Source organism: Marmota marmota, unplaced genomic scaffold (genome assembly GCF_001458135.2).
Source record: "Marmota marmota marmota unplaced genomic scaffold, marMar, whole genome shotgun sequence".
NCBI classification, from domain to species: domain Eukaryota; kingdom Metazoa; phylum Chordata; class Mammalia; order Rodentia; family Sciuridae; genus Marmota; species Marmota marmota.
The window spans coordinates 9,462,385-9,533,241 of record NW_025999949.1 but is presented as its reverse complement, the minus strand read 5'-3'; the positions used below and the strand labels follow the sequence as shown (position 1 = coordinate 9,533,241).

The 70,857-nt window shown below is 36.8% G+C and overlaps 1 protein-coding gene across 1 annotated transcript; it reads right to left on the bottom strand.

Annotated features, from left to right (window-relative positions):
- Nucleotides 1-10,753: 10,753 nt before the first annotated feature.
- Trhr (thyrotropin releasing hormone receptor) lies at nucleotides 10,754-50,104 on the bottom strand. The gene is made up of 3 exons (XM_015486508.2): nucleotides 49,837-50,104; nucleotides 48,500-49,367; nucleotides 10,754-16,395 (listed from the first exon to the last, which is right to left on the bottom strand). Exons 2-3 carry the CDS (start codon nucleotides 49,286-49,288, stop codon nucleotides 15,988-15,990), a joined length of 1,197 nt encoding a protein of 398 aa, XP_015341994.1. The 5' UTR covers nucleotides 49,289-49,367; nucleotides 49,837-50,104; the 3' UTR covers nucleotides 10,754-15,987.
- Between the last annotated feature and the right edge of the window lie 20,753 nt (nucleotides 50,105-70,857).

The following is a 70,857-nucleotide window of genomic DNA, read 5'->3' as shown; positions in this document are numbered from 1 at the left end:
AAAAAAAAAAAAAAAAAAAGAGCATACTATAGGGATACTGCCACATCAATGATCATGGCAGCACAATCCTCAACCTGTTTTCAATACAACTGTTATTTTCACTGAATTTACAGTGGTCTAGTAGACCAGTCTGCTGTTTGAATGGGCCAACGCCCTCCGGTATTTACATTCACAAACTGCTTTATGTTAAGGGAGAAAGATACCAGAGTTGCAAGTTCTGCCATTGAATGTCCAATGGCAGAGATGGAGGTGACACAGAGAAAGGGCCTAGGCTGGATTCCTGGAGAGCTTCTGCTGGTGGAAGCTGATAGTCTATTTTCATAGGAATCATTGCCTGCACAGTACAAGTCCATCAGCAGTGGTATATACAGTCAAGATAATGACACAAGTGATAGGATACTTATCTGAAAGAGGGGGTCACTTTACATGGAGCAGGAAATACATACTGTTCTTTTTGGCAATGGAAAATCTTTGCACATTTTGAAATCAACAGATTGTATTGGTTACATATATGTCAAAACTGATCAAATTGCATACTTCAAATTTGTTCATTTTATTGTACTTCAATTTTACATCAGAAAAGCAATGGAAAAAAATAAAATAAAATGACAAACAAATAAAAAAGACTGGTGTGGGGATACAACAATGAACAACATTAACAACAAAAACCTTATGGATTGTTAAAAAAAAAAAAAGATGATTCCTAGGGCAAAGCTGTATTATTATGGTGGGGCACGAAGCCAGGCAACTGGGAACTGCTGTCCTTTGGTAGTTTTGCATCAATGAGGAGGCTGAGGCACAAAACAAGATAGGACAAGTCTTGGGCAATGTGATACAGCCCCAAGGTCTGTAAAAAATAATTGAAGGGGAGAATGAGGACCTCTGGTTAGGAAGGGATGTTGATCCACCTTAAAATTGTGTATTAACATTAATATGACTTTATTTGTGTCCATAGACTGTCAAAGCTCAGGGGAATCCAAAGTACATTTGCTTCTATTTCAGACAGTACAAATACATATTTGTGACCTCAGTTTTCAATTGACTTGGAAAAAGAGGCATTATACTTTTTGCCTTAGGCACTGTGAGTTAATGTCAAATTATTGGCAGATATCACCCTTTTTATTGCATTTCTATTATCTCATATTTGCATCTGATGACTTTTTCTAAAATCTGATGAGAAAGACTTTTCTATTTGTTTTGGGTTATTTCATATGGTTTGCAGAAAGTGGTTTCCCCCTAGGGGTGATAAAAACTAATGCAAAACCTATTTTTTGGCAGAGGATAGTGTGTGGAATGAGTTTGTTACCTAATTTAACAGGGATGAGAGTTGAGAAGGAGGGAGATGGAAGGGTAACAGGAGTTTGGTGAAACTACTAGGAAGTAAACTTGTAAGAGGAAGTATGCTATGAGTAACCCTAAAAACAATGAGAGAAAGCGTTCAAGTAGGCTTTTAGTAACTTAAATATTCAAAGGCCTAACTGACAGTCTGTCTATCCATCCATTAATCCTTCTTAAATATATGGTGTCAATCTCTAATAGAATTAAAATCTATGCTTCAATCTGTATGCTCAGATATAGAAAAAGTAACTTTATATTTACATATTTTTGATGTTAAAATTATATACTTCATTTTGGATATAGTGCTCTTTTATATTTCTTTACTTTTTTTTTTTTCAGGCAAACCAGTGGTAAATGGAATAAACTTTGGACTCTTTTCTGGGGATTATTCTCTAGCTAAGGAAATATTCCATAATCAAAGTCAGAAGAGTCTCTTTCAAGGACACCTTACCCCCTTCCTGATATTTTCATATCATGCTTTTAGCACCATGCTCTTTGAAGGAACAGGGAGAGAATGAAAAGGAAGAAAATTTGATGGAAGGGCTGAAAAAGATGGAAGAGAAGGAGATAGGGAAGGAGGAAGAGTAAAATGATAAGATCATTATGTGATCGGTAATTTTTATTACCAATCGATGTTTGAGATAAATGTCCTCACCCAATTTTGGAGTCTCAACTCCTTGAATTGTACATTGCACATGGGAGGGGATGAAGATGGTTTGTAAGGGAGGAGTGAAACTCAAGGCTGGGGAGAGCAGGAAGGTGACTACCAGCCACTGTTTTTAGACAAAGCACATAAAAATCAAGAGGGGGATGTTTACTAGTTTGTTAACCTCAAAACTGCACAAACAGAAGCCCAAGTCCATCTTGCTACCTGCTGACACCCAAGGGAGCTCAGGCTCGGCCCATACCTACCTCACTGACCTGCGTGGGAGCCAGGGCCCAGGGTAAGTTTGGGTCTGTGTTGCTTCCTGCGCATCCCCACCACCACCACCTGGGACCCCAGATCTAACCCACTTCCATCTTGAGACACTGCAGCCATCCCCATACATCCCCATAGCCTTCCCCGTGAAGTAGCCTTGTGACAACAGAGAGGGCCAAGAAGCAGCTGCATCTTGGAGCAGACATCCCAAAGGCAGTGTAAGGCCCACCCTTTCAACCCCATCTCTGAAAGCCATTGCATGCATTTTGGGGCACCTCCAGTGCTATATCGAGTTATCTCCTGCTATTGCTGCCACCTCCTATAGTTGCAGTAGCATCTATCCTGGGACACTGGCAGGGTCTGGAAACCCAAAACCTAGGTGAGGTACTGATAATCTGTACAGATACTACAAGATTATAGGGTAGAAACTGTAATACCTCAGATCCACACTGCAAGAGAGGAAGTCACATAAACAACATGAAAAAAGATGGGAGGAAAGTACCCCCCAAAACCAGGATACTATAATAAGAGAAACCATGGACAGTGTAATTGATGAAATGTCAGAGAAGGAGTTCAGAATTCATAATTAAAATGATCTGTGAATTAAAGAATGACCTAAATGAGCAAATACAGGCAAAAATGTATTACTCCAACAAAGAGATAAGAGAGCAAATACAGGCAACCATTGATTACAGCAGTGAAGAGATAAGGGAGCAAATACAGGTAGCAAAAAATTACTTCAAGAAAGAGATAGAGATTCTGAAACAAAGAAACAAACAAACAAACAAACAAAAAAAAAAACAACAAACAACAATCAGAAATCCTTGAAATGAAGGAAATAATAAACTAAATAAAAAACTGAATAGAAAGCATCACTAACAGACTAGATCACTTGGAAGACAAAATGTCAGATAATGAAGACAAAGTATACTACAGAGCAATAGTAACGAAAACGGCATGGTATTGGCACAAAAATAGACTTGTAGACCAATGGTATAATAGAGAACACAGAGATTAACCCATATAATTACAGTCATCTTATATTAGACAAAGGCACCAAAACATACATTGGAGAAAAGATAGCCTCTTCAACAAATGGTGCTGGGAAAATTGGAAATCCATATGCAACAAAATGAAATTAAACTCCTATCTCTCATCATGCACAAAACTTAACTCAAAGTGGATCAAAGACCTAGGAATTAAACCAGAAACACTGTGTCTATTAGAAGAATAAGTAGGCCCACATCTCCATCATGTTGTATTAGGCCTCAATTTCCTTAATAAGACTCCTATAGCACCAGAATTAATATCAGGAATCAATAAAGGGGATGGATTCAAACTAAAAAGCTTCTTCTCAGCACAAGAAACAATCAGCAAAGTGAATAGAGAGCCTACAATTTGGGAACAAATTTTTACCACATGCACATCAAGTAGAGCACTAATCTCTAGGATATATAAAGAACTCAAAAATCTTAACACCAAAAACACAAATAACTCAGCAAATAAATGAGCCAGGGAACTGAAGAGACACTTCTCAGAAGATGATGTACAATCAACAAGTATATGAAAAAATATTCAACATCTCTAGCAATTAGAGAATTGCAAATCAAAACTACTCTAAGGTTTCATCTTATTCCAGTCAGAATGGTAGCTATTAAGAATACAAACAACAATAAATGTTGCTGAGGATGTAGGGAAGAAGGCACACTCACACATTGCTAGTGGGATTGCAAATTTGTATATTCAATATGGAAAGCAGTATGGAGAATCCTTAGAAACTGGGAATGGAATCACCATTTGACTCAGCTATCCCATTCCTGGGTCTATACCCAAAGGACTCCAAATCAGCATACTACAGGAACACAGCCACATCAATGATTATATCCGCATAATTCACAATAGCTAAACTGTGGAACCAACATAGATGCCCTTTAGTAGATGAATGGATAAGGAAAATGTGGTACATATACACAATGGAATATTATTCAGCATTAAAAGAGAATAAAATCATGGCATTTGCAGGTAAATGGATGGAGTTGGAGAATATAATGCTAAGTGAAGTTAGCCAATCCCAAAAAACCAAATGCCAGATGTTTTCTCTGATTTAAGGCTGTTGATTCATAATGTAGTGGTGGTGGTGGGGGCATGAGAGAATTAGATGAACTCTCGAAAGGGCAAAGGGGAAAAGGGAAGGGAGAGGAAGGGAGGGGGCATGGGTAGGAAAGACGGTGGAATGAGATGGACATCATTACCCTAAGTACATGTATGAAGACACAAATGGTGTGACTACTCTGTGTACAATTTTGCACTATATGTGTAATATGAATTGTAATGCATTCTGCTGTCATATATAACAAATTGAAATAAAAAAATGAAAACAAAATGCACAAACATATTCAGCAAAGATGCTGTGTATCCTGAGAGAATTCCCTGGAACTGTAAATGTCTCCATATCACTATCCATTTGTTGCCTTCCATTAATTATGAGGATGCCATTTCCCTGTTGGACAAAATTTCCTCTTTGCTTCCCTAGATAGGTAGACCCTCACCTCAACTTCTTTTGAGTGTTTGCTTTATGCAGGCAGCAATTTTGATACTGAGTCCCTGATCCCTCTAAGTCTTCTAGGTGTCACTCTATATAATTCTATCATGACAATCATGAGACCTAGCAATATTAAGTTTTTATTAAAGTCCCAAATATGTAAGATATGTCTAACAATGTTCGTGACTATGTATAGCAATGTTCAATGACTAACAATGTTCTTAACAATGTTCAGAAGGAGTCCTTCCTCTTGTGTTGAGGCTTTGTGGTGGTGCTTAGAAAAGGAAGAAGTTGTCTTACACCACTCCCAAGAAGAATGAGCATAAGAGAATGAAGGTTAAGTTGGCTGTTCTGAAATATTAGAAGGTAGATGAAAATGGCAAAATTAGCCATCAGATGAGTATGGTGCTGGAGTGTGTACCACCAACCACTTTGACAGATATTATTGTGGCAAGTGTTATCTGACTTACTCCCTCAACAAACCAGAAGACAAGTAATGTATATGAGTTAATAAAAGACATGAACTAATAAAAAAATAGGACTTAGAAGGTAAATCAACCAACCAACAAACATCTCAGTTATTGCTCTTGTTGCCTGTTTTTCAGGTCTTCTTCAGCTCAAGTGTTAGTCTTCCATAAAACTTGAAAGTTGCCACTACCATGTTACCTACCATATCCAGGACTTAAGAAGTGACACGTAAGTTGTGTAGCGCGGGGGGAAAGTTGAAATAGCATTTTAATCGTCAATGGAGGAATTTCTCTCCAGATAACATGGGAAAGGTAGAATGAAGTCCTTGGAATCAATGATGAGCTTTCAGTAACACATGAAAGTGAGCTTACATTGAAGGTGCATAATACATTTTAGCTGATGAGTAGTTTGTGCCGTGAAGAAAGAAAAATGTTGGTTTACTCTGTACTTCTTATATTTCTGAAAATTTTGTAATCAGAGAGAGAGAGCACGCGAGCGTGAGCACGAGTACACACATTTGGGGTTAAGGTGGACTTTTCTGACTTATGCTTCTACATAACAAGTATGAAGCTAACTGAGTCCAGTGAGAGAGATTCAAAAGATTTTTTGCAAAAGAGCCTTGCTGCACTTGAATTATGACTTGACAATTATGAACATGGTTAGTCATTTTGAAGAGAAGATTTGCATAATTTTGTCATTTGACTAATGTTTCCTAAAAAAAAAAAATAGAGGTATCTTATCTTGGTGCCCAAATAATTTGGAACTTATAGGAAAAACATTTTGGATTATACTGCTTTCCTTCTGGACTTCTATTATCAACATTTGTTATATTATATATATATATGTACATATATTAAAAATATATAATTTATTTATATATATACACATACACACATATAATTTTTGAACATTTTTTGGAATAATTTTAGATTTACAGAAAATTTGTGAAGATAATACCACTATTATTTTAAACCAGAAAAAGTTAAGAAAATAATGTTTTCATTCTTATTATCATGCTTTCAGGAAAAATTTCTTAGTTTGAAAATAAGACATAGCCCAACTAACTACCATTTTTGAATGGGTACTTTCTGATTTGAGAGTATTATTTTACTCCTGACATTCCATTGTAAACAAGTAGATACCATGGCTATGTATCTTGCCACTGCTTCTAAATTTAATTTAATTTAATTCTCATAGTCCACTCATCATTTAGGTTTCTCTCTCCATTTTAGATGCAATGATTTTATTTGCTAAGAGTCAGATACTTATAAAGTACATAAGAGAGAATGAGGAGAACAAAATTGAATAGAAATGATACAATCCTTTATGGTTCAGGAGTACAGAGAAATAACTTTTTTTCTGCAATGCATGACATTTGTGCTCTATCAAGAGTGTAATAGCTAACATACATATTCCATGTCAATTCTCCAAGATTTCTGAGGGCAATTTCTGATTGGAAATACAAAGAGATTTGTTCTAAGAGTCATTTTCTGATTTTCAATTCTCAAGACAAAAATATATTTCTGACTATCACTTAAATGACATTTTGCTTTAAAAAAATGTAGTATTGAGGGTAGCTCAAACATGAAGCAAGGATTTGGGTACAGATGGCACATTTTGTAGGTTACTTCAGGAAGTGGAAGTGAAGGAATTTGGACACTAGGACAGGAAGGAAGAAATGTCAATGAAGGGTGTGTATTTGAGCTAGTTTCTGGGATGGAGAATGGAAGCACAGTCATGTGAGGACTCTTTGAAGAATCATTTTGAAGATACCTCAGAGTTATTACCCAAGAAAATGAGAGACTAGAACATTTGTCCATTGGTTTCATTCTCCTTCGCTTGAATGTTGTTCCTATAGACATTAACTGCCTTGAAATTCTTGGTTACCTGTGTTTCCACTGAGTGACTTTCCACAGCTTTGGAGAAGATGGTGAGGCAGTAATGCAGTCACTTTGGTTAAAGGACAAGGCAGAGTGATGCTATGTGTGGAACTGTCCACCACAGCTGTGCTGAAACCACTGAGCCAAAAGGAGAAGTGGTAGCAGGCACCTCAAGTGGCTGCTACTTGTGATTTGCATAGATACATCTACATTATGTCAACTTTTATCAGTAGAATGGGCAGCTTTGTGAAGTGGGTACACATTCATGGATCCTCATGTCACAGGGGACATAATTGAATCATGTAGGTATTCTGTCCATGGAAATAGACAGGGAAGCATTCCCCGGTGAGCAAGGTGAGCAAACTCCGGGGGTGGGGGTGGGGAGCTGTAATGGGCGCCCTGATTCCTACTGAATGGAATGCCCAGCTATTCCCTGCTGAGGCTATTAAGATAACTATGTGGATGCGCTACCTGGTTTAACATAGTGACATCCTTTGAAGGAGAGAGGCTCTGTGTTTGCATTAACCTGGACCTTATCTCAGTTAGCTAACACTCAGGGTTAAAGGAATACTGGTCAAAGTGTAATCGCTGGTGGTGGGTAATATGTTAATTTTGGGGTTATTAAAGATGACTGCAGAGAGGGATAGGTATTCCTATTGTCTCCCATCCTTCTGTCTGTCTGCACCTGCCGTGTGTGTGTGTGTGTGTGTGTGTGTGTGTGTCTGTTCTTTGTGCATCTAGTCCACAGTTCCCCTGCACAGATGTTCCTTTACAGAATCATTAAGTGGAAGATATTATAAGGTTAACACAAATAAATGGAGATCTTGAGGAGACCTAAGATCTCTCAGTGTCTACATGCTATCTACACCCTTTGTGATTATTATATGTGATATACAGTGCTTCCTGCTTATTAAAGTTAATTCTTTAATAAACCCATTTGTTTGCAATCATTAACAAAGGTTTGTGGATGGTCCACTCTGTTCTGGGTACTGTGCTTTGCTGATTGTGGTGAGGGGGAGAAAAAAAGACTCTTATTGATTTTGTAGCATTTTTAGAAGTCCTAGGAAAGAGTGATATGATATTCGATAAAAAAATCCCATGAAATTAATTATCAGAGAAAACTGAGAAAAATTTATAGAGCTTGAGGTGCTGCACATTGCAACATAAGAAAAAACTATTTGGAAGTATTAGGGATAGGACTATGCTTGAGGCATTTAAAAGAATCTTCTCTTGTTCCCTGGATGTTACAATGTTTCAAGTATATTTTATATTTTCCCCATGTCTTCAAGTGTGAAAGAATGGGTTCATTCAAACAAAGCTTGGGATTTACTTAAGCAGGAATCTCCTTAACCAGACCCAAACGAACCTTTTCAAATGAAATCTACCAGAGCAGTAGCCCAGGGACCAGACAAGTTTGCTTTTACATAGAGCTAAACTTTATAGTCCAGGCATTTCTATCTCACCTATTCCAGGCAAGTCAAAGATTATTTGGAATTACAAAGGCAGTGGAACAATCTTCTTTACAATAGCGCACAAGTATTAGAGTTTAGTATTTGCTGTTGTCCAAAAAGTGACAGTAAGAGACATTTGAAGCAATTGCTTTGAAAAGTGCTGCCCAGCCTTCAACTTCTTGTTACCTCCCATATGAATTTTGCCTTCATTTATATCAACATTAATGAAACTCGGTACGGATTTGATGAGCTAGTCATATTTGTTCTAATACACATTAAATTAATTATAAAAATTTAAAGTATATTTGTGCATTGCTTATTTTACAAACCCAGGATTCTTGGTATGTGATGGATGCTACTGAATTAAAATGAAATCTTTTGGTCAAATGATTTAGGGTTGAGTATCACCCAAAATGAAACAATTCAGAGGGATAAGAAAGTGAAAGAGACAAATATTTCAGTTTGATGCTTTATTGTTTGCCATACATATATTGAAGCAGATACACAGTTTCCCATGGTAGAGCACATAATACTGCACTTTGTTAAAGAAGACTGTCCCACAAGGATGCAATGGTTAATAATTCCCAAGTGATGAAGCCAGTCAGCACACAACACTCTGAAACTGGTAGAAGGAAGCCAAGACATTCAGAGGCACATCATAAGCAACATGCAAGTCAAGGTTGTTACAGTAATCTGAAGCTAACACTATGTGTTTTTCAGTTTCATGTTTATTGTTGAAGTTTAGGTTCACAAAGGGCCTAAGTCCCCAAGCTAGCTCTGATCTCTATATTTGGCATAATCAGATAATTTCAGAGTTGCCAAGGACCTCTGAACAATATACACATGTATAAATACTTTTCAATATATGATAACAATATAATATAGAAAAGAAATACATATGTATTTTTCACTTGGAAAATTAGGACTACAAGAATACTTTTAGAATTTAACACTTACAAGACAAATAGTATACTATCTTTTCTATAGATAATAGATGAAATTCACAAAGTTCAGGAAATCAACATAGCTTATTTATATACATTTCTACTTTCTACTCTTGGGTGTGAGTGAATATTTTTTCACCAAGTACAGGTAGTTCCTTTCCTTCCTTTACTTTTCCTTTCAACTAATTGCCTTCCTTCGTCTATCCCTGTTGAATTGAACTTGCACGGAACATGATTTATTTGTGTTTCCCTGCCCGCATTTGTCTTATTTCTCTTTCATGGATTGTCTTTCCTTTAACTATCTAAATCAATCTATCCCTGAAAGAGACCCTAGTTTCTCTAGAAAGTTCTCTTAGTTACTCCAGGCCTCCCTGAAGTCTTCTTCCCTCTGAAGAATTCAGTTGTTTGTAGTCTGAAATCACAGTTTGGCTTCCAATTACGTATTTTGATTTTATTATCTGACTCTGTGTCAGTGTTGCTCTCCCTAAATAGTGATCTTCTTGAAGAGGCAAAGTTTTACTCTCCTTTTTTTCTCATTATTAAATTAGGTTATGGAAATGAGAGTGCTATTGAAATTGTCCCACATGATTTACGTAAGGGATTGTTCTGATTTGCGTAAGAGATTGTTCTGACCATCATCTGGCATGCCATGTAGTACCTTTCACTGAGCCAGTAGAACCATTTTAAGAAATAGAAACAAATCAAACAAGTTATTTTGTTGTGAAGATAGATCTATGGACAAATTTGGCATCATCACAATTTTAGAATACATTTCTTGGTTTGGAATTCATTACTTATTCATTTAACAGAATCTTAGGGACATAATCCAAGTTTAGATAATTTGTAGAATTCAAAGATGAAATAGACTTGCCCTCAAGGAGTTTTTCTTTATAAATTTTGGGATAACTAAAAGCCTTGGAGGTTCCACATGGGGGCTCAGAAACCAGAGGTTTTTGAGGTGTGCTCAGAGAACTATAGGCATCAAAATCACCGAGTAAGTGAAAATCTCTAGTGTCGGGGACAAAAAGAAAACTTAAAAAAAAAAAAAAGCACATTTTAAGATGAGCTCCCAGCTAATTCTGTGTATCAAAGCAGGGAGGGGTGGTTTATGATCTGGGGCTAGTACGTAAATACTCTGCTTTCTTACTGGGGTATCTTTTTGCTGTTGCAGGAGTATAGAGTATTCTTACAGACATCTGCATTCAGACCTCTGGTCAGGTGGAATTTTACTCTACTGTCATATTGCATCTGTTTTTTTTGTTTCTTCCTGAAAAGGGTCCATCTTTATCAATCAGCTCTTTTTCAGGGAGTTCATGTTCTTTTCTGGCACAGAACAACTACATGCAAAAGAATTAAGGCCATTCTTCTTTGAAGAATGAAATAATCACTCATAGGATTACAGGAGCTCAAGCTGACTCTATTGTTTATCTCATCCTTTTAACTTTTGTAATTTTTAAAGTGCTTGCATTTCCATTATTCCAGTAGAGAGTCTGTAGTGTGGGCTTGACCTAGATGTTCCTCCATGAGGACTTGTAGGCAGTCATTATGTGGATTTGCTGCTTATTGGCCATTAAAACGATCTTGTTTTCTTGCTACATTCAGCTTTGAAAGTTCTGGACAATGTGCTATCTTTACTGTACTACTTTATCTGGCCTTTAAATTTTTTTTTTCAAGATGTAATTCCCAAAATGTAAATCAATCAACTTATATTGAATTTACCATGAATGTGCTTGGTGTGGAAGAATGTAAATAGCCCTGATGATATTGTGTAAAAACATTCATGATTACTTTTGTCAGAAGAGATTATTTGAATATTAAAATAGGAACCACATAGATTTAGTTTGCATTAGTGAAGTTCATTTGGTGCTGACTATGTCAATAGTCGGAGTTATTTTGTCATCTCAGTAACAAAATTTTTCCCCAAAGTATAACTCTTGTAATGAGGCTAGGTCCTGAGTGATTTGAGATCATAACTTATAGACCAAACATACAAGGAAAATATTATCAGGTCTTATTTGTGGTCAGTGAAGTTAAAAATTAAAATGGTTGGATTTTCTAATTATAGTTTATAAAATAGAATCAGAATATGTAAATGATCTGTATATGATATCATCTTAAAACATTGCTAAATACACTAATAATTGCTTCCTTAAAATGTATTTCTAATATCTCCAACTCATATTCTAATTAGTACCCACAGTTATATCTTTGAGGTGATATTATATGGGTCTTGTTTCTCTTACCGGATTGTGAGCTTTTTAAGGATGGAAAAAACCTTTTGTTTTCTTCCATAGGTCCCTTTAGCAGTTTTGCATCTATTGAGTGTTCTGCTGTTGGTTTTTGACTGAAACCTATGAAATGCAAAACGTGTGCCTAGTTCTGTGTTTAAAAAAAAAGGCTATTTTAAGCAGCTCAATTCCACCTGAGTCTTATCATGTAAATAAGGACATCGTTAATAGAAATTTCAGAAGCATCACTTTTTTTCCATAATTTAAAAGTGATTTAGAAAAAAAAAACTTTTTCTCATACATAAATAAATTTGAAGAACACTTAAGAGTTTTACTTAATATATTTGATGTCCAGTTTTAGTCTTGAATGAAGTTGGATAAATCTTTCTGCTCCTAGAAAAGTAAAGCTCACGGAGGGAGGAGCATTTGATTGGGAGGGGGAGAAAAGGAAAAAATACCCATCACTACAGGGCTCTATAGGACTTCCTCCTGTGTATTATCCTGACAACAAATTTGCTCAGTCAAATCTTGGTTTTGATGACTATTTACTGTAGACAGCTAAAGAAACAGAAAATAAATTGCTAGAGATTTTTATGATGGTGCCCTCCTTCGTAAGGGAACAAATGATTCCAAACATTTGAAAAATTTTTCTTTGAACTTGGGATGAACTCCTTGCTCCTGAGTGCTCAGTGATTTACATCTAGTTTCCTTATTTCATACACAAATATTCCACTCCCTCTGTGAATTGCAGTCAAGAGGCAAAAATAATACTGAATATATTTATACAATTTGTAGAATCGCAGGTTACTCATTTAAAATCTTTTCTACTAAAAAGTTAATGTCTTTCTCTTCTATTATGTTTACAGATTTAACAAACTGTAGAATGATGCAACTCATTTTTTAAGAGCAGTCTCAAACTGTGTAAACCCACGTTTACCAAAACATTGTCCTTATTATTCCAACAGAGTCTGGAAATATAACAATCCAAGTATCCACTTAAGACTTAGTTACACTGTACTAGGTTTTTATAGCTATAGTGTCCTGAGACTTCTCTAGTTTAGCTCTAATCAGTCATTTCTTTTCATTGATTATCAAGGTGCTTGGTTCTGTTTATTTAATCTCTTTAAGAGTGATTATAGAGTTTGGACTTTTTCTATTTATTCTTGGCTTTGAGAGTATTTGAGTTGTATGTTAAACTTCAGAAATATACTCACAATATTGATGAAGAAATCCAAAGAGGGAATTTATGTTCACTTGCCCTATTCATGATCTTTACCCTATATTCACATACTTCAGGTGGAAGATGTAACCAATGATACTCAGCAATTAATTAATAAAGTTGGAAATAATAAAATGCCTCAAGGAATTTTATTAAGGAAATCTCTTAATAACATTACTTCATTCCACCAACAGTTTTTTATTTACCACTTTATTTTTCATGCAACAGCATATTGTTTTAATTATTTATGGAAACACTTTGTGATTTAGTTTAGTGTGGTAAAGAATATTTTAGAATGTTATATCTCTTCTGTGTAAATCCAACTTGCTATTGGACATTATACAGGAACATTTAATGTTATAATGGCATTTGCTTAAGAGATAAAACAGCATGAACTGCATTCTTTTGAATTTCCCTTATAGTCTAAAACTAACAGATTATTAGTGAATAACTTTTTAAAAATTAAAATGGAAAATCTGAGCCCATTTATTAAATTTCAAAGTGTCAGAGAAGTATATTATGTTCTGTATATCAAGTAAAACTGTTCATATTTTTTCAACATTTGATATTATCATTCTTCAAAGATATTATATATATATAGATGTGTGTGTGTGTGTGCGCGTGTGTGTGTATGTGTGTGTGTGTGTGTAATTAGGCCATCAGGTCATAAGAATTTAATTAGTATGTCAGCTTTAAAAAAGAAAACATATTTTCTCCATTTGTCCTCCTTAGTAGCTATACTATTTAGAGAATGAATGCCTGATTCCTGGTCTTATCATCAGAGAAATCACAATTCTAGTGATACTGTGGTGAAGATAATGTTGATTTCAGTACTTACCCTACCATGCCTAAGACATAGATACTCAATAATATTGGTTCTTTGCCCTAATGAAAAAAATCTAATATATTCCAATCCCCTTTGTTAAGCAATTTATGTACACATGTGTATGTATTTGTATGTATTTGCATATATGCTTGTAAGATTTCGGACTGGGTCACTTTAGTGTTCTACTTATATGATTCCAAGACTAATATTTAATCCAGGATGAAAATTCAGTTAAAGTTGATTATTCAGTGACATGCAGTTAGACTTTAGGGTATTTTCTATAAATCTTTGTTTGCATTTACTTACTGATACAATGATAGAATGTCTTCCTGGAGTAGATGAGGCAAAGTTTCAGAAGCATATTCTGGAATGAGGTTCTGGACGACAGACTCTCCATGAAGTAGTATTTTAGCACAGAAGGTGGAGACAGGTAGTCATCATTAGCAATTAGGTTCCAGAAAAATCTCCATGAAATAGGAATATAGGCTGTAGAGCGAAGATGCTAGTCTATGCGGTGCTTAAAAGTACAGGTACTTTTAGATCCAGTTATTAAAAAATCAGTGATTACTGAACCATCACCACAGGTAGTTTATACCCTTGGAGATGCTGATTGACCAAATCTCAGTAGGTGAGTCATTTAAAAGGTATTAAAGCAGGGCTGACAAATGTCTGGGGAAGAGTCACATATACACTTGTCTAATAATCCCTGGAATAGCAGGTCTAAGTCAAAACTATAAAGATAAGACACTGATGATAGGATGATATCAGTTTTAACTCAATTAAAAATAAAATCAATAGACTTTCACGTTGCTTTGATTTAGAATCGGTAAACAAAATGTCACTAGATTTTGAAGAAAAAACAACAACCAAAAAACTACTAATGACAAGCAGACAGGAAGAAAAGACAATTTCAGACATGTTAAAATCCATAGACTACAATGCTCAGGGGGAGTCCTTGTCTTGAAGTGTAATAGCCAGATTTTGGCTGACTTGGAATAACAACTATAACTTTGAGAATGTTTCAGACTTTTATGCTTGATTCAGTTAGAAGGATTCTCTTGACATGGCTCAGTAGTTTATACACAAGAATGTTCAGAAAGGATTTTCTTCCTTAAAAGTTTCAGAGAAAAAGTTAAAACCTTATTTTTAATACTTGGTCTTGTGTTGGCTGTTATATGTCAATATTAATTGTATATTAGTTTGTGTGTTCACGGCTATTTAATGTGAATATTGCTCCTGCCCCATCCATCATTTAGGAGCATTAAATAGTTGATAAGAGCTGGTTCATCTCCAAATCAAATCAATATGCTTCCTCAATTTATAATTTTGAGGTTTATTTTACATTAAAGTTTAATGATTATTTTACTCTGTAAGATATAAAAATTACTTCCAAATTTTATAAACAACATTTTTAATATAGTTAACATGTTGGTCAGAAATATCATTTTTACTCAATGAATAAATGTTTTTCCCTATATTACCCTATACTTTCAGATATTCATGAAATAACTGAACTTTGTTAAAGTAAAATACCCAATGAAAACATTTAAAAATCTGCATGTTGCCAAATTACCAAGTATATAAATAATTTGGAGGGCTCACATTTGGTAACATAATTACGAATAATTTAAAATTGATGTCTGGATTTTTTTTTTTCTTTTTGGTCCTCGGGATTGAACCAGAGGCACTTAACCACTGAGTCACATCCCCAACCCTTTTTGAAATATTTTATTTGGAGACAAGATCTCTCTGAATTGCTTAGGGTCTCTCTAAGTTGGTAAAGCTGGCTTTGAACTCAGGATCCTCCTGCCTCAGCCTCCTGAACCACTGGGATTATAGGTGGGTGCCACTCCACCTAACTTGATGTCTGAATTTTATTGAAACTTTTATACAAAATTGATTTTCCAAATTAAACGAAAGGGGCCACACTCTCAGTTTTCCCCATTTAGCTATTTCACAGATCTGCTCCCATATTTTTGTGATACTAGTTTTGTAAGAAGAAAAATCTGAATCATTCTCATGGTTTAAAGTGCCTCGGGCCAGGACTTGGGAGAGCAGTGGAAAGGCTATCTGCTCTCTCTTCACATTTGAGCATTGGCTGTTTTCTGTCTTTTGTGGATAACTGCACGGATTCTCATTTACTTTGTGGTCCATTTTTGTCTAATTCATCAATCAACTTTGGCTAAAGGTTACCTCAGAAGCCAAGCAGGTGTCATCAAAAGACACTTTTGTAGCAGATAAGTAAGTGTCAGTGACAGTGATGTCATCAAGCTCTGTGCTGAAATGGTCTGACTCCTTGATGACACTGTAATTTAGGGCCACACTGTAGTTAGCAGGCTTTTCTGTTGGCTTCTGCTTGCAGTTGCAGAGCTTTCTGAAGGCTGCACGGAATTTCTGGGACATGAGGTTGTAAATCACTGGGTTGATGGCACTGTTGAGATAAATGCAAATTCTGCAAAAGAGCAAGAACCAATTTTCTTGGAAAGGACTGGAGAGAAATGAGTTGACAACCACAAGAGTCCTGTAGGGCATCCATAAAAGGGCAAACAGAATTACAACCACTGCCAGCATCTTGGTGACCTGTGGAGAAAAAGAGAAAACGCAGCACAAACATCAATGAGAGCAAAGCCAAATAGTTTTCCCTCTCCCTACCCAAGCTTTGGTTTCCCAAGATGAAGTCTGAGACAAGGACTCAGGTGTAAGTCATTCATTTGGGAGGTGAACCCAGAAAGCAGGATTGAGGATGTAAGAAAAATGTGATAGAAGAGGAAAAGTCAAAATAGGGAAGGCTATTGAGATGGTTTACTCTGTAGGAAAATGTAGCCCACCAAACTCAATGCATTTCAGAACGAATCATGTGTCTGAAAGAAGAGAGTCTGGGGCATTTATCCACTGGCAGTCTGCTCCCATTTCTTGAAAGGTGCCCAAAGGGATTTGAAACCCTCTGTATTTCCATGACTTTCTTGCTTGGGAATTCCTAGGGATGTTAGAGAGAAACTTGAGGCAGAGAAGAGGAGATACATAGGGAATAGGGGATGCCTAAAGTGGGATGTTGTCTGTAGACGAGGACCATCTACTATAGTACCAGCTAGAATTAAAGTTGGCCTAAGAGGATGTTAGGACAAGACACTGAAACTGTCAATGATGAGCCTTAGGAAATAAAGGTCCAAGTCCATCTCTTCTTGCCTTTTGTGTGGTCCTAAGAATTTATCTTTCTTATAGCTCATCTGCAAAATGTAGTCAATATTGCCTTCCTAAATCAAATAGGGTAACATAATAGTGTGAAAAAGAGAAGGCAAAAATGCAATGGTCATTAAATGTCTACTATGTACCAGATGTTTTACATTTGTTATCACATTCAAAAAGTTTAATTACCCTCCACAATAATAGTGGCTACCATTTTTTTTTTTAATAATAGAAAACAAGTTGTGGAGTCTTAGAGCTGGAATTGGAATCCATGTCAGCCTGAATCCCAAGCTTTTGCTCCTCTCATTGCTCAGATTCATTTCAGATTAGAGGGAGGTGCAGGACAGAGGAAAATTCTGGAATTTTACCCCCCCCCCCCCCATAAAGCAAAGCATAAGAGGTGGGACAATAGGTAGAAGAAGGTTAATATCCAATGTCACCAGGGATAAGACTATCAAAGGGCATAATTTAACAGATTCTTCTCTTACCTCAGTTCTCAGTAAAATGTTGGGGATTGGACGGTACTCAGAGTTACATTATCTGGGTCTGATCCACATGAGGTTTTAATACCTTAAGTCATTAATCTGTGTATTCTTTTGTATATCTGCATATTTGCCTGATCATTTCATTTACTTCATAAAGTTTCATTTACTTCATAAGGTTTTTGAGGAATAAAATGAAATAATGAGTGTGTTGGGACTTGAAAACTGTAAAACACCATGGAAATGTTATCCTTTAATTTATGACAATATAAAGGACCATAATACTTCATCTACATGAGATGCATGAAAATCATGCTACTGATCGTCTTTGGTTGCTTTTCCTTAAAAGCAACAATTTATACATTTAAAAATAAATTTTCAATCTCTCATAGAGTTTGAAAGATTTCAGTTTCCTCAGGCCCAACTTCCTAGATGGGCTGAATGTGAAAACTATCAAAATAGAATGAACCGATCTTTTTCGTCCCTCATTGCTTTTAATTTCAACTACTGCAACAAAGTCCTCACCAGCAGCTACCCTTTTGTTCTGGCATTGAGGGGGATTATCCTGCCCTTATGGCTTTTAAATTTTCTTTAGTGTAGAAATAAGCATTTTGCATTTAGAGATTTACTCTGCCATTAATATCTCCTCGGTTCCCACCCTTATATGTAAACCTGGTAATAGAAGCCCTGGTTCCCTGTGCTGGGTGTCTGCCTTGCTCCCCCAGCATTCTGAGTCTTCTGATCTTGGGCTTTGTCTGACACTTGACTATTCCTCTTGCATCCCATCTAAGAAATCCTCATGAGTTCTGTATTGTGGAACAATGCTACCCTCTTGCTGCTCTTCTTCCTTGATCTTTAGTGATAGCTTCCCTCCTTCCTCAGCTCTCCAAATGGAATTTCCTCCCAGATTTCTCCTATGGGCACACAGCCTTCATTCCTTTTTGTATCACTCTTCTTCCTCCTACTTCCCTGCAATGACACTGGTGAGCTATCCATCTACTTTCAAGGTACAGTGTCTGCTCTGCTTCCAGTCTTCAAACTCTTTCTGCTCTCCAAGAATGTGTCCCAGGCTGTTCCATCCCATCCCACTCACTGCTGGCTGAACTTTGTTTCTGACTCAGTGCCTAGAATATACTAACCATCCATATTTTACCACTGGAATAGCGAAGGTGTTCTTTGGGAAGATGTGATTCACATAACACCAGATGACACATTCCAGTGATTCGGAGTTCTTTTTGAGTTTGGGAGTATCCACGCAGTTTGCAGGCTAACTGGAACCTGATTTTTCTGAAGTAGACTTTCAAGATTGTACATAAATATTTTAGTTGGTCCTAGGAAATCCAAGACTCCACTCAGTGACAAATATTCTGAGCTTTGAGGGGAGCTATGGTGGTCATCACCTCATTGTCATCATCACCATAATCTTCAGGGTCACCCACAGCCCTGTCTTTATCCCCTGTCTAGTACTCCAGATCCTCTATCATGGGATCAGTGCTTTAATACCTGCCTATACTGGAAGGATCCTACACTGGAATCCTTGCCTTGATTTACAATTAGATTGCTATTGTCACATTTGAATCCTTTAAAGATGGCCCAGGTAATCTGATAAGTACTATATAACTAGCATTTATTAAATGCTTATAATAACTTCATGGGTAAATTAGTTTTAGCTTTATTTTGCATATAAAGAAGTTTAGAAAGTTGAAGTTTTAGAGAGTTTATGCAACTTCTCTAAAAACACATGTGCAGTATCAGGAGTGTTATTCAAACCCAAGTCTATCCAAGGGAAAGGCCATGCTCCTTTCCTTCTTAAACAACCTCTCCCACCCCCTCATGAAAGTCTTTTGCATTTCAACAAGGAGATTTTTACTGTGTTGTTCCCATTAGGGTCATCAAAACATTTAACTTCTTCTAAGTATAAACCCAACACATCTATTGCTACCAAATTTCAGAAGAAAAGTTGAACTTCATCGGCTTTACATTTTTCTCTACAACTGTCAGGTGAAACATTGAATCTGTATGTAACACCTGCCTGCATTTTTTTCACTAATATCAATGCAGGGAGCAACTTTCATTGTGTTATAAAAGGACAACCTGTCTCAAGTAGTCTGTCTCCTGTGTGCTTCTGTAGCCTCCCATGCATATTTTGACATCACCACCAAACATTTCATTGTAATGATCTGTATTTGTTCATTTCTCCCAACAAATGGTGAGATTCTTCAGGGCAGAGGTAAATTTATATTCACTTCTCTGCTCTCAGGGATTTAGTACAACATGTGACAGGAAGCAGGCCTCAGAAAAGTTGAATAAATTTGGGCATGGAAGGCATTATTTCAGACTATGTAACGATGATCATTTTCTAAGTTTTAGTATTCCAATGTACTGTGAGAAGAATCTGGCAAAGGTTTTATTTTTTAATATTAAAAAATCTCTCTTAAATGAAGGTTAGATGTTAGTAACATGAAGCCTCGATATATTTAAACTTTTTGTTTGAAATAGAAGAATTTTAAGGAGGTATAAAATGAAGCAGATAACAATGATGTATCTAAGACTAAGAGGAAACTTGTCTCCAGTGAGATGATAGTGAATATATTCAAACACACCCATAATTTTCTTAGTTTATTTCAAATATCTTTGATTAGGTTTAATCATATTCTAAAATGTCCACAAGTTTTAATAGATTTCCTGCTTAGATTTTAACAGCTTTTTCTCAGTATAAGAATAAATTCCTAGAAAGAAAATATTCCAGAGATGATTTTTCATGCCAAATTAATTTCACTGTGGTTATTAGGATTTTATTTCTGCTGTTATTCCTTATCCAAAATAAAGTGATGAAAATGTAGGTTTGAAATTGGGCAATTATTTTTCATTCTCTGTGCTAAGGCTTACAAGTCTTCAGAAACATCATGACAAATTGGGGAATGATCATACAGCTTCTATTTTATTTTAGTTTTTGGTACTGGGGATTGTTGCAGGGGTGCTTAACCAATGAGCCACATCTCAAGCTCTTTTTAAATATTTTATCCAGAGACAGGGTCTTGCTGAGTTGCTCAGCAACTCACTAAGTTGCTGAGGTTAGCTTTGAATTCATAATCCTCCTCCTCAGCCTCCTGAGCTACTGGGATTACAGGTGTGCACCACCGCAATGTTTTATTTTGTTTTGATTGTGTTTTTGAGATGAAGTCTCTATTGCTGCCTGGGTTGGTCTCAAACTCCTGTCTCAGACTGTAGCTGACACTACAGGCATGCCACCAAGCCTGGCAAAGCATTTTTTTTTTTTTTTGTACTGGGGTTGGAACCCAGAATGCCACACATGCTCAGCAAGTGCTTGGCCACAGTTATACCTGCAGCTGTTGTAATGATTGAGAAGGAATTTATCCATTTGTTCCATGCATCCCTACTGTGTGTACTAACATGCTGGCTCTTGATGACTCAGCAGTGATCTAGAGAGATATTGCCAATGCCTTCGTGCATCTTAAATCTGGTGGGCAGTTACAATACAGTGTGACAAATGCTCAGACAGCAGGAAGTTTGGGTTCTATGAGAGCTACTGGTCTGGATTTGGACTAGAAGTGTGTTTAGCAAGGACTTTCTTGCCCTTGCCAAAATCTTAAGGTACAGAGAGACAGAAAGTTTGTCTCTGGTGAGATTTGGTGTGTGTAACTATCTGGAAGTTGTATTATGGAGCCAAGAAATAACTTAGCATGCAAGTTTCAATTGCAGAACATGTAAAGAAGTGGAGTTCTTTCCCTAGGAAGCTGTGAAAACCACTACAAAAGATGTTATATGTATATGATGAGGTGATGAGGAGTATCTGGCCTGCAGTATTAGGGCAGAAGGAGAGACACTGCTGCCAAATGAACTACAAATGAGCTGCAGGGCAGAGTGCTGAGTCCTGAAAACCCCAGCTCTGTGGAGCCATTTTAGTCAACGTGGAAGCAGGCAGCCATTTGTTCAGAGTACACTGTCAGCAAGCAAATGAGTCTGTGAAAATCAATTGATGTAAACATGATGTTTAAAGAGGGAGACTGCCCCGAGAGATGGTTGAGACGAGCAGGGTGGGCACTGGTGGATCTTGGCAGGATGGGCCTCTGTCCTTGACCAACATGGCTAAGGGTTATCTTCTTAGGTGAGGGTCACCTGGCAATTTTGATGTTAAGCACGGCCATATATCTTTTACTCTTTACTGTATTTAAATAATACAATGAATGGCAAGAATTCTCATAAAAGAATTCAGATTCAGTCCTTCTTTAGCAACTAGATAAAGATTCTATTCTACAATTTCATTTTTAAAGATGTGAATTGGATAGATTTCTATCTGATTGCTAAAATTAAGATTATAGTTCCACAAGTGGGCACAAGTACCACTCTTCATGTGTGTGCTCCATGGAGAAACAGTTTGTGTTCTTTATTCTAGTCAGAGGAGGAATCTTGTATTAGTAACTACTATCTGTGTTAATAGTGCTATGATTCTTAATAAAAGGTCTGAAACTATTAGCCAACATTTGTATATTGCCTTTTTTAGAAGAGTGTTAGATTAATTAAGATGTTATAAAGATAATGCAAAGAATTTCTATATGTCTCACACCAAAGCCCCTGTATTATTAATCTCTTCCTTAGCATGACATGTTTGTCCCATTAATGAACTTGTTGATAGTTTTATATGGAGTTATATAAAGTGAGTTAGCTCTGGATCTTACTGAGCTTTCATTAATTTTCCCCCTAATGTTTGTGTGTGTGTGTGTTTCCTATTCTAAGATTCCTTTAAGGATGCTGCATTATATTTAATTATCATGTGGGATTTTGGAGGATGTCCACAGGAGTGAAGTGCCATTCTCAGCATAGCACAACAAGGATCCATGCTATGGGCTTGCCTTATGACTGGTTATATTACTGTATACTGCTTTACTGAGATATAATTGATAAATAATTAAATTCACCCACTTATAATGCATAATTCAAGAGATTTTAGTATATTCATAGAGTTATGAAACCATCGTCACCATCAAATTTTAGAACAGTTTCATTACTTGTTAAAGAAACTTAGTACCCATTAATACTGCTCCAACTTCCCCACCTTCCCCAGATCTAGGCAACGATGAACCTATGTCACACCCATAAATTTGCCTATTTTGAGCATTTTATATGAATGAAATCATGCAATCTTTTGATTCTACCTGACTTCTTTCACTTAGCATAATGTTTATACGGTGAAGCACACTGTAGCACACATTGATACTTCATAATATTTTTATAGCTGGATAATATTCCACAGTATGTATATTCACATTTATTTATGCATTTATTTCCACTTTTTACTTATAATGAACAATATTGTTATGTATATCTGTGTGCAATTTTATATGAATGTATGTTTTTTAATTTATCTTGTCTTTTATTTCTTCTTATTTTACTTCATAGGGGTAGAGTTGCTGGTTTGCATATTCCCTTTTAAGATAGAAAGTATCCAAGAATATTAAACACTCCTTTAATCTTAGAAGAAATTTTGAGAGATAATTATTATTAAAATATCCAGTATAAAATACTAACTGATTTTACAGAGGTATAAGTACTCAGGAAAGGTAGCCTAAAGAAAAAAAACAAAACCCCAGGTGGGATGTATTCTTACACTACTCTTGAAAACTGGAAATAACTATCAAACAGAAAAACATGAGTAAGAGGAAATGGGAATTGGGGGATGAAATTATTGTTTGTTTTATGAATAAAAGCTTTATTTGTCAACAAACCTTTTTGGAATGGGTTAAGGAAAGAATGGGAGAAGTGAAGATGGTCATTATATACGTATCTTTTGAAAGTTTTGTTAGTAAGGGGAGCAGAGAAATGGTGGGCTTGCCAGAGGGGTACAAAGTGTGTTGGTTAAATTTACATTTTCAGAGATGGAAGATAATACAACTTTTCTGTTTGCACAGGGAACACTTACAGAGGTGGACATTTATGATCCAGGAGAAAGATGAAGAAGACAATTGGAAGAGCTAGAGCTGTGTTCTAGAATAGGGTGAGCATCCAGGCAAAAGTAGTGGGGTCAGCATCTGCTCAACTGTAGAGGTGGAATTGCTTTTTTTTTTTTTCTTCCTTTCAGTATCTGCCCTTTCTTTCTTTGCCACATTTATGAGATCAAGACAATGCATGACAAAATGCTACCTTTCTCATCAACCCCTTAAGTCCCTAATGGGGTTCAGACAGCAGTTAATTGTTGATTTCTTTTGGAATTAGCAGGGAAAGTACTTCATGTCATTGAATATTGGAAATGGACACTGAGCTCAGAGAAGTACATATATGAGTAGCAAAGCTAGTTATTGAACTAAGAACTTTTGACTTTAGGTCTTATTTGTTTACAGATAATTATAGATATCAACATATTTATTGAGTTGAAGACTTCTACTTGCTGCGAATATTGTTTATAAACTATTTGGAAGGGATAATATTGTTGCCAAGAATTATTGGTAAGCTTGGAATCCTTTATGTGTTTTTTGCTTCGAATTGGAGTACTACATTTAGAGAGTACTGATTAGGGAGGAGGAAAAGTTGTCATAACAGGGCAGTTAGGAGTCCTTCATGCCAATCTCTTTCCTGGGGAAATAAGCAAACAAGAAAATTGAAATTGCAAAAATAATCCAATGAAATAATGGAAAGTTCTATTTCTTGGACTATACCCCAATTAATAGCAAGTCATTTATTAGGTTCTGGTTACATGGGAACTGGGGACATTTTAATTAATTGCCAGAGGTCAGCTTATTAGTCATAAGGATTTGATTCATGCCCAGTTCTCTAGGTGATTTAGTTGGAATTCTTGTACTGATTCAGAAGAACATCTGAATTTTGATTCTGTATATGAGTCAGATACTTTTGCTATTATTTTTGTCTTGGAGATAAGGCTGTGGTTTCTGAACATTTTCTATTCTGAACATTTTCTATGTGTTGATGAGTGACAAAGCTTAGAAGGCAAAGAAGAACGAGTTGGAATTTGCATCCAGAACCTTGATTTCACAGTTCATCTCTGCCTCTGAGGACACTGGGCAGGACACATGGCTTATGTCTGAACCTTGCCTAAATTTCCAGGCAATTTCAAGTAGAGTGAAAGAAGCATTTGTGTTAAAAAAGCAAAGTCATGTAACAAGAAGTGACAACCACATTATTAAACTTGTATTTGAAGACTATTTGCCTCCTGTATACTGAGGGCTTTTCAAGGGCATCATAGCAGGTAATTTTAATTTATGAACATCAACATCAATTTTGGATCCTACCCTGTACAATGCCAAAGCTATTTTTGACTTCATGAAGTACGTAAATCAACACCAAACTTCTGTGACATCTCTGATGCACAAATACTTGGAAGGAGTCCTTAGTACATAAGCCTGCCACATAGTAAGTGCTCAATGCACAGTTGCATTATTATTGAGTAAATACTTAGTTTTGTCAAATGTTAAGATGTAATTGTGGTACTATGTGTGGTTTAGGATTTTTAAATCAGTGAAGTGCTGTAGTTCTTGCATTTCCTCTGGCTGGAATACTTTCATTTTCAGAGTGCATTTCCTTTTGGAAACTTTTTTGGGTTAATGAATATGAAACAGTCCTTAATATTCTATTGCCATCCTTTGAAGCGTAACAATACATTCTGTGTTTGGACTCTGTTTTCTGGCTTTCTGCATATTAACAAAAGCGTCTGTGACTGGGGATATTTTGCTCTTAGATAGCCCTCAGCAAAGTGATCAATGGCCTTTTGCAATCTGTTGTATTAATTGAGCCCACTGAAAGATAAACTTGACTTGATAATTAAATAAATCTGAAGTTAGCCAAGCTTTCCCACTGATTGGGGACTTTGGGAATTTCTTCTTGCAGATTGCTCTGCTTTGTTTTGACTTAAGTCTGGACATTCAGTTTTTAAAAGACAGCTATACTCAGTGTGGGGCACTTCATACCATTCAGTGAGATCATTGGTGGGGTTTAAATTTTGAATGATGGGGCCAGAAAGGGGCTTGGAATCAACTCAAAGTCAGTTAAAGTACAATAAAAGTGAATAAAATCCGGGTGGTGATTCATGGTGGAGAGGTCATGGACTGACAGACTCTTTCCTGTGCATTACTTATGGATTTCTTGACAAGAAGCCATCCAGGGATACTAATGCATGGATTCTGGACTCTATCTGTCATTACTAAACCAGAGTGTCCCATTCAGAAGAGCCATTCTGGCAAGAATTTTCAAGGGTTTTCTGGGCTCTACTCTGATTAAAAATTACATGAAAATATTAGCAGAGATTCACAGGAGAGAAACATTGGCTGCAGTGGGTAATGCTTCAGCAAGAAGTAGGGCTTAAGGGGGACAATGATGATACAGGATTCTTCAAGTATGAAATTATAAGTGTGGCGCATACAGGGAAATGGAAAAAAAGCTATTTGCCTCCACCCTTCTAGAGGGTGTTGAGGAAGGCAGGCAGAGCTCTTTCTCAAGTATTTGAGGGGAATCTATACTAGAGGACCTACATGCAAGATCACAGGTTGGTACTGCCACATGGAAGACACAAGAGCACAGCAATTGAATTAAATGATGACATATTGCTACACAGTACATGATTAGACCCTCTGTGACACCCAGAGTTCTCCAACAAAACAACTAAGCATATCTGAACAAGTGTGAAAGTACTTCTTTGGGAAACAGGCAGACCTCTGCATTCAAGTCTGATATTGTATGGCCGTTCTAAGCCTGCACTTTCTTTCAGGAATGAAGTTAGAGATAAAAACACACACAAAGAGTGGGGGAAAGTTATGGACTTTGAAATGAATCCTGCTAGTGGAACCGGGGTTGAATGCTGACATACCAAGATTTCTCAGTGTAAGAGAGACCTCAAGTGATGATAAGCCTTGCTTTCTGAGAAGCTTTGAAAGTGTATGTTGATGGGAATGGTACAGTGTTTTCTTAAGATGTTGCAATCTAGAATGGAATAAATCAGGATGGTAATTGAAGGTATTTTAATTTGGCAACATGAATTAGCAGATGGAAGGGAGGAAGAGAATTATGACATATGAAATATCGACCATGTACCAGGCAAAGTGCTTGGTATTTTCTTCACAGCAGTCCTACTTTTCCTGCATTTTACAAAAGATAAGACTGAGGTCAGAAAGACTGAAAGACTAATGATTGAAAGCCACCCTATCTTTATAGGGTGTATTTGTATGTGTGTTTGACTCCAAATGTTTCCTTTTGCTCTTTGCCAAATACCTTGACTATGGGGAGGAAATTCTTTTCCCGATGCTTGCAAAACCTAAAGCAAAATAGGGGCTTAAGATTTGGAATTGGTGGAAGCTATATGTGGGAGGGGAACAGGGACAATGAAAATTAATTCTAATGTCCACACAAGGGTTTATGTGGAAAGCACTTAACAAAGATATTCCTATTCACACTGTGACATTAAGTCCTGCTGGAACACATATATTTTTAAAACGTTCTTGAATTCAGTTTTTTTTTTTTTTTGCTAATAGTGGGAAATAGCTGAGAGCTTGTACTCAGTCTCCAGATTCCACATAAAAGTTGCTGCAATATTGGCAACTATTGTAGCGTGGAGGCTACAGTATCGATTATGGAGTCTGATAATTCTGCATGATGAAAGGCTGGCTTCTCTCCTGTGGCTTAGATGTTTTCTTGTTCACAGGAGGTGGATATTTGGAAACATGCTGAGAAAAGAAAAACTCAGCTGGCAGAATTAGGATTCAAATTACAATAACATGCGAATTTTGAAAATAAAATGTCATTCTGAATTTTTCAGGAGTCATGCTGAAAGAATGGTACAGTTTGTCTGCTGGAGGTTGGGTTCACTATTTAGCCTTTTCTAAGTGTTCTCTCTTCCAGGTGAATTACTGGTAAAGAGCCAAGCATGAGGAAAAGCCTGCTGTAATACATCTGGCTTTAGTTTCTTATTTTTGCTCTCTAGGGCATGGTTACTGCTGCTCCTGGTCATTTTTCTGTTAGGAACCAGACCTTAGAAATTCTAAATGGGGCATCTTGGCAGCTCTGAGCTGAGACTCCAGCTAGTAGCTGTAACAATTCTCTGAAGATACTGATCTTTTTCCAAGGTGATATTTTCTATCCCCTTTTATTCCTCTGTGCTTCTCTGGCTATGAGATCCAGGAAGGGTGACACTGCAGACTGAGATACAGATGAAAACCCCCTAGGTACTAGCACAGTGGGATCTGAGAAATCAGAGCCAGTATTTTTAAAATATAAACTGTGTATGATGGAGAGGACAGAAGGTGATGGTGATTCCTAACTAGAAGTAAAACTCTCAGTGTGTCAAATATTCTGTGGGCATTTAGTTGTCTTGCTACTAACACTTTTGGACAAAGGCCCTTGTCCGAGGGAAGCAGCCAACTCCTTCTGCACCTGTGTCTCTCCCAGGGAGACAGCCTGTACCATGGCTTGGGCCTGTCTGGAGTTACAGAGCTAATTTCTTAGCTGTCTTTTAAAGAACTCCTGGAGATAGCCAAAAGGAGGGAAGTATGCTTCTTGCCTTTAGCAAACCATAAATTCAGTCTTTTTTCACTGAATTTAGCTTTTTGATGAGCTACAAATGTGATTCAAAATCAAAACTCTTGGTTTTAAGTTTTGCCTTTATTACCCATTGTCCTCCAGAAGGTTCTGCATTTAACATGTGAGAAGATATCCCACATATGCATGAGGATTAACTGAAAGCAGGACAAGGAAACACATTGTAACATGTGCTATACCTTTCTAAAATGAGGGGCTGTTGTGTTGTTTATCCTGTCTTGAAATCTACCTCCTCAGTAAGGAGTGACAGCTTTATCACTTTTATCACTTTGTTTATCACTTTTATCACTTTGTTCATCTAACAGACAGAATGAAGCTTGTCTTATCTGCTTCTTACTTGTTTGACTAGGAAACCACTGTCCTCTACAAAGTACATGAAGGAAATCAGCAGGTGCTGACAAATTATTAGTATGAATGTTATGGACTCATCTGCTTTGTGGTACTGTTCAGTGGTTAAGGCTCCAAAGGCAGACATGTGTGGTTTCTCATTCTAGTTCTGCTGCTTACTGTTTGTATGAAACCAGGCAAGACAGTTCATTCTTCTAAATCTCAGTATATTCATGAAGTATGAGTAGGTGTGAAAAATAAGTGAGGAAATTTATGCAAAGCATAGAGTATAGTCCTCAATAAATGATAATTAATTTTTTGTGTGTAATTTAGTGTGTGTGTGGGGGTAGATTTCTTGCCATTGGGGAAATGTGGAGGATGTAGTCAAATAACATAACACTTTTTGATACTAATAATAATTTTTTAGAACACTTAATATATCTTAACCATAGCGCCAGGGACCTCATTGAAATATTTAATCTTTATAAATTTATAGGTTAGGGATTTTCTTTCTGTTTATAGATAGATAGATAGAGATCCAAATAAGTTAATATTTCTAGAGAGAGTGGGGGATACTGATCCTTCCCTGAGCTATTCTCCCTTACGTCTCCCTCTTTATTCCGCTTGTGCTCAGAGTCACAGTCTGGACAGGTGTACCTGTGCATTGTCTCTTTCCCCGCTAGAGTGATGACTCCTTGGGAATCCCTACACTACTCTGCCTGGGAGGAGCAATGTGAGGGTCTGGCATGTGATAGGGGCAATAAATATTCAGGAAATTAATGAATAGATGAATGAGGAAATCACTCACCAATGCCCTTCTAAGCACTACTGACTCCATGGAGTCCCTGGAGGCTGTTAATGTCATTATTATCTTGTGTCTTCTTTCTTTTTTGTTACATAAAATCTTGTTAGCAGGAGTAACGTTTAATACATATTTTTATCTACAGCCCCAAATCAGGGTTTAGCGTTAAAAAAAATGCTTGCCGTTAAAAATTAAAATCGATATGTGAAGATTCTTTCTCAAAAGAGACATGACAGATGAGGTAAATTATGGAAAAGACCATTTTTCTGAGGGACAGTCTGTTATTCTGTAAAAATAAAAAGTTGTTGGCTATATTGTTATAAAGAACTTAGGAAAATTAAATAGCCAAGGAGATTCTAACTCAATATGATTTATGCTGAGTTCATTTCCTGTTACTAGATGTTGATTGATACTGTGTTAATATATACTAAAGTGAAATGGAATTTGCCTCCAAAAGGTACAAATCTCATTCTGACACGTATTTTTGTTCTGTCTTATCTGCCCGCTGTCACATTCAATCATTTGTGGTTTCTCTTTGCAGAAAGTTATTTCTCTCGATGTCATTCTGCATCTATAGATTATAAATTTGTCTTTTAGAGCCTGTTGAAATCAAGGATTCTCAAATGTAATGGGAAAAGCATTTTCTCTAGGGGATACAGAGTTAAGATGAAGGAAGGGATATATTAGTTGCTAATTTAGGCTGCTTGTGATAAGCTTGCCATTTGCTTTTTTGGATTTATTTATTTATTTAATATGTTTCTGCCATTTATTTACTGAGCACTTCTCATGCACCAGTACCTGTAGTAGGTGTACATTTTCACAAGTAAACTCTGAAACAGGAATAGTTCAGGAGTCAGCAAACTTTTGCTATAAAAGGCCTGATAGTAAATATTTTGGCCTCTGTGACTTTCAGTCACATCATACTAATCAAGTCTGCCATTGTGGTAAGAAAACAAACAACACGTAAATATATGGACATGGCCATTTAAGTTCTGTCAACACTTTATTTAGAAAAACAAGCAGTGGAGCTGCAGGTCCATGGCCATAGTTTGTCAACCAATGGAAAATTTGAACATTTAATAAATCAGAACAGTGACATATGACCTATTTCAAACTACTACTGTGATTTATGGCTATTTTTTTCAAGTTGTCTATCTAATTACCAATGAATCCGTGAGAAATTTGAACCAAATAATTGTGGTTCTCAACTCTTGGATCAAAGTTTTGATTTAAAATTTGATTTTTCTCATGACAAAATTGTCATTAGCATTGCTACTCCAGTAACTCCTAAAAATATCATGGTAGCACCGTGCTTTTAATAATCTTGATGTCTACTTTTCCAGAAGATGAGAACATTTAAGAATGACAAAATCAGAAGTCATGTAGAAGCCAGCACAGAAGGCGCTAGGAGAGGGCCCATCTACAGACTACAGCAGGTGGCCTAATGGCCCTGCTGAAACCATTCCCTTGGCTTCTCTATCACACTCTTCTCATTTACAGTGGGAAAGGCTTTCCTTTTCTCTTCCAGCCACTTCGGGCTGTTGTCTTGACTACAACACTTACAGGTTGTTAAACCTGGGGCTGTCGCCATTTCTAAGTCACAGTGTTTCCTTATGCAAAATGGGGACATAAATTTTACCTATTTCATAGGATTGTGGCATGGATACATGCTGTGCTATAAGGGCTCATGCCAGTGCATGGACACACAGTGAATTCCAGAGAAATGAAAGCTATTTTTGAAACTAATAACAGAAAACACTCATTACTCATTTTGACTATTTTGTTAGCAAGAAGGTACTGTCATTATCTCCTTTATAAGTGAAGGAACTCATATGCCACTCACAAATGGTAAACTCGGATTTGAATCAATCAGAATAGTGTCTCATCCTATCTCTTCCTAAAAAGTTCATAGATGAGGACTGGGAAGAGATTGTCATTCTTTCTCTTTTGGAAATGAAGAGAGCTAACCTAATATTTAGGTAAAGGAACATTTATCACAAACTTTTCTTGACTGCTGACCTACCTAACGGGCCTTATTCCAGCACTGGGGAATGTTTCAGTTCTGAACTAGAACACAGAATGCATTTTCTTTTAGAATGAGTGTTAGAAAAGTTTATGAAATGTAATTGAATAGTATCATTAAAAATATACTTCCTGTGCATTAAAGCCAAATGACCTTTGTAGGTCAACCTGGTGTTTTAGCATTACCTCAATCAGAAAAACTTGGTTGAGTTTCAAGCATTAATTTATAAATGACATTTGTCAGTGCCTGCTTTAGTATAGTTTTGACATAGGATCAAACACCACCATACTTTGAAAATAGGCCATTTAATATTTCTAACTGCCCTATTTAAAATGATACCTTTCCTACTTCAACATCTCCTTATCCCCCGTGTTGTCCTGTTTTATCTCCACAATCTTATGTGCTATGATTCAATATAATATGTGCATTCATTTTTTGATATCCTTTCTCTTTCCTTTGTCTTAGAATGTCAGGTCCACGGGACAGAGATCTTTGTCTTATTTGTTCATTGTTGTTTCCCAAGCCCTAAGGCACTGCCTGCAACATTCAAACAGGTTTCAATACATTTTTGTGGAAAAAAAAATGAATTTAGCTGTCATGTATATAAGGAAAAGTTCCCTTTTTCTTGGGCAGATATAGCCCATTCTGTAACCCATTTTGAGATATTAGTACTAAGGGCAAATGTGTGAGGATGTAGAATAAAATGTTGCTGTCAGAGGCTTTGAATTAGAGGTTAAGCTTAGATTCTTTGCTCTTCAGTTTTTCTTGAATGAGTAACTTTGAGTTCAATGTTGTCAAATCTCAGACACCTCATTTTTAAAACTGAGAAGATCAATTATGCCTGTGTCTTAGATGCAAATGAGATAATGTGTGAAAATTCTTTAGCATCATGCCTGGCACACAGTAAGGCCTGAATAATAAAAGTTAATCCAGACTGGAGCCTATTCAAATGAGACAGACTGTTTCCAAGGTTGCATTGCTAGAAGACCATCGGAAAAGTCTGGTGCATATTAATGGAAGAATCTAAGTGAGAATGTTTACACTGTGATTCTTGAATGTGGGTGAGAAAGTTGTAAAGAGGCTTGTAAGACTTATTTGGGGACATTTTCAAGAGTCTCCATGCTCTAGAGAGTCTACAATGTTGGGTGCATCTTAAGAATTTATGTTGTGATGTGACTCTGCTGCTGAGAGAGGAAAAGGTCTGTGCCTCTCTGATTTTGGGGTGAAATAAATGTTGATAACAAACGTATAATACATTATAAAGATATTAAATGCTCAGGTTTTCATGGTGCCTGTAAACATGACAAGCACACGACATATTGGCTAGTTATGACACAAGGAAATGGCTACTCCTTTCAAAAGCTTTTGGCAAACAGCATTTCTCCCAATGCTCCAAAGGAATAGTTTTCCAGGAGATTTTACTTCTGAATGAAGACACTTCTATTTTAGGGAAAATGGTTTCCTGAATTTTATGCTTGCTAATCATCATTCTTCAAGTTGTCTTTGTGACAAATTGTTGGGTTTTTTTCAAAGAATACTTTACATTTCTCAATTTTACCAAATAACCTGGCTCTCTACCCTTAATATTGGAGATCATGTGGGGTCAGTTTGGCTGAGGCAGAAAGGTGACCTTGCCAAATGAACAGAATTCTAATGATAAAAGCTTTTTTTTTTTTTTTCCAGTAACTCTTTAAAAGACAGCAGAATTATCTGACAGTGGGCTTACATGCAGGTGGCAGTTTGCAAAAATTAATGGATCTTCCTTTATGCTACCACGACCTTCTTAATGACCACTAAAAGTTATTTGAAATAATTCATTTTGTCAATGCCCAGAAGTTTATATTTTTTGACTATAGGAGCCTAATGAGTATATGAGATTTCTTCTGTTGCCGCAGTATTCCTGACTTAAAAAATAATAATAATAAAAAGAGAATCAAGATTGCTTTCTCTATTTGTAGCATGCATATACGTGGATACCAATGTGATTTAATAACATCTTTTAGTTAATTATTCTGAGGACATGGGTGAAGTTGAGGAGGATCCAGGAACAGAAATTGTTGTTCATTAGCTTAAAAGCCTCGGTCGATAATAGCAGTTTTCCACCTGTCTGGATTTTGGGTCTGCATTGGATTTTGAGTGGCTGACACAGACTCCTTGAGATTGGAGAGCACCCCTCAGGAATAAACAAACATCCCGTGATGCAGAAGTGAGACCAGTGCATGGAGAGAGAACTCCTTTCTGCCTTTTGCCTTTAGTGCTCTCAAAGGTTTTGGTGAAGCACAAAGAAACCAACATGCTTGCTTATATAGGAGGCTTCAAGCACTCTTGAGCTTGCTGATCCCTATTTATTAAAAGAATCTGGACCCCATGATGCCACATTCCTTTGAGGTAAAGTCAATAGCAAAGTGAAGTCAAGAACTGTGGGCAAAATGGAGTGTGTTGCTTTTTCCCCAAGACTAATTGCTTCTAAGTGTACTTCCAGAATTCTCCAAAGATAAAGTAGAAAAAAAAAAAACACAAGGTATTAGAGCAGAAGGAAAAAACAGATTGTGCACATCAGACGTGTCTTCTGGGAATGCTGATAAAGGAGGGACCTGGCTCAAAATTGTGGAAAAGAATTACCGCTTGTGAGCTGGTACTGCTCACAGTGTTTTTGAGTAAGTTTTATTGAGGCACAAGCTTCGATTGATCTGGAGTCATGATTTCAGGCTGAACTTTTTAGCAAATAAAATAAATAAATGAATAAATAGACCACTAAGAAATTCGGATAACCTATCACTTATTACCTCATCAGTTCATTTTTTTCTAAACAGTCATGGGACTTAGCATGTTATCCTCGTATCCATCACTTCCTTCTCTCACTTCCTACAGTGAACACTGAGGCCTCTCCCAATGCCCCCTCTTCTTGCCATCACCCTCAGTACTTTTAATTGAGGACTCTCCATTTTTACCAGTTTGTAAGAACTCGCCACTTTCTGACCCATAGTCTAACGTTGATCTGCAACCAGGATCATCTTTATCTCTTTTCCTGTTGTATTCATGCTTTTTTATTGACTTGTTTATCTTTTTACTTAATGACACACATTTATTCACATATACTTCCATGTGTAAGACACTGTGTGGGTCTGCAGATGGCTCGATGAATCAGACACAGTTCCTACTGAGGAGGAGTTGTATCCCTTTTACCTCCTCAGGAAACACACCTCATCAATACTGAGTCTTCCTCGTGTATCCACCGAGAATTCTTCCCACTCCACTATCTCTTTCTCATCAAGATGTAAAAGGCTAAGGTTTTTCTATCTTAAGTAAACCAAAATAAAACAATCAAGAATGCCTGGCCTTATTTCTCTGTGGCTTGTCTACTGTTACTCTTCCCAGTTTCTCCCCATCCATTATTTATCAGCTGTATGAAATTTGATTTATTTCCCCCAACACTTTAAGGAAACTGCACCCATAGAGGTCACCAGTGCCCCCTTTGGATGGTTTTTGGTCCTTATCATTACTATTTTCTAATGATCATTGCTGGGAGAGTCTCTTCCTTGGGTTTCTGTGACTCTGCTTTCTTTTCCTGGTTTTCTTGCACTTTCTGTGGCTATTTCTTCTCTCTATTTGAACAGGCTCTTTACCCCATTCTAGATACTCCAAGGTTTCTGTACCACAAAACCTTCTTCTAATTTGGTGTTATCCACAAACCATCTGTATACGAATTGTTTGGAGATCTGTACCTCCAACCTTTTCTTTTTTCTGTGCTGTGAATCTATTACTGGACCCTGGTAGACTACAGACATTTAAAATACAACGCAGACAAAACTAAACATGTCCATTCCACTGAAATCTGTTCTCCTCTCCTTATTGTCCGTGTGTAGCTAAGTTATATTATTCAATTAGGAAGAGCTGTAGCTAACATTTACTATTACCATGTTCTAGGTACTGTGAGATGTACTTTATATAGGTTTTTGCATCAAGTCCTAAAAAACCTGTGGAGAAAGGTACTATTATTGTCATTTTTTTTACAGATATGCAAACTGAGGCTCAAGGTTATAAATTCATTGGCCACTTTATACAGTCAGGGGCCAACTCTGGCTCTGACCCCAAGGAACTAGATTTCAGAATTCAATCTCTCCACTGTCACACTACTTTCTATCATTGGCTCCAGTGTCACCTTTGACTCTTTTCTCTCTACATCTGCTCACAGGAACTCTATTGATTCTGTTCCAGTGCATTGGTGTCTTTCTTTCTATCCTCACTGTGGCTTACTTTATTGTATTTTGCCTTTGCAGGATGATTCACATGATCTTGCTTGTGTGTGTGTGTGTGTGTGTGTGTGTGTCTGTGTGTGTGTTGCAGTCCTCTCCTAATTAACGTTGAGTCAATTCTTTGTCTACATTGAAGACAGAGTGATCTTCCTCAAACTTGAATTGGATTATGACACATTTGCCTTGCCTTCTCTCAATGACTTTTCATAGCCTTTAGAATCTTCTCAAAATCTTATACTATAGAAAAATCTATTTCCTGCTTCTCCTTATTTTATTCTTCTCCTCTTTTGCTGCCCAGACTTAAGGGGCTGCTGGCAGTTCTCAGAACTGATTGTATTCTTTCTAGACTTCTGGTCTTCATCCATAGAGTTCCATTGCAGAAACCATCTTCCTTCCCTTCTTCATCTACAAAATAACTATTAATTCACAGGGCTGAGCTTAGGAGTCCTAGTTTCTAGAATATTTTTCTGTTGCCTACCTCTCACCAAGCCATCTAGGTCCAGAGCCATTAATGTATGTTTTTTACTATAATGCTACTTATTCTTCTAAGGCTTTATCACTTTACTTTTCCATGTTTTTGTTCTACTAAACTGCAAACTTCTCATGAGCAGAAACTGTCTTATTCATTTTTTTTATACTAGTGCCTACCATAATACCTGGCCTATAATAGATTTAAATCAGAGGTGAGGAAGTGCAAATCTGTCCTGAATTTATTCCCTGCTCCTTCCTTTCCTGTTTCACCATCTCATGTAACAATGCCCTCCAAGGGAAAGTAACAAGTTAACCAGACCAAGCTTGATCCAGGATAGCACCTCCATCACGCACTGTGGTGGGTCTATACAGAAGAATTTATTTGATTGCTCTTAACTTATGGAGAGAGATGTCTAATTGATTCCTAAAGAAATCCCTGGAGGTCCATCCTAGCACTTTATAATCTCTAGTGAAATATTTTTCTTATGAATTGGCCCCGAATCTAAACCTCATTCTATCTTTTGTGATAAAACCGCAAATGTTTGCGTGCATTCCTTTTTCTCACCCTCTGTCACCCAAATTTTATGTCTGCATAACTTTTCAAACGTTTGCCAAGCAGAATCAGTCACACTGTGGAGCTCCTATCAGAGGAAGCATGGCAGGATGTCAGTCCCACGCACTGGCAGTGGCAGGATCACTCGACTTTACAAATGATCTTTTAAAATTCATGGAGTGCTCTGCATTTGCCTGGCCTCTGTCGCCTCTCCTCTCACAGTGGTGCCACCTCTCTCACTGAATCACTTCCTTGTTTTCTAAGCTAAGCACTGCTGCCTGCAGAAAATACACCAAATTCTCCCAATATCGTAAATCCCCATAAAACTCAAGCAGCAATGGCTCTGAATGGAGGGGCACAGCACGCCTCATTCACTTGCAGAAACTCTACAGTTATGTTCACGGTGATTCATCCAAGGGGCACTGACAAAAGTCATCAGGGCTCTTTATGAAGGGTTACAATATTTTCTTTTCCAAAATATTATCTATTTGTATTCAATTAAACATGGCTGTCAGTGTTAGAATTTTTCATTCTATTCCTTGTGTATATGGCTTTTGGTCTTGTCTAATTTTCAGAGTTAATTCAACTTTGAATTTATTCGAGTTCTTCTCACATGCCACCATACCGCTCTGAAGTGTGGCGTTTGATCCCAGTGGCCAGGCCACGAGTTCTGGTTCATATACATCTACTTATATTTTTTAACTGCATCTTCCTTTACTTCTTGGCTCCTTTTTTTTTTTTTTCCTTTACTATCCTTCTCAACAGGAAACATCCACTAAAACTCTGTCCTTACCCCACTGGCTATGTTCTGAGGGGAACCAGTCTTCATTTTTACTTAAGTCTCTCTTTTAGCCTCTTAAGTCTTACATTTTTCTAGACTGCAGTTTTTGTTACACTGGCCTTTCCTCTTTCTGAATTCAACCCTAGTCATGCCTTCTTTCCATTATTTTAATGATTCCCAAATCCACATATCCAAAGCTGGCCACTCACAATCTAATATTTCCAACTCTCACATGTGATACCTTATCTTAAATGAATATTTCTGACAGTGTTGTAAACTCTCTTCTTCAACATTTTGTCATTAATTCCACCATTTTCAGTCTCCTGAAAAAAAAATCTTTAGGGTCCTGTTTGATCATTTCATTTTCTTTATATTTTACACCCAGGCTTTACTAGTTTAGTCACTTAACATTATGTTCATAAGCAGCATGAGAACCATCATGGACACAAAATGGATGGGATAATGTTTCTGCCATGGTGGAAGGTAGAATCTGGTAGGAGATGTAGGTATTTGATCAATTTTTTTTTTAACAGCAACGTGACCGTACATATGAAAGTATAAAGTGCTACAAATCCAAGAAAGAAAGCCCAAATCCTGCCAGTTGGAGGTCAGGAAAACCTGTTTTGAGAAGTGACCTATTAGTAGATTGGAAGTCCTAGAAAGAGCTACAGAATGTAGCTACAGATTAGGGAGTAAACACACTGGCTTGGAAGCACGATAGAGTATATCAGTGAAGGAATTGCCTGCAGAGGATAAGGGGAATGGGTTTGGGAAATTAATTAGGATCATAAATGTCTGAGTATGCCATGATAATGACTTGGAATTCAGTGTATAAGAAATAAGAATATTGGAGATTTTCAAATACTATTTTGATGGTATGGCTTGCATTTTAGATAATTCTGGCAGCACTCTGGGAGATGAGTTGGAAGATGGGATTAAAAGTCAGGGAGATTAGTTAGGGAGCTTCCACAAGTTTGGCAAGGCAACTTTGTACTGTACAACTTTGTACTCTGCTTACAGTACGGAGGAAAAAACAAGGAGTCTGGGATTAAGGCAGTAGTAATAGAAAGGAGAGGTTGGCTGTGAGAGGGATTTCAGAAGAAAGAATTCCAGGTAAAATGATTTGAAGAGAGTAGGTATATTTGAAATTGACACTTAAGAAATGAAAAGAGGGAACTGATTATGGTTCTGCAAATAGATAACACAGATAGTGAAGACTCATTTGGAATGGAAACTTCAACAGTGAAGTGTCACATTTTATTGAATGTGAATTTCTCTGACAGCGCTCAATGGCATTATGAAGAAACCAAGAAGGTGGGTGTTGATGGTGACTTGGTTTTATTGATCCAATCTCAGCTTGTATATCCTCTGAATTTACTTCCTATTTTTTCTTAAAATAAACATTGACTTATATCCACTACCTTTCCTTAGATAGAACATACTTATTTTAATTCTGAGATTTTTTTCCTGTTGAAATGATTCTTCCCTTTCCCCCTTTATTTGAAATGACCTCTCTTCTTTCACTTTTTAAAATCATTTCCATCTCTACACTTATTTCATGTTACCATCTCTAAGAAATTTACTTTAACCTCCACCAATCTCATTTAAAAATATTTATTTTTTAATTGTAGTTGTGAATACCTTTATTTTATTTATTTATTTTTATGTGGTGCTGAGGATCAAACCCAGGACCTCGCATGTGCTAGGTGAGTGCTCTACCACTGAGCCACAACTGCAGCCCCACCGATCTCATTTTTATTTAATTGTCTTTGCCCTCCAGGTTGAAATTATAAAAGGTTTGTAACAGGAGTGCTGGGTTAAAATCTTTTTTTTAAACCATCTAGTTTTAAAAAATAAACATCTATTTAAACCACTAGTCAATGATATTTAGCTGCTGTTATGAATGTGACTTCTTATTGTAGATTTTGAGCTAATTTTGAGCACATGATAGGAGCTCAAAATCTACCTCTGTTATAACCTCTATACCAGTATATATTTTTGATATTTCATGAATAAGGAATGAATAAATAGTACTTAAAATATAGTATGTAATTTACATGTAGTAAGTATGAATATTTTAGTGTTTTAAGTATTTCCTCATAGCAACCCTATAGATATTATTAGTATCCCATTTTACCTATGAACAAACTAAAGAATCAAGAAATAAAATAACTTATCCAAAGATATAGAGATTGTATTATAGTTTGTATGTGAGATGTTCCCCTAAGGCTCATGGGTTGAAGGCTTGATCGCCAATATGGCAATGTCCAGAGATAGGGCTTTGGGAAGTGTTTGGATCATCAATAGATCAATCCACTGATGGATTCATAATTGAATGAACTGTTGGGAAGTGGTAGAAATTGTAGGAGGTGGGGCCTAATTGGAAGGAGTAGATCACTGGGGGTATGCCTCTTTAGGGTATATGCTGTCCTCCCCCACTTAACCCCATGCCCCGCCCTGAGGTTCATGGTCACTATGAGAAGCTGTGCTTGGCCATACTCCTCTGCCATGTTCTGTCACACCAGAAGTCCTGAAGCTCAAACTCTGACTCTAGAGCTCATGCTCAACTGACCTCCAGTGTATGTCCAATGCATGGAACCTCTTGATCTAACTGCAGGCTGAGCTCGAAACCTTAACTGAATATTTTAGAAAAGTATGAAAGTCTCAAGAGTGGGGAAGGCTTTAAGAGTGAAGAGAAATTACATGAGCAAAGTACAAGGTACAAATGAGCTTGTAAGGGAGATTCTTGGTGATATATTTGATTTTGGAGAAAGAAATAAAATTAGGTAAGACCATTCTTCCACTTGTATTCTGTGCCATAATTAATAATACCACTGCCTACCCCAGTTAAGAATCCAGAATTCCCTTCAGGAATATCTCTTTTCTTTATCTATCAAATTAATCATTAAACCCTACTGAATTTGCCACCTAAATATTTCTCATCTATCTTCCTTCCTAACCATCTCTACCTACCCCCTAACTCAAGCCTTCCTTGCTTTTTGCCTACATTACAATAGCTTCATCCCTGTTTCTCTGGTCTGGGCTGACTCCATCAAACAATTTAAGAGCAAAGTTCCCAAGAGTCAAGTTGCATTTGTCACTGTGAGTATGAAAGGCTTTCAGTGGTTCCCCGTTACCTAAAAACCACATTTAGATGACTTGCAGAGCCTTTCACGGTCTCACTCTGTGCTCAACTTGGTTTTGTGAATGACTACTTACTGGTGTGAAGGTCTTGATTTTGTAGGCTGGCTTGGAAAACACCGACTTATTCTTCAAGAGTGGGAGTGAGGATTGCTCCATAGGAGGCGTGCTCTCCATCCTGAGGTTATGGTCATCCACACTGTTGTTGCCTCTTCTACACACCTTACAAACTAACTTCGGGCTTCCTGCTTATTTTTTTCATGTCAATCTTTTGTATATCACTGTAAGTTCCACAAGATAGTGACTACATTTGGTTCTCCAGAATATTGCTTGGCATGAAATTGGCACTTAATAAATGTTTATTAAATTAAACAGATAAAGAGTAAGCAAAGCCAGAACAATGATAAAGGGTAATATTTTATAGGACTTTGAAAGCCAGAGAGAATTGGAGATTTAAAAAATAAAATGATGTGTGCAAATCATTTTAGGAAAATTAGTCACATGGGACACTCAAATAAATTTATTATCATCTTTAAACCTGTGCTCATATTGTTTTCCTTCCCTGGGTTGCCTCTGCTCTGCCTCATAATCCCTCTGGCCAACGTGTCTCACAAGAAAGACAGAATGATTTTTTTTTTTATAACAAAGAGAATTATTATCTGAGTCTGCTGTGTTTCTAAGTCAGCCTGACCTGTGTGGTGGGAGAAATCTTCCTAAAAGTTCTTATCTACTCACTTAATCACTATCACACAGGTTAGTTCCACTTTGGTTAGTTTGTAATGCAAAAAGGACTTGGTAAAAGACAGGACTGGATAAGGATAAGGATATTGCCCAAATAAACATCAGTTTTCTCAGGAAGCAAAACAGTTTTGACTTGACCAAGCCTCCAAGTGTGCAAGCATTTATCTTTCATTTATTATATATAAATGATTACTTGTTTAAGATATAACCACACAAAAAGGAGTGTGCTGGTAAATATTTAACAATCATCTCTCCACAAAAAAAAAAAAAAAAATGAGGGCTGGCTAGATCATTACATTTACCAATTTCTGTAGTGTAAATAATCCAACCACAGCCAACTTGAAGCAAGCATCATGATGGCACTGACTGCAGAGTTGGGAAGGAAGACTAACAACCTGTTCTTGCAAAGCCTGTACTCCTTGGCTGGGTATGTACATGTTGGGGATCCAAGTGTATACCAAATTCAGTGCAGTAGGTACTGGGAACACAAGACCTTACTCTTAAGGATGCTAGTGGGTATAGGGAAGACAAGACAGGCTAATAACTATGATACATAAGAATTACTAAACAGAAACATATGCAAACTACAGTGAATGCATAGGAAGAACACCTAACTTATATAGTTTTAGTTAGGGATTTAGCTATATAAACCTGCCTGAGAAATTTGGGGAAGTCTTGATGGGGTGCAATGGAGCATAATTTGAATTGAGACTTGAAAGATAATTTGGAGTTTGCCAGATAAAGGGTGTTCCAGCTGAGAGAGCATAGCATGTTCAGAGAACTACCAATAATTCAATGTTACTGGAGCATAAAGTGTAAGTGAGAGAGCCATGAAAGATGAAGCTGAAAATGTAGGGAATGGCCAAGATCTTCTTTGTGTTGGGAAGTTTAAACTCTAGGTCTCAGGTGACTCTAAAGATTCTTTTGATAAGATATATCTGTGTTGGAGAGATTCCCTCAGTCAGCATCATGCAGAATGACTTGTGGGGAGAGAGGAACTAGAGTTGGAGGGGCTGGAAAGTTGTGTGCTGAAATGGGTTGGCGAGAGGTGGTGAACTGGGGCACTGGCAGTGTGGGTGGAGAAGTAGGTCAGCTACCAACACTATCAGCAGAACCACCAGAACTGCCTATTGCTTAGATTTGGGTGAGGGGTAATAGGAGAAAAAAGGCATTTAGAAGAACTCCCAGGTTTCTGGCTTGAGAATGTAAAATAAGAAAGAAAGAGGTAGAGGACTATGGATTTGATGTTATTACGTGACATCCAAAAGGCAATTGCATATGAAGACCAGGTGATGTGTTTTCTAGAACTGTGTCCTGGGGACTCATAGGTGGTTGATGTCAACATGTGTATAGAAGAAGTATGAAGAAGGTACAGGTAGGGCTAGGAGGGGGCAGGCATGCGCACAGCAGGGGCCACAGCATAGCTCAGATTTCTCTCCCCAGATAATCCCCTTCCATAATCTACTCCAACCATATGAAGACCATTCTGAACATACCTAGTCATCTCCCATCTACTCCTCCTCCTTTCTGTTGAATTGTCTTCCTCTCTTTGCTCCCTATCTCCTTATTACCATTTTCCAACATTTAGCCCTTCTCTACAGGTGTAGCTCAAATCAGGTGCTCCATGAAGCTGTCTCCCATTTCACTTCTCCCCTCACTGTGCATGTTCTCTTTTGTGAAAAGAGATTACTAGTAGATACAGCCAGCATGGATTCCTTGCAGGGGAAGAGTTTGTCTTCATATCCCCTGCAACCTCCATACCTAGGGAAGGGCAGGTGCCCTTGGAGTTATGAGTGTTTAATAAAATTGCAGAGGACATTAAATGACCTACTGTGAAATTTTACATAATGCCAACCCAACTCCAGCTTTACACCTTTCACCTTTCCCTCAGCTTATTTATAAAAGAGCAAAGGAGGCTAAAATGTTAGTTACAGCCCAGGTTTTGCCTGTCGGGAATTTGGGATATCTGCATTTTGAAGAATTCATGAGATGCTTTATAAAATAGTTTCTCATTTTCAAGGTTAACTGGTTTTCAGATATATTTTTATGTGGCCAAATTGAGAATTCTGTAAGAGTGCAGGTTTTCTTTTTCTATAGCCATGTAAGAAAATTTATTTTTCTCTACTGGTAGAATTATGGTGCAAAGCTGAAAATCTAAAATTGGGAATAAACAAGATCTGTTCAGCTAAGACAAAAGACCCGAAGCACATTACTGCAAAGGATTATCATTTAGTCAATTTATGGGATATGTGAGAAGTCTTTCCTTATACAAGATGTGAATTGGAAAGTGGAAAGCCAAGTTTTATAAATGAAAATAAAATGGTATGTTTTGCTACCTGTGTGCTAAGTGACAACACTGTACTTTTTTTCCAACTTCGTATAGATCTTTATGCTATTAAGGATATAGTTGAACCCAGACAATCAGAACAAATAAAACAGTTAAAAATGAAAGATGGGCTCTTAAACTAGGGTAGGCTCTGATTTAGGGCCAATGCTGCAGACTCCAGTCTTTCTGCCTTGAAAAGTTCATCACTGGTTAAGCTGCCTGGAGGGCAAGGAGCAGGAGTTTCCTAGGATGGAGGTGGAGTTGGCAGCTGTGTAAGTCACACAGCCTAAAGGATTTTGTACTCCCAAATACCAGCTCTGCTGCCTGACATTCCACCAGCCTGGCTCTTTTCCTTTGTGACCTAAGGAATTTTCCTTGTTTAAGATTTTAAGAAGTTAAGTAGCACTGTAGCCAGAAATTAGAGGGAAATGAAAAGGGAGGACACATCCAAGCCATTTCATTATTTCAGCATTCTTCAAGCACAGCCTGTGAACGGGGATGGCTTAAGAGAGGGTCGTGAGGGCACCAGATGGGGTCATTGAGGATCACAGGCAGGAGAGAAGAGGATCTAATTAAACAGGAAGAGAGCAAGTATGAGTTTTTTTCTGATATGTCTTATTTGATCTCAGCAGTAACTCTGCGAGGTAAGAGGTAATTGTTTTGCCCATTTTAATGATGAGAAAACTGAGGTTTAGAGTAATGGACCTAATCAGTTTCTTTTACTCTGTGTGTTCTCTTTGAGAATAATAATCCCATTATGTTGTATGACAAAGCAGGAAGCAAGTGTATCTATATTCTGACTATCACAATCTAAAAAATGATCCGACCAAAACAGGAAGAGACGACAATGTGGTAGTGATTTTGGTCTTTGAGAGGAGGGGTAAGAGATGCCTTTTTTTGTTTTTTTCTCCTTTTCCCTAGTTTTCTGTTTTCTATAATACACATGATTAATTTAATATCATCACCAAAAAGGCATATATTGCTTTAGAAAGGGAAGTTTTTGTTTCTTGGGCTATCAACCTTCTTTCTAGTTGGGTAGACATCTTTAAAGCATTTTATAGGAATAAAAATCGCTACTTTTAAGGATTGATTTGTCAAATAAAGCCACTAATAAAGTTTTTGCCATAAGTTCTTGGACCCTTTATTAGGACTGCTCTTGTTTCCCTACAGTTATACTATAAGAAAAGAAAAAGACACCAGAGATTCCACTGAAAATAAAAATTGGAAACCTGATCTCTAAGACAGTCTGAGTACATATCCCTGCATCCTGTGGAAACAAATATTCAAATTGAAGTAAGTATTCACATTATAGCCTTTTACCAAGAGGTTCCGGTGTTTTGCGATTTCAAAATACCAAAAGAACCAGCCAATTAAATAGACTTATACAGTCAATGATAGAGATGTTTCATCTACATAATGCTCACGGAGCTAAGGGATCTTTCGGCATTGTATACACAGAGCTGGAATATAGCAAATGTGGTCATTTAAATTGTGCGCCTTCAAAATCAAAACGTCCAATTATAACGCAAAATATTTAATCAGTCAGATAATTCTTTTTTCTACTCATTTTCAAATCATAAATTTGAGTAATTTACTTTATTGATTTTACCTGATATTAAGGTGGTTTCCTAAAATATAATTGAATCTCTAAATAACAGGAAGAAAGAGATTCTGGCCTGGGTTTGCTATGTGAGGGATGTGAGTTAAAAATAAATAAGCAAACAAAAACTCATATTTGTCCTTTACAGATAAATGTTTTCTTATTTCCTTTTAAAAATGTAGCTCCTTTAGGCTATGCATATTAGACTTTAATAACTTGGTTAGAAAGACCTGGCTCAGAAGAGTAGTTATTAAAATGTAAATTAAACTTGCCTAAAAGAAAATATGTAGGAAAAAAAATATTAAAATTCCTTCGGTTATAGAAGTAGAGGTTTGAAACTTACGAAAATTTAAGAAAAGAACTGTTTCAGAAAAGGGAAAATGCAGATCATGGGTCACTCCTTTTGGCCCAAACTAACTTCCCTTCCTAGCTTACGTTCCCATTCACAAAGGGTGACACCATTCTTCCAAATGTGGAACTCTGGTGTCATATTGAATTGCCTTCTCCTCATCCTTAGTGTCTAATGTTTTCATAGTACACTCATTCTTTCTTTGAAATGCCTCTTGGGTTATATCTTAATTTAAATTCTCCTGATAGAGGATCTTACTATGTTAAGCCTGCATCACTACTAATAGCCTCTATAGAGGTCTTTCTGCCACCAGCCTGCAGGCCTTCAGAACTGCCTTTGCCTGTAGCTGTCAGATATCTCACATTCAGACACCACTTTCATCTTTGCTGCTCCCTGCTCAGTACTCACATCTTTTGTTGCTTCTGCATTAGATTCAGATTCCTCTCTCTGTGTGTCATGGTTGGGTCCTCCAGGTCTCTCTTTCTCTCTCATAGACATTTCTATCATTTCAATCTTATTTTTACTGTCTCCTCAAACACATTATTCATTTAAAGTCAACCAAGTTGACCCTACTTTTTGTGCCCCTTCTTGTCCTCTTTTCGAACCTATACCATTTTTAATCCAGCCACCATGTCGTGTCTCTTTTGCATGGAGTGCTCTCCCTCTCACTTTTGCTTTTCAAATGCCACATCTTCCATGTAGACTTCTATGATCCCTGCCACCCTAACCAAACTCCCATCCCATCTATAATCACGATTGAATTACATGACACACCTAAACACACTCTTATTGACTTATATGTCATCCCGTGTTTCTAAACGAGGGTGTTATTGGTATTTATAATGGTTCACTTCATCATGGTGCAGGGCTGTCTTACACATGGTGTGACATTTGGCATCCCTGACTCCTACTTGCTGACCCTAATGTTATGGTGACAACCCCCAATGTTCTGAATACATTTCCAAATGCTCCGAAAAGTTCTTTAGAGAAGTTACTATACCGTTTATGTATTGGCTCAACAAATAATCTTTAACAATGAATGCATATTTTAAAGAACAAATCATAGTTCCCATAGAGTTGCACAAGATATTTTAAAAGGTAGAAAGGAACATAATTAGCACTGAGGTGTTGGTCATTATTCCACTTTAGGTGTGTTTATAAGATAATTCACTGGACCCTCACACAGATCCTGGTGTTGCTATTATGAAGAAACAAGCTCAGAGAGTCCCATTTTTCCAAGGTCATATAGGTTGACTGGGATTCTGGTATTTAAGCCTGGAGTTGTTTGGAGCCAAATCTTTACCTTTTTCTTCTATCACACAGCCTCTATAAAGATAGCTTTGAAATAACACTGTGAACATGTAACCTAATTAGCAATTTAAAGTGCATTATTAATGCTGATAGGTACTAATGACTGTAATTGAAAGAAAGGACGTTAGACCAGACAAACATTTTATTTTCTAGAATTTATAACAAGAATATAAATTGGAGTCTAATGAATGAATTTTCTCACTGACTGTCTTTGCTGCAAATGTTAACCCATGTTTGGTTTCTAATTGAGATGCACATATTCTTTACTCTCTTATTGCATTCTTAATATTTGTCTGAGCAGATGATCAACAGATCTTTCTACATTTTAATTATTCAAATTTTGGGTAGTAAAGGGCTAAATACACATATTAGGTAGCATTGCTAGATCCAAAGCCACGGGAATCTAAGAACTAGAAATAATTGCTCAGGTCTTCTATTATCTGGGTGGCTTTAATAATAAATGTTATCTGAATCAAGAATTGCAGTATCATTTATAATGTTGCATAAGTTTTTTTGTTATAGTTTATTAATTATTTTGTGTCTATCTAAATGTCTAAAGCATCTACATTTTAGTAGTGTGTATTTATATATGTACACATATATATTCAGTTACAATTCTTCATATATTAGCTAGCCTAGAACTTAGGAAGTCATAGTGTAAATGATCCATATTTGTACTTTAAAAAGTACACTCAGGTTCTATCTATGCACACTGTATTCCTTGCAGGAGAAAGAGAGAGAGAAAGGGGCAGCGGCAGGTGGGGTGGGGTGGGATTCAAGCCACTTGAAAGAACTAGTATTTTTAATTTCATGTTTTCTCTTTTAGCAATGACAATACATGTTTATCATTTGTTTATTATGTTCAACAAAGAAGGAAAGGATCTAAAAGCTAAGTTTGTAAGTGCTTAGAACCATTGTGTAAATATATATAAATGTGTGCATAATGTAAAAACATTTTATTCTTATATTGTCTTATAAATAGTATCTACTGTAATGAAGTTACACCTCATTTGCTAACAAAACCACGTTCAGTAATAAGAAAATGGGCATTCTGGTTATCTGAAAGAATAAAGGGGTTTTTAGTTATGCTTGGTCAGAAAAACAAACATTTAAGAAAATTTTACTTCTTTATAATGAATTCAGCTTAATGTTGGCCCTTTTGTTAGAACATTTCCTGAACAAAATGCTTTTTTAGCTTCTGCAACCTGGGACACTTTGGAGGGATCTAGAGGAAAAGGTAAGAGAATACACCCCCAGCAAGATGAACAAAATTATGTCCAGATGACCCAGTTATGTATCTCAGTTGTGGGTAACTATAGAATAGCAAGAAAAGTTTCATTATTTTGACTCAATTACTCTCTAAACTCTCTTGTTAACTTTGTGGTGCAATAGAATTCTTAAAGTTAATCCTTTGTCATGAAATAGAATTTTTTCCTATAGAAGCCAGAAATGGCCCAAATATTCTGATAACATTTCCATAGAGGCAAAAATATTTTAAAGGTGGATTTCTAGAGTTTCTATTAACAGTTCCTTATATCTTAATAGTACCTGAACTGATATCTACTGGTGTACTATTGAATTTTCCCCCATCTATTTTTAGATCTCCAGTTGCTTTAGAGATGGATTTAATATGTAAAGCAGAGGCTTACACTGTGAAACATTTGCATGATTGCATTTTGGTTTCCCATCAGCTAAGTAGGGCAAAGTTGATCCCATCTCACAAGGAACTTTATTCCACATTTCCTCTATTGACTTGGAGGTTCGGCTTTGCTTACCTGCTTCCTTGAAGATACTGTGCTGTTGAAACATCTGTTAGAGGTATTTAAATTCAAATTCTTGTTCTGATGGGTTGAGTCATTTTTCCATGTCTTAGAGTTTTCTTTAGGGTCAGAAGGAATGGGATTTAAGAATAGGATTCTTGCTATGAATCCATAGAGGACAGTGGCCAGGATCATTGGCACCACATAAAAGACACCAAAGTCCATTAGGTAAATAGGTGAGTAGTAATTCCTGGAGATCTTGTAGCCACAGGACACCACAATAGCATCTTTGTAGGTGCTAATGTTGAGATCCAGCAAGAAAAACCAGAGCATGCAGTAGATGGAGGTGAAACCCCAGACAAAGATGATGATCTTTTTGGCTCTGGAAAATGTGCAGAGAAACTGGGCTTTGATGGGGTGACAGATTGCTATATACCTTTCAATGGTAAAGGCTGTGATCGAGCAGGAGGATGCATTAATTCCCAAGTACTGGAGGTAAGTAATGCAGAGGCATCCGACGTAGCCATAGACCCAGGAACCATAGATACTGTCTGTTATGTTGGGGAGGCCAGCAGCCACTAGGACCATGAGATCGGCCACTGCCAGACTCACGAGGTAGCAGTTTGTGGGGGTCCTCATGTGCTTGGTTCTCATGACCACCAAGACCACCATGATGTTTCCCACGATGCCCAGACCACAAATAATGAGCACAAGTAAGATGGTGACCACTTGGTATTCTAGGGCCACCACGGCTTGTGGTTGAAGCTGGGTTTGGTTCAGTTCACTTACTGTTTCATTCTCCATCTTTCGTGGCTTGAAGTTTCTCTGAAGCACTTCTTAAAACATCTTTCAGCGTCCACCTTTATTGCAGTGGTTCTAGCCCCTGTGAAAGGTTATGTACATGTTCATTCACAGGCAACTCTCTCTCCCTCTCCTTTCACCTTGTTTTCCCACAGTCACAGGGATCCTATGCACTTTGGAAAACTTCTTTTATTGCAACTAGTGTAGGATCAGTTTCCTCTTCATCAAGGAAAATGCTTTAAAAAAAAAAAGGAAACAGAAAGCTCCTTTTGAAACAGTGCCCAAGTGAAAAACTAAACAATATATGCTAGCTAAAAATAAATACAAAGAAACCTCTCACATCCTTGGGAAAAATATAATAAAGAAGAAAGGATATGAGGTACGACGTGAAGGCAAGAAGCTCCAGGGTCAAGCTCGGTAGGAATTTAGCTGTGGCCTCCCTTGCTCTCCGGGGTTAAGATCTCTTTGGTATACAACAGTAAGGCTTCAAAACTATAATTTCCCCTGTCCCCCGTCCCCCATACTCAACAGAGAATATTTTCTTCTCTTACCTTTTCCTCTCTCGCACTGCCTGCTTTTCCGGGTAGATGAAGTGGTAATAGGTCCAAGTTTCTAATCCTGCAGAAAATCTCCTCTACACTGACAGGGAGACCACTTAGCAGCGTTCAGCCTTCAGAGCTGCAGTTCCTCTCAACCCTCGCAGCCCTTTTCAACTCATGACAGACCATGCAGACGCAGCAGCAGCAGTAGAAGCAGCAGCAGGAGCAGCCGCCAGGCTGTCAAATCATAGATCGTCCCCTAATGAGAGCTCACACGCGCTCTGGCTCAAACACACATATGAGCGCGCACGCACATGCGCTCCCACACACACACACACACACACACACACACACACACACACACACACTCACTTGTGCCTGTCAGTTCTGGCTGATTTATAATCTTCTCCTCTTGAAGGATTTACTTTTAGGTGTGTTGGTAATACAGTTCTCAATGGGAAAGGCTGAAATCACAGGCAAGGGGTCCGGAAGCAGCTTGTCTTGTAGTTGCTGATCCTCTAAGTTCTGCAGAAACTCCAGTACCTGAGCTTCCCTGAAATATAATCCCATTCCTTGCCTGACAGGATTTTTGGGGGTAGCAAATCCTGTTCAGTCTAGACACAGCCCTTGAAGCTTGAAATATCTGTCTGCACCGAAATCAGCTTCTTTCTCTACTATAGAAACTCTGAGAATGTTTCTCCATGGAATCAGTAAAATCAGCTCTCTCTTCTAATATTGTATGAATGGAAAATGAGTTAAAATTGATTTCAAACCATTCCCACTGTAATCTTCTGAGGATTATAAAATTATAATTTTTAAAAAATGATTCAAGCTAAAAGCATCGATTGAAACCTGCACATGATGTGTTGAGTTTGGCTTTCAGCTCTGGCTCTAACTGCTCTGGGTGCCTTTCCCCTTTCTTCGATCCTCAGGACTACCAAGCACATGAATACCCGGCCATGGATTGTCTTGATTTAATTCTAGGTGGAAAATCATCTAGTAGAATTCCAGCCCAGTGTCACTCTGGTACCACATGTCTGAAATGGAACTTTATAGATCCATTTTTTAAAGAAAAGTGTACTTTGGCTGTATTTTTATTTCTCTAAAGTAGACCATTGGCAAATCTGTACCTTTTCATGAAGCACAGAAAACATGTCTTTTTTCTTCAGACACCCACTGAATGCACCAAATATTAATGTTCATTTACTTTTATCTTAACTTACAATGAAAATATCCCTTAGCAAGATTTCCTGTGTGGTGAACTGATTATTTTAAAAAAGTTCAGATGCTCTTCCCTCTAGAAGATGTCAGTAGAAGAGTCCATTTTGAGTAGACAGGACTCTAACAATATCAAAAAAAATATCTCAAGTCAGATAGTAAAGAGAGAAGGTGACGTTCTGGATCATACCAAGTGACTCCTAACCTCTGAACTACAAAGTAATCCTTGGGTACCCATGTCTCCTTTCATATTATCTGTAGGTATAAATTAATGACCCATAAGTCACATTCAGACATGTAATGTTTGGCCTGCACAAGACAGGATCAATATGATTTAAAATAATTAGATCATTTTTTACCTTTAAGAAATTGGGATAGAAATTGAATGCTAAATTAGAATTTTTCTCATAAAATTGGAAAGGTCTAGCCTTCATGGGTCCTCATTCCTGCTTAGAAACAGTCACCCGAGGCTGAGTAGTGGCCGAGGGTCTGAGATTCTAAGGGTCCTTGTAGAAGACAGAATGTGTCCTCTCCTATCTTCTTCACACCAAGCCACCTCCCTCTTATCTGCCATACATGCTAGCTTCAGGCTGACATGCATACCAAGCCCCTGTTGCCACTGGAGCATGGCCCCTGTATCATACCCACGTTCCTGAGAGAATCAAGGGAGGATACCAGCCAAATGCAAATTCTTTTATTCTAAGTAGAACTTTTCCTGACTTTCTGTGACTGGAGATGGAGACCCCTTTACCACTCCCCATGGCCTAGAGGACAGAGGTTACTCAGAATAGTTGCTTCTTGCCTAATTCTCTGCTACTCAGAATAATAAAAAAAATACTTCCTACAATAAAGGCATCACCTCCCTACTTCCCCTTGACCCTACTGCCTCCAACTCACAATATCCCTTGAAAGTCCTACTTGATAAATCATATCTTCCCTTATCATTCTCCCAGCGATTTTAATCAACCTTCAGCCACCTAAGTAGTATGGTCTGATTTCTACAGTACATATCATTAAAAAAGATGAGCAGAGTGAACATCTACAGTGCTGTTTGCCTTTTCAATTCCACTCTTACTTTAAATCTTCTTTATTGATTTTTTTCAGCACTTTTATTCTGTTTTAATATTATGGGTCTCTATTCTTTTAATGCCCAGTAGTTAAGCTCCTACTATGCACTTTAATGTCCAGGCACTAGGACATAAAATTTCATTTTTATCTTCAGATAAATAATGAATGTTGAGAGAAGCAGAACTAAAATCATGCTCAGAGGGTTTGGTTATGAAGGGAAGGCACATATCAGGGGTGAAGACAGTGAACTGAGGGACAGGGAGGGTTCCCAAGCAAGGTAACACCTGAGGACAGTCTTGAAGGAAAGCACAGCTCTTCTGATATGTGGGGAGGGTGAAAAGACATTCTGGCTAGAGGTGACAGGTTGTACAAGTCTCAGCTGTGGCAAAAGGCAAGGATTTGTGGATTGCAGGGGTGATTTTATGATTCTACTTTGGCCATGCAGAGTTGTAACAATGTGATGAGAGTCACCTGATGACATCCAGGCCAGGTATCTAGTCTCTCCTGTGCTAAGGTGACTGACACTGACCTTGGCTCCTCCTCCTCCTTCACTTGTGCTTTCCACTCTGGACAGGTCACATTTCTGATTTTACCTTCCCAGACTTGCCAGTTTATTATGGTCCAACTTCATGAACTTTGCAAAATTATATTTTCTAAGTAATTAGAATTCCTATGGTAAGTTTTTGTTTGTAAACCTCCATTAGAAAATATCTAATATATATTCCCTATATTCAATGAACCACACCAAAATAGGGTAAAATTTGAATGAACTTTACATTTGAGTTAAGATTCTTTTTCCTCACAATAATATCTTAAATTTTAGCCAACTATGGTCTCTGTCTTTTAGTATTTCTGACTAGATTAAATGCGTCTTTGGAAAAAAAAGGTCATGGGGTATCTGTTTTGAAAAAAAGCAGGTAAGTCGCACCTAGAACTATATATAGATGGCAAACCACAACATTGCCTATACTTTTCAAGTCCACTTTCTAAAGCCTGTGGTCTCTGACCTTGTGCCTTTGCATAGGCCTTCTTGCCTACATACTCCTAGGCTGGCATTGAGAAAGAACATCAGATTTCACAGGCTCCCCTGTAAGAATGTCTTTGGATGCCCATCCAGGACATCCCCTTTCTCCACCACCACTTCTCCCCATGGGTCTGGCCTTGGACTTTTCCCTTGAGCTTGAGGAAAGATTTAGCACTTTTACCCACCTTTTCATTACGATTAGATAACTTGCTCATGGTGTCCAGTTTTCCCTTTCCTGGTTACCCCAAGAAAACATCCATTTAGCCAAATCTCTGTTCCTGAGACACACTGGTTGACATGATACCATATCTTCTGGGATGTCCTGTCTCTACAACAGCAATTCAGAAAAACATTGTCTTTATCTCTGGATGTGGTCTTAGCTACCTATCTAAGGTTATCTCTGGTCATCACAAATCTTTTAACAGATAAATGATTACTTGCATTTATATTAGTCAGCTTTTTGTTGTTGTTACAAAATACCTGAGAAAAACAACTTATAGGAAAAATAATTTATTTTGGCTCACAGTTTCAGAGGTTTCAGTCCATTGTTAGTTCCTGACTCCATTGGTTCCAGGTAAAAGGGCAAGAGAGAGCAAAGTTGTTTACCTCGTTGTAGTTAGGGGGCAAGAAGGCTTAGTCACTGGTTTGATTGACACAGACCAGTATAAGGAGAGGACAAAATTTAAGAGGATGTTAAAAACCTCAGTAATCAAGATGATTAATATTTTGTTGAAAAAAATTTAAAGTATCAAATTTAGTGTAAAAGTGTCTATGATGAATAAATCATCAAAATTTTAAATAAAGATAGACTCCGTATTATAAATTTTCCCTTTTGCCATAGGCTCCAAGTACTGGTCCTTTACTTAACATTTATATATTTTGTTTACTATGAATTATTCTGTATTAATTTTGTTTTTAAAAAATATTGCATTAAAACATTACCCTTACCACTGAATCTTTTCAGAGACCCTTGTATTTTTGTATCACTTACTTTACTTTATCTTCAGCTTCCTCATCCCTGTCTGAATTTCAGAATCAGTGGGAGAGATTTCACCACAGATACTTGGTTTCATCTCACAGATTTTCTTCTTGGTTAGGAAGTGAAGCCCATTCTTGGTATGTACAATAAAAGTTGAAAACTAATAAGTCATATCAGCTAAATTTGTTATGGAGATGAGAAACTGATGGTATGTGGTATGTGAGAGGGCTCATTCTGCAGTATGTACTGTTTGTTACCAGGCAGATGAACTGGGTGCAAGTAATTTGCTGAGATTTCAAAAGATGAAAACTATGGCAACAGAGAGCATTGGCATAAGACTAGGGTGCCTGGGAGAAGTTGTATGAACTATGCTAGTCTCTAGGTTTTAGAAAAGCTGAATGTGGAGCAGACAATGAAACCATGATCAAGATCTCAATCCCAGCGAATTGAGTTCTGGAAGTCCAAAATAATGTCAACACAGGATTTGATGCTGAGTCACCTAGATACTAGATGAAGGATCCTTAACTTCCACTGTTCAGGTGTAGGCTTCATCACAGACCCTGGAGAAGAAGGAGGCATTTGGCAAATTCAATAGGAAAAATGTCAAAATTAATTTTTACTGAAAGTTAGATATTAGCCAGAGAAAATTGGCTGGCTTTTGATCAACAAATGAAAATGCTCTATGTAATAGGATTATAAAGTTTTGTTTTTGCTTATTGGAAAAGGCATGAAGTCTCATTTACTCTGAAAGGTAAAATATGCTGTATGTCAATACCTGATTTGGACACAAGCTACTTTTCCCATCTCCCTAATATATATACTTTTATATTGCCTAGTGTCCATGTTTGAGGAGAAAAAAGGATCTTCCATAAAAACAAAGCACACCAGAACTCAACTTAAAAATGGAGATGAACCAACACACGTACATAACTGCTTTCATTCTGCAGTATGTACTGTTTGTTACCCGGCAGATGAACAGCATGTGCAGGAAGGATTAACACTGTTTACAAAAGTTTCCCTAAAGTGTCATGTGGGAATCCGTCCTACACAAAAGTTTAAAACATAGAATTTTAGTCAAACTGTCTGATTTCAGAGCTCTCAATTACTTTGATTTATTGCATGTTTTATGAAATACTATTTAAGCTTAATTTAAAAAATTCAAGTAATTTGGACATTTACTACAATGAAGCTATTGTATATTTAATATTTCTGGCTGATCATGTTTTATTTGTTACTCTGGCTTCTGAAAACTTGAAATTCAAATTTTTATCCCTACATGAATAGTTCTGTAAATCTTAACCAGTTAAGATTTCCCCCTCAACCAAACTCATCAACATAGTATTTGACCAATGATTGCTCTCCTGTTCTTATTTTTTATTATGTTATAGATATATCTATGTATGCAGACACACACCTACAATGCACTGCTTCTCAGAGCTCTAGGAAAATGCCAAGAATCCAATACATGCATATTTTTAATTTGTTAAAAAAGCAACTTGAATGAAGTTCAAGTTACAAACAGCAAAAATAATTCATTTTGAGTGTATAATTTTATAATTTTTCTAGTCTCATTACAATTAAAATACAGAAAGTTTCCCTCACCTTAAAAGCATTCTTATATTCCTTCCCAGTCAGTTCTTTGTCCCCTGAACAATTCTGTATTTAAGTAACCTTTCTTCAGCCTTCCATCTCTAGATTATATTTGTTTTTGAAGAGTTTCACCAAGTGGAATTACATAGTGTATACTCTTATGTGTTTGACTTTTTTCAATTAACTAATTTAAAATATATTCATGCAATAGTTGTTGCAAGAATCAGTAGTTTATTCCTTTTATTGCTGCATAATATTCCATTGCATAAATGTATGGACATATCATATTTTGTTTATTCATTCACTTGTCATTGTATGTTTGTATTGTTTCCAGGTTTTGTTTTCTATGAATCTTCCATTAATAAAACTTTTAATATATACACATGTAAAATGTTAGTGGAAATATTTTCTCATTTTTATAATATTAATTCTTCTGATCCACTACAAGAATATCCTTTTCCATTTAGATAGAAGTACTCTGATTTTTCTCAAGAATAATAAATTTTAATGCACAGGTCTTAAACATATTTTGTAACATTGCCTAATATTTCATGCTTGGATATTAAATTACATATATGTTTATATGTACATATGTCTGTGTATAATTTTAGTTTCCCATTCTTCACTGCTAGTATATGAAAATACAGTACTATTTTTATATATTGACTTCATATCCAGTGCTCTTAAGAGAATTTTTAGGATAATCTATGTGCATGGTAATGATGTTTGTTAATAAGGACAGTTAAACTTCTTTTCCAATCTCTTCCTTTGATTTATTTATTCTTGTCTTATCACACTGACCAGGAACTCTTCTACAGTGTTCAATACTAATGGTAAGAATGTTCACTCTTCTCCTGAACCCAATAATAGAGGAAAACTTTGGTCTCTTACCATAAGTATATTCTAATTTTTACTCAGAAGCCCCATTTAAATCTAAGGAAATTCTTCATTCTTTTTCTTCTTGAGTTTTTTTTTGTCATGAATGGGTATTGAATTTTGTGTTTGTCATATCTATGGATATAATTATATTCTCTTCTTTGTAAAAATCCTATTAATGTTGTAAATTGCATTGGCTGAGTTTCAAATGCATTCTTGGCATAATACTAGATTTGCTGGTTTTGTTTGTTTGTTTGTTTTTTAGTACTGGGGGTAGAACCCAGAGTTTTAGCACATACTAGGCACATGCTATGCTGTACTACTGAGCTACCTCCCCAGCCCTCACTGATATTTTGCCAAAGATTTTTGTATATATGTTTATGATTCATTTTAATCACATTTTTTTTTATTGAAATATCTTTGTGTATCTTTTTAAGAGAGCAATACAGGCCAGATAAAATAATCGATAAGTCTCCCTGCTACCTCTAGATTTTGAAATATTTTTATTGGACTGATATAATTTTTTAAGTATTTTATAAAATTAAACAGTGAAACCATCTGAACACTGTGTTCTTTGTAAGAAGGCTTTTAATTACAAATCTAATTTCTTTATTAATATTGGTCTACTCACGTCTTTTTTAAAAGAAGTTTTGTGTATTTTAATCTTTCAATAAATTTATCCAGTTCACCTAAGGTTATTTATTTTACTTTCATTAAATTTTTATAATAGTCATCTATCTTGCGTGTGTTCACATGTGCATGTGTGTGTTAGTTGGAATTGACAGGGCCTATGTATGCTAGGCAAGAGCTCTACTTCTGAGCTACACATCCCACCCTTTTAATTTTATTTTGAGACAGGATCTTGCTAAATTGCCAAATTCAGGCTCTTCTAGCTCTCAGCCTGCCTCAGCCTCTCAAGTAGCTAGCATTATGGGTGTGTATCACCTTACCTGGCTTTCCTTTTATCTTTATAATGTCTGTAGGATCTATAATGATGCTCATTCTTATCTTTGCTATTAGCAGTTTTTGCAACTTTTCCTTTTTTTCTAGATAAATGTAGCTAGAGGATGATCTATTTCATTAAAATAATGTGCAAAAAAACCCAACCCATCAAATTTTAGTTTCATTGTTTTCTGTTCATTTTCTATTTCAAACGAATTTGATCTTTATTGTTCCTCCCATTCTTTCTTTGGCTTCAATTCATTTCTTTTGTTGGACACTTAGATCCCAGATTTTAAAACTTTCTTTTTTTAGTATAAGTCTTTAGAATTATAAATTTCCCTCTTAACATTGGTCTAGTTGATTTCTATTAATTTTTATGTTATACTTTTCATTCAATTCATTAGATTTTCTAGTTTTTAGTGCACTTTTAAGACTTTAGAAGTGTGCTATTTAATTTACATATATTTGTAGATTTTCCAGAAATGTTTTTGTTATTGATTTGTACTTTAATTCAGTTGTGGACAGAAAACACACTCTATATGATTTAGATCCTCTTTAATTTATTGACTTATTTTATGTCCTATCACATGTTTTATCTTAGAGAAGTTTCCATATGTTCTGCCTTGGTATGTTCTATAAATATCGATTAGTTCAAGATGATGAATAGTGTTAAGTATTCAGTATCCCTTTTGATTTTTCTGCCCACTATTCAGTATCCCTTTTGATTTTTCTGCCCACTTGTTCTATCAGTTAATGAGATAACAATGTAGAATACACAAAGATAACTGTGGGTTTTTATATTTCTTTTTTGTTTCTGTCACTTTGTGAATCATGCACTTTGAAACTCAGTAATTTTATGTCTTCTTGGTGATGTGACACTAGAGTCTCTATAGAGATGTGTCTTAAAAACAAACCACCAAAAAGTTCATTGGATAGAGCAAGAGATATGTTATAATTTAGATATCACTTTAAATGTGTTAAGTGACATTCTAATAAATTTAATAATGCCACTTTTATTTATCACAATCTTACTGTGTTGAGTAGTAAATATATTAAGCTTTTATTACATAAATGTACTGGATTGAGTTCCTGCTATGCATCTATCACTCATCAAAGCTAGTCTATGAATTACATTTTAAGTCAATTATTTAAGGATTCAGTCACACATTCATTCAACAAATGATATTGTAATAAAACCACCTTCTTCTTATCCATGTTGACTTAGGTAGTATCTTAAGACAGAAAAGAGATCATAGAAAATTAATGTCAGGTTTTTTTTAAAAAGTAAAATAGTAGTTGTGAAAAAAATCCAGTCACTAATTTTTTTAGGTTGGTACTGTTAACTGGATTATTGGTATTACTGATGAGATCATCCTAGCCCTGGGGTGCAGAATGGATCCATCCCCTTGGGGAAAGGCTTTCTGACAGTTCCACAGGTGGTAGACACCTTTGGAGAAGGTAGATGAGATGAGGGCTTGTTGGAGTGACCATGATGGGAAATGGTAGTTTATTTGAATAGGTAAGCAACATCTGCCAAAATGTGAAGTAGCACACTTTAGCAATTGGCAATATTTAAAAAAAAAATGTTAGGGCAGATTTTTAGTTTATAAAATCTTGGGAGTAATTTCCTTTAAAGCAAAACATTTTTGAAATATTTTATTATATTTTCCTCTTAAATTCTCCAGTCTTCTAGGGAAGCTTCTGTGAAAAAAGAAAAAAGGTGGGTCTGGGGTTGTAGCTCAGTGGTGGAGTGCTTACCTCACACATGTGAGGCAATGGGTTCTATCCTCAGCACCACATAAAAATCTAAAAAAATCAATAAAATAAAAGGTATTGTGTCCGTGTACAATTAAAAATATTTTTTGAAAAATGGCAGGAGAAAATGGGGGGAATAGCTTAAGAGGCCACGTTACAGAGTGATTTCTCACCTTCAGTATGAAGGTTCACCTGTTCATCTGCTCACACTTGAAGTGCTTCCTTATCAAGTGCCAATTATTTGACAGGCTCTGTGCCAGACTCCACAAATAGAAATATGAATATGAAAAGCACTGAGGAGTCTGCAGCCTGGCATAGGTGATGAACATATGCTGCCAATTATAAAGCAGCTTCTCAGCTGCTATCATTGAGGTATGTACACATTTTTAAGGGAGGACAGGACTAGAAGTGACTAATTCTGTGTGAATGGTATAGAGTATTTCACAAGGTCAGGAAGATGGGCAACAGGGATCAGACCTAGGATAAAACAACAAGCAATAGAGAGTTCTGCAAATACCCTGAGCAACCAGCTGGGGTATAAGGAATATATTGCACATGGAAAATTCTCAGAAAAGAGCTGTAGGTTTCTGGTCTTCTCTGAGGACATGTCTTGGAGAGCACTTTTCCACAACCCATGAAGTGCTTATTCCTTCTTGGACCTTGGGCTCTATTACAAAGGCATATGTTACCCTCTTGGCTCTTGATTCAGATTGACTGCGTTTTTTTGAGGTGGATTTTTTTGGGGGTATTGGGGATTAAACCCAGGACACTTTACTACTGAGCTACCTCCCTAGTCCCTTTTTTTTTTTTTTAATTTTGAGACAGCATATCACTAAGTTGCTGAGGGTCTTGTAAAGTTGCTGAGGCTGGCTTTGAACTTGCCATCCTCCTGCCTCAGCCTCTGAAGTTGCTGGGATTATAGGTGTGAACCATTGTACCCAGCTTGACTGGTCTTTAGTCCCAGATCACTTACTATTTAATGTGGCTTTCATAAGTCACTTAATTCTTCTGTGCCTCAATTTCTATATGTGTAAAATAGGAATAATAGTAGTAGTTATCTCTTATGGTTGTGTGGTCTTTTTTTTAACATTAAATGAAATACTATGAGTTGAAATTATTAAAACTATGCCCACACAAAGGGTGTACTGAGTAAATGTTGACAGTTATTAGCAACATAGTAGAGGAAAAAGACTATTTTCTAATTCCGCTGAGTTTTGAAGTGTAGATCTCTGAAGTTTCAAGAAGTGGCAGAGGCCATCTATAGGAAGCTAGCTCATTTGTGTTGCAGAAAACTGACAGAGAAAAGACTAGACTCAAGTCTTAATGATAATGGGAATGGCTAATGTAGATACTTTTTGCTCAACAAATCCCTGAAACATGTTAGGCAGGCTAGTGTGCCCGTTCTTCTGACTAGAATTGTATAATCCTGCCCATTCTAAAACAGAGCAATTGGTTTTAATCAAACTCTATCAAAATGAATATATGAAAAGAGCATGAAATTGTTAAGCATAGCTATTTTCAAACTAGAGGCTAAGACCCAATGTTGCCTTTGTGAAATCAATTTAGTTTCATGAGAAATACTCTTTTAGGATTGCAGATTATGAAGTTTATTTCATAAACTTCTAGTTTTACTTATGCATATAGGTAATAATGTAATGATTAACAATGACAATTGTACTCAGCACTAGTCTAAGAACTTGATGTGGGATAACTCAGTTAATTCTCACAATGATCCTAAGAGATAGCTATAGTTACCAACCTGAATTTATAAATGAGGCGACTCCAGGATTTAAAAACTTCTTTGAGGAAAAAAAAAATTGGCAAATTCCGGATCCAGGTGCAAACCTGGAAGCCTGGTTCTAGGAGATATGAAGTACAAGGTTACAATGTAAAACGCCTATCACCATGTCGGGTTGTGACCAGAGCTTGAGTTGTGTTAGAGGGCAGAGGTGTAACTCCCACCACCTAGGTCCCTGTAGATCTTTGCAGACCTTCAGCCATCTTGGCAAGCACAGTTAGTATTAATGTTCAGGTTACTTCTGAGTTTTAGCCAAATGATTTAATCAATTTAAGAATGGAAGAAGAATGTCAGTGCTTGCAAAAGAATACAATATCAACATCTTCAAGGGCATGCTTTTAGGGAGGCAAAATGGTCAACTTCAAGGATGTGCCAACTATAAAATGTCCAATTAGTTTCATTTGCAATACTTTTTTTAGACAATAAACATTACTGTGCATCTACATATTCCAAGTCTTGTGAGAAGCAAAGATAAAAAAAAACTTTGCAAATAATTTATTGTGCAATGAGAGACAGAAGCAAATATAAAATAGGAGTTATAATAAATCTCTGTAAATTCAACAATAGCAACATCAGAAATGCAGTGAGTTCTTCAGTTGTACATAGAGTGAGAACCAACTCAGCCTGGAGAATCAGAAAAGCTGGTGGAGGAGCTAAACCTCCATCTGAATCTTGAGAGGAGGAAAAGGAAAGGTGTATTTCAAGCTGAAGGAAGAGTGTGTGCCATGTAGTGATAGATAGGAGGGCAGGTCATGTTTCTGGAACTATGGTTTATTCCAATCTTTTCACTTACTACCATGTTTCTTAATGAGAACATCTTTTGGAATGAATATTTTATATTTTTCTACAACATATTAATAACTGAAGAAATGTTGAAGCTTGCCATATAGCTGCTTTCTCCTAAACTCTATTGAGTATGTGTAATTGATTACTACTGCAGCTGGGAAGAGGGAAATGTCTGCAGTACTCTGCCTATTCTTAATAAATTCTGGCTGAATTGGCTTACCTAAGGGGTTAGTGTACTTCAAAGCTTGAAACACTTTCTATTGATTGAATCACTGCCTTTCAAAAGGGAGATGCTTTAGGCAGTGACTTTAAGCTTTGCTATCTTGTCTAGATGATGTCAAGGGTTCAGCACCTCCCCTAGGCGGAACAAGTCATCAGAATATCTTCTCCTCCTTGTAAACACATACTTTTAACTTATTTCAACAAGCAAAGTTAGCTTTTGGCAACCAGAGTTTAGATAATGTATAGCAATCCAGCATCATCTTTAAAAATAATGGTTTCATGTGTGGAAGACCGGATGGATAGTGAGTGGGTGGTGATCTTTGTAATGGAAATAAAAGCTTTGAGTGTCTAGTAAAAAAAAAAAAAAAGGAATATCCCACAAATCAGCTGGATGACCCTGGAAATTTACTTTAACCCTCTGAGCCACCATTTCCTCTTTAGGAAAGTTGAGTGTGTTAGAATAATTGACAAGTTCTGGCTTTAAATGTTTGATTTTAAGATTATTTTAGATGCTTCTTGAGAACCAGAGGGAAAAGATGTTTATGGTTCACCTGGCTCAGATCATGCTATAGCATCTCTCCTACCTAATTACCTGGGGGAAACAAAGTGGAAGTTGGATTCTTCTCCTGATGGTCAAAGCTATATTTTAAATGTAGGCTATGAAGTTGGACTCCCTGGCTAAACCACCCTGGCTTTTCAGGAGGCTGTAAAACTGCAGTGTCTGTGAGCACTGGCAGCCTAAAGGGGATACTCTACTTGACTTCTATTGTGTGTTTTATTTCCACTGTGGGAAAGGGCCCAATCTCCTGTGCAATGAAGGCTTAAGGCCACTAGCTAGTAAGTTGTCTATGAAGGCTGAGCTGCATAAAGCAACAGAAAAGAAAAACTCACAAGATGTAAAAGAACCAAGCTCTTGGGTACCTTTAAATCTCTGTACATATGCAGATGTATCCCCATGAGAGTAAAGGGTAATAGCTTCTCTTTGGAGATAATCATATTTACCCTCTTGTTGCTTGTTCTTAGGGAATGCATATTAATTCAAGAGAAAACCAGAGCTCTACTCGTCCAATGATGTATATTTTATGGTCCTTTCATTGTAAGCTCACATCTTTTATTGGCTACTCACTTAACTGTGGTTAAGGAAATGCTGAATCCTGTTCCTGTGCTGTTGCTATAGCGATTCCTGAGAGAGAAAAGCCAGGCATGAAGTATTCAGGTGAAATTTTTATCAAACTAATGTTTAAATTAAACGTGAATTTTAATTTATTTATTAAAATATTTGAAATCTGGTCATCTGAGAAGCGGAAGTACTGCTTTCCCAATTACCCATGCCTTTTCCCCTTTGCTGTTTTATGCACACAAGTGTCTTTAGCAAGAACTCACTCACATTTTCTCATCCTCAGGTGAGAGTTGCTGAGCCACAGCAAAGGCACCAACTGATCAACTGACAGTTCTGCCTTTTCTGGGTACTACACTGCAGTTTTACTTCTGCTTTGAAGGGAGTGATCTAATTAAAAAGACATTTCAAATGCTTATTTCCCACTCCTGTCCTTGAACACCAGCCCAAATATTTTTAAGCTATGATGAATATACTTTGGAAACTTGGCTCTGTTTCTAATCCAATTTTACATGAATGTCCTCATCCATCTTTGTTGGTGTACCAGGTCATATCTCTCTCCATACAGTTCTCAACCAAATAAGCTCACCTATTGGTGATGGGTCAACATTTTGGTGCTGTGCTACCTTCTCACACAAGAGCAAAGATATGAGCAAGAAGCAGATGGAGGTAGGTGGAATGGAAGGTTTGAGGGATAGCATGGAAGGGCAGATCGTCACATGTCGAATGTGCATGGAGTATCCTTCTCAGCTCCTTGCTCAGTATTAATAAACCAGGCACTGGAAAACTTTTTTTGGGAATATTTTTGGTTATGCAGGACATACCACCAGGTATAACTCTCAGCTCTGCCACTGATGTTCCCAGGCAGTCAGGGACCACACATACATGAATAGGACTGGCTGTGTTCCAATAAAACTTTATTTGTGAACAATAAAATGTAAATCTCATATGATTCCTATGTGTTACAAAATATAATTCTTATTTTGATTTGTTTCGCTCATAGAAAAGGCTAAAAATGATTGTTAGCTAATGGGCCACTAAAACAACCTGCAGTAGACTGACATGGCTGGCAGGCTGCTTTTTTGCAAACCACTGCCATAGAGGTTAAGAGGGTGGAACTGGGGCCCGGCAGGATGGCATGCACCTGTAATCCCAGCAGCAGAGAGGCTGAGACAGGAGGTTGGGGAGTTCAAAGCCAGGCTCAGCAAAAGGGAGGCGCTCAGCAAATCAGTGAGATCCTGTCTCTAAATAAAACCAAATAGGGCTGGGGATGTAGCTCAGTGGTCGAGTGCCCCTGAGTTCAATTCCTGGTACCCCACTCCCTCCCCAAAAGGGTGAAACTAGGGCCCAATTCTCTTTCTTTGAATCCTGAACTTTTTCTTTCTACTTTTTTATCTTGGGCAATCAGTTTCTCTGTGACTTCTTTTCCAGATGTGTAAAATAGAATTGATGATAATACATACTCCATGGAGTGTTTTGAGGGTTAAATAAGGGGATACACACACACACACACACAACAACAACAACAACAACAACAAAATGATTAGAATGGTTCTTGATGTAGCACATAGTGTGCGCACTAACAGGAGTAACTATTATCCACAAAGAGCATCAGAGCACTAAGGAAGATGCTTGGTCATTGTGGGAAAAACTGAAATAGCAAGATTTGATATTCATGGAAAAAGCCAATATGATGCGGACTGAGAACGTAACCACCTTTGCTTTCTTCCGGAGTCACCTAAACAGCGCTGGCTTCCTTTTGCCCCCTTCTCCTGACCACCTGCTTCTGGCCACCATCGATGGCCCACTTATGATGAATGACTCCCTGTGAAATAGCTGCTTGTGCTCTGTGTGCCAGCACCTTCTGTCACACTAAATTGAATCATTTTTATTCGTCTTCTACTGCAGTTTCTAAGTGTTGACACAGTCATTTCAGGACTGGTCTCATCATTTTCAGGTCTTATGATGGCCATTTTTTATATTTCATAAACCCAGAGAGGCAAATTTTTTGCTGAACCTTAGGTACCTGCTGGGAAGCAGAGGACTGCCCTCTCAGACTTGTTGATAAAAACACAAAGATTTTGTGACTTGTATTTTTCTTTCCTTGTTTAACTCTTCCCAGTTGTTTCTGATTCCTTTTCTTTTAGGAGAATTTGGAGTTGAGGATTTTTTAATTTTTTATTTATTATTATTATTATTTTTTTGAGTAGGGCGTGAAAGATAGATGATAGAAATAAGTATTCAAACACCTAGATGTTGTCCTACTGATGTTACCTTCTTTTGTGTATACAATTAATTTAAAATCTTGCAAATCACTTTTCTCAAAAATGGCCAAATCAAAATCTTTACTTTAAATATTATGTTTTTAAAAGGTGAATGCCACAGGAAGGAATACTGCACCAAAATATTATCCTTAACTTAAGAAATTTGGACATCAATTTGAAGAATTTAAAAATGGATATCACTGGCAATTTTTTATATTGTTTCTTAAAAAATTGTGTCAGACATTTTCTGAGATTGGTCAGGATTAATCACAATTAGTAATGATTCCTATGGAAAAAAATTTTTTTTAGGTGTGTGATTTTTTTTCAGGAGTTGTATGGTAGTTAGTTCAGTTCGAAATTTTAAAAATTATTTTATTAAGTGAGTTATTTATTTATTCAAAGCACAAAGGCACAAGTTCTGGAGTCGATTCTAATCCTGGCCCCAACACTTAATAATATTGTGTCTTTGGGTAAGTTATTTAAGGTCTCTGCTCAATTTTCTCCTCTGAGAGGCATAGGGATGTAATAATTTCATCCACACCATAGAATTGTTATGAAGAATGACAATGATTGTAGAGCACTCTAGAATGATGCCTAGTACAGAGTAAGAATTCAGAACAGGTGTGGTGGTGCACACTTGAAATTTAGTGACTCGGAGTCTGAGGCAGGAGGTCCACATGTTCAAAGTCAGCCTCAGCAACTTAATGAGGTCCTCAGTAATTTAGCAAAACTCTTGTCTCAAAATAAAAAAAAATAAAAAAGGGCAGGAGATATGGCTTAGTGGTTCAATCCCGTGCGCCTCCCTTCCTCCCCCAAATTCAGTACACATTCTCTCTTTCATTCATTTATTCACTGTGCAATGAGTTCATGTGTCTCTGCAATGCTCAGACTTTGACCCTTTCATTTATCATATGTGTGACCTTGGGCAAGTACCTTAACCTCCCAGAGACTTAAGTTTTCTATCTGTAACACAGGACTAATAAGTAGTACCTAATGGTGTTGGTGTGAGGGGAAAACATACATTCAAAGCATTTAAATCAAGGCTCTAGATATAGTACTATTCAATAAGTGTTAACTATCATCATAATTGTAATTTCACAAGGTCCTAGGGTAAGTTCTGGGTGTTTGGGAACAAAAGACACAGCCATTGTTCCCTAGCCAACTGGTGAGACCACGAGTGAGCCAATAGTTGTAAGAGTGGTAACTGTGGCAACACAAGTGCGTACAAATGTTACCTAGTTAAAAAGAGCAACCCGTAGTCAGTTTTCTTTCTTTAAAGCCAGTATGACCAGTTTGCTTTTAGTTTGAACATAGACCCATGATATTCCAACTAAGCTTCACAGAGGAGACACAGGGATATCCAGAGGAAGTAGGTAGGATCAAGCGCACCTAAGTCCATTCCTTCCCTCTGCTATTTACCAGTTAAAATCCCCAGCATCTTTTAAAATGAGTACAGTGTCACCTAACTGCTTGATTATTGAGAGAAAATATTTATTCTTATCAGGCACATGGGAGTAATGTGGAAGCCACTGTGATTACTAGCTAAGAATAGAAGAAGCAAATAACTCTGCCAATTTAGTAGTCATTTTTAAGAATATAATTTTTGATTTACATAGGGTCTCATTTTTTGGCCTCTAAAGACAAAACTTCCACAATATTAATTGAATTTCAACATTACCAGTTCTAAATTAACAAAGGGTCAAACAGTACAGATGATTATTGGAGAAACAAAATAACTTAGTTCACAACAACAACAAAAAATCATTAAAATTTACAAAAGAATTATTTTCAAAAATAAAATTAATGCAACAAATGGTGCTGGAATAACTGGATGTCTATGTTTTTAAAAAAATCTATATACAGACTCATACCCTTCACAAAAATAAAAAGCTTCACAGACATAAATATAAAATGCAAAGCTATAAAACCTAGAAATAACATAGCAGAAAATCTAGATAACCTTAGGTTTGGTAATGACTTTTTAGTTACACCACTAAAGATATGATCCATGAAAAAAAAAGATTGATAAACTTCGTTAAAGTTAAGACACTATGAAGATAATGAAGAGATAAGTCACAGAAAGGCAGAAAAAATTTGCAAAAGACATATTTTATAAAAAGATGTTATCCAGATAATGCAAATAAATAAACAGATAAATAAAAATGGGTCACACAGCTGAACAGACACTTTACCAAATAAGGCATACAGTTGGCAAATGAGCATATTTAAAGATGCTCCATACCATATGTCATCAGGGTAAATGCAAATTAAAACAAAATACAATACACGCCCATTAGAATGGCCTAAATCCATAAAACTGACAACTCCAAATGGAAGAGAGGGTGGAGAGCAACAGAATTCTCATTCATTGTTGGCAAGAATGCAAAATGATTCAGCCACTTGTGAGGATAGTTTGGCAATTTTTTAAAAAACTAGACACAGTCTTACCATATGATCCAACAATTGTGCCCCTTGGTATGTACCCAAAGAAGCTGAAAACTTAATCTTTACAAAAGAAGTTGCATATGCATGTTATAGTGGTTTCATTAATAGTTGTCAAAACTTGGAAGCAACCAATATGTCCGTCAGTAGATGGATGAATAAATAAATCGAGGTACATCTAGGCAATGGAATATTCTTCTGTGCTAAAAAGAAATGAGCTATGCAGCCATCAGAAAACATGGAGAAAACTTAAGTGCATATTAGTAGATGAAGGAAGCCAATTTGCAATAATGTATGATTCCATCTTTTGGAAAGGCAAAATTCTGCAGATAGTAAAATGAGCAGTTATAACAAAACTTTGGGATCTTGGAGAAGGATGAGTATGCAAAGCACAGAAGAATTTTAGGTAAGTAAAACTACTCTGTGTGACACTATGATTGGGGGGTATATGTCATTATACATTTGTATAAGTTCATAGACTATATAACACCAAGAACAAGTCCTAATGTGAACTATGAACTGGGTAATAATGATGTGTCAATACAGGTTCATCAATTTTACAAATGTACTTGGGAAGAAAAGAATGTTGATAATAGGGGAGACTATGGAGTATGTTGGAAATCTCTGTACTTTCCTCAATTTTTAAATTTTTTTTGGTACTAGAGATTGAACCCAGGGGTGCTTAACCACTGAGTTGCATCCTGAGTCCTTTTTACTTTGTACTTTGAGACAGGATCTCCATAAGTTAATTAGGGATTCCTCTCTCAGTTGCTGAGTCTGGCTTTGAACTTGTGTTCCTCCTGCCTCAGTCTCCTGAGCCACTGGAATTACAAGTGTGTGCCACCACGCCTCCCCTTTTCTCTTAATTTTTCTGTGAACATAAAATTGTTCTTAAAAAGTCTATTTAAAAATATAAAAAATGAAAAAATATATAATGAATGCATTTGCTAATCCTTGACACAGATGTTAATTGGTGATTATTCAAAGAATTTTCCCAAAAAGTTTTACTGAAAACAGAAGACCTACTAACCTCATGTGATAAGAATTTTGTGGTCCAAACACTTGGAGAAGTTCTGGGTTAAACTCATTTCTTTACTGTAGAACATTTCATATCCTTTAAAATTAAAGAAATGCATTGAGTGTTTCTATGAAGGGGTAGAGTACACAGCATGTTACCAATTTATTAGGGTGTGTGTGTGTGTGTGTGTGTTGTATTTTGTGCTCTATTAGAAGTCATTTTGGAAACTGATACTTTAGCTTTTTATACACCCTCCTCATACTCATATAAGTCCACTGTGCTGCCTCTTCCATCCCTGTGGTGTTCTGAAGGTCAAAATATAATATCATACCAGACACAAACATGTTCTTCCCATCTCCTGGAACCTTAGGAGTCCTAGAGATTTTCCTTTGAACTTCATACAGTGAGTTCATAATAAGCATCTTAATTTAAGAAAACTCTCTCAAAGCATCATATTAATACTTTGAAATAGAAAAAAAAATGGGAAAAATGATAGTTGAAATCCATTGCAGATATGTACTCCTCGAACAGTCTTTCATCTCAGTTTTGGGAGATTTCTGTTTTGTACATTAATAAAGGTTTTCTCTTCATCTGATTCAAGTTCATGGTATAAATTGTTTCAGGTACTGCTTGTTCAATGCTCACAACCAGAAAGAGAGGCTATCCATGCAGCATTGGCAAGGATATGCTGCCTGAAAATCAATGTACTTCTTGAAGAAGAATGAAGGATATATATACAGATGGCCAATACCAGTTTCCAGAACATTCTACCTATGACCACAAGTTGTAAATGGTCTGAGCGGACAATTAAAAGCCTATATGTATTTTTAAAATCTGGATCTACTTGGGAATAAAGAAACACACGTTCGGTCAAAACTTTGTTTCTATAACTATCCACAGATTGAATTCACATATTTGTGCAAAACTCCAGATGCAAATTAACATTTCTATAGTATATGAACAGTTTCATGGTGAGACCCACTCAATGTTGGCAGGCAGATGTGGCTGGGCTGCCATCCTGGGCTCTGAGTAAGTTATAGAGCCAAGTGATCCTTTTATTCCAGGGTTTTGTATCTAAAGCAGATGGCAGTCCTATGTTCACATGGCGGTTTGGGGATAACCATTGAGTTCTTAATGGGGAATAAAGACAGATTTAGTAAATTCAGCAAAGCCTATAATTACATGACTTAAAGGTCTTTAAACCTATCCAATAACAGATTGTATTTTTTAACTTTATTCCCTGAAACTGAATTTGACCTGTCAGGCTGACATAGATCCACATGCTTTGGATTACTGAAGGGTAGCACTACCATTAATTTGGAGTTTAGAGCTTAGATTGCACTGTCTTGAAGGGAAGCTAAAAGAGGAACTAGAAACTGCATTTTAATTTCTCAGTTACTTTTAACTTGTCTCCAAAACCACAGTGTTAATTTAGAAACAACTTGTTCTGCTATTTCTATACATTATTAAGAATCTATGATTTTTAAAAGATTCAAGTCATTAATTATAAAGGTGCTCCAGTTCTTTCTTTCTTTTTTAACAGCAACCTAATTGTTCAGTATTAACTTTATTGCTTGTAAATATTTTGGGAGAAAAATATTAGAAGTTTAATGATCAGACTTATTTGTTCACCAATACAATATTCCTCTTCTGATAATTCCCAGAGACCCTATTTTGACATCTAAAAAATGTAAACTTTACCCCCAAACCCTATAGTAGAACTCTTTTTAGTACCCCTGCTTTATATATGAGGACAGTGAAACAAGTGGATGGCAAGAGATTCACCCAGAGTTGACCAGCTGTTGTACAGCAGAGCTGAGATTTGAATTTTGCTCTTGGTCACTGTGCTGTAGGATTGCACAGTGTCTACCACACAGAAAAGACTCATTTTGAAATCCCTCATATTCCTTGGCCCTTTATTACTGCCAAACAAG

Excerpts from the sequence above, each read along its gene's own strand:
- Trhr (XM_015486508.2), bottom strand. The coding sequence starts at position 49,288 with ATGGAGAATGAAACAGTAAGTGAACTGAACCAAACCCAGCTTCAACCA. Across the intron at positions 16,396-48,499 it reads CAGTATCTTCAAGGAAGCAG|GTCACCAAGATGCTGGCAGT; the intron begins GTAAGCAAAGCC and ends TTTTCTCCACAG.